We start from the raw sequence: 72,089 nt of genomic DNA, 5'->3' as shown, positions 1-72,089 counted from the left end.
TGCGTGGCTCTGCGTGAGCCTCTCTCTGTCCTCCTCAGCCTCTGCATTGGCCTGTCTTTGGCCCGGACTGATGACGCAGTCCCTCTGCGTCAACCCTTCCTCTGTTGCTTCTGCAAGGATCAGCTACTATCACTCAAGATAATTGATTCTACTGTAAATGCTCTGCTCAGCTGATGCCTTCAGTTCTCCTGTGATCTGCAACCACCCTTTGATACCATGTTGAATTTTCTAAGTCTATCCGTTAGAAAATTAATCTGTATTTTGCTGGTTTATTTCTTCTACTTGTAAATTTTGAACAAGTTATTTAAAACATTTAAATACCAAAATAAACACAATACAGTCACAACATCTACAAATCATCAACTGAAAGAAACAAGCACACAAGTGACACCGTTATTTTTGGATAAATGTCCTCGGAAAAACCCAATGCAGGAAAATCGGTGCAACTATTCTGAGAGTTTATTATTATGCAGTATTTCCTTGAGTACAACTAGGTGCCTAACCGGCTCACTCGACAAAGAAAAATACACGGCAACAATAGCTCTATATTCGACAACAGGTATTCAGAAAACTTGTCCCACGAAACCCTCTCTAGCACAACTGAAGCTTAGTGCTGGCCCTTCTGGCCTTTACGTCAGCCTCCTGCTAACCTGTGTCAGCCCTAGGATGCTCTGCGTCAGCCCTCTGAGGCACTGCGCAGCCTCTGAGACCCTCGCCGTCACTCCAACAGCTTCTGCGTGGATGACGTAGTCCCTCTGGCCTCTGCACTGTCTCTGCTAGGGTCTGCGTGGCCTAAACTGGCTGTTGCTCTCGCTCTCCCAGCTTCTGCATTGGTCTCTTAGTACTTTCTCTACCTCTCTGTCTAGTACTCATTGCCCCTCGCTGCTGATCATTGATTCACTTTTGTTTAGCAACCCCGCTCTAGCAAAATGAATGACTGATCACTCTGGTGTGTTCTCCAACTGACTCTCAAGCCTCCTCTTATACTTTTCCTGTTGGTCCTTCAATGACCGAGATTAAATCTCTAATCAACGGCTAAGATTAGATTTGGCTTGATCCATGACTTTTAGAACCTTCTCACCCAGTTTTATATTAATACCCATTAATATTTTATTTTTCCTAAGTTTAGACTTGGGAACTCCATTAAAAATATTAATTATTTAATATCTCCCAAATCGGGTAAAATATGTCCAAACCATTTCTGGGTCTTGGAGATCTTTTGTGCTTTAGCCTCTCCACCAATTTCCATGGCTAGAGCACATCCGATGCTACCCCAAATCAACACTACAATCCTGCATTATGAACCTCCGCAGAATGTTTGTAGCATATCTTCCTTGCCCAAGGAAGATCTCCCCATCCTTCTGCCACACTTCCAATTCTAGGAAATAGTCCATCAACCCCAAATCCTTCATATCAAACTTTGTTTCCAGGTTCCTCTTGCAGTCCTTTATGAGCCCTGATGATCCTGTCAGGAACAGATCATCCACATACAAAACTAGGATGAGTGGCTCACCGTCTACCATCAAATAGTAAAGGTTGGGATTTGTGTCACTCTTGACAAATCCCATCTACTGCGAATCGCTGTCAATCCGACCATACCATTCCCTGGGAGCCTGCTTGAGTTCCTATAGAGATTTCTTCAGTCTGCACACACGAGTGCGCTTCTCATGAGTTTTGAAGCCCTTCGGTTGTTCTATGTACACCTCTTCCTCTATCACCCCATTCAATAAAGTTGTCTTGATGTCCATTTGGTGAATTTTCCATCCCATCTGAGCTGTTAGGGATATAACTGACCGATAGAGGTGTATCTGGCAACTGGGGCGAAGGTCTCCTCATAATCTATCGCATCTTTCTATGCATACCCCTATGCCACGATTTTAGCCTTGTACTTTTCCACATTGTCGTCTGCAACATACTTGATCTTGTAGATCCATCTAGAACCTGCTTGAGTTCCTATAGAGATTTCTTCAGTCTGCACACATGAGTGCGCTTCTCATGAGTTTCGAAGCCCTTCGGTTGTTCTATGTACACCTCTTCCTCTATCACCCCATTCAATAAAGTTGTCTTGATGTCCATTTGGTGAATCTGCCATCCCATCTGAGATGTTAGGGATATAACTGACCGATAGAGGTGTATCTGGCAACTGGGGCGAAGGTCTCCTCATAATCTATCGCTTCTTTCTATGCATACCCCTATGCCACGATTTTAGCCTTGTACTTTTCCACATTGTCGTCTGCAACATACTTGATCTTGTAGATCCATCTAGAACCTACAACTGACTTGTCTTCAGGCCTTGGCACCATCTGCCAAATATCATTCGTCTACCCGCACCTGATGTTGTGCGGCCTCCTGAAAGCTGGAAGGTTTTGCAACCTGAGCCACTAATTCTTGGTACCTATCAGGTTGTCTACGCTGCTTTTTGTTTGTCCTAGGAGTTCCAATAAACTCCTCTGCATCTCTCAATGTCTGATGAACCTCTTTGTTGGCTTGACCACTAGTGGTGGGAGGTTCAACCAACTCCTCTTCATCCTACCTTTGCTACTTCGTTCGTTGAGAACTTCCTTGATCTACTGCACCTGAGGAAAATACTAGTACTAGTCATTGTACTCAATCCTTGTGACTGTCCCCCTGTCGGTCCCACTAGCTACCCCTGTTGCTGAACCAAAGGAGCTTCTGCTGACTGATTCTGATCACCTATAGGCATCTCACGAGATCTCCTGAAAGCTCGGTTCTCCATGAACTTCACGTTTCGTCTCACCACAATCTTCCTACTGCCAGGAATGTAGATATTGTATGCCTTTGAGGTTTCACTATACCCAGTGAGAAACCCTTCTCTGTAGTCTGATACAATTTGGTATACTTTTCATTTGGCACGTGGCAATAAGAAACGCTACCAAAGATCCTGAAGTGACTAACTTCTGGCTTCTTCCCTGTGAAGACCCCTTTTGGCGTTTTCTTCCCCAATGCTCTATGAGGAGTCTTGTTCTGAATATACATTGTCGTGTTACATGCTTTTGCCCATAGAAACCTGGGCAAATCCTGGTCATATAACATAGCCTTTGCAGCCCCAACTATGGTTCTGTTTTTCTGCTCTGCTACCCCATTCTGCTGTGGATTATACAGGGTTGTCCATTCTCTTCTGATGCCTTCCTTCGCACAAAAATATGTGAAGTCCTTATCAATATATTCTCCACCATTATCTGAGCGAAGCACCTTGATCTTCTTCCCTGTCACATTCTCCACGAGAGCCTTAAACTCTTTAAAACGATCGAAGACCTCATCTTTGGTCTTCAAGAAGTAGATCCATGTTTTCTTGGAATGGTCATCAATAAAGATGACGAAGTATTCGGCACCACTGAGAGCTCTAGTGGACATCGGACCACAAATATCTGAATGTATAAGTCCTTACATGCCATCTGCTCTGCTGTCCCTTCTTGGGAATGCTGCCTTAACATACTTCCCAAATATGCATCCTCTGCACACATCATCGTGTTCCATGCAAAGTTCTGGAACCCCTATTACAGTTTCCTTGAGCATCTTGAGTGCTCCATGGTGTAGGTGCCCTATTCTCCTATGCCATAACTCATTCAAATCCTTCCCACTGCTATTGTCACAGCCTATCAGTGTCATTGGAGAGTCGAGCTAGAACATGTACAATTTGTTGCTTTGAACTCCAATATGTCTTACCTTCTTCCAACTTGAGGGTTTAATAAAAACACTCTTCCCTACTAAGTGGATATCATATCCCCTGTCCTGTAACTGGGATGTTGAAATCAGGTTCATACCCGATCCTGGCACATGCAGTACATTTGTTGCACTAGTGCTTGCTTCTGACTCCCTCTGAAAATCGATGGTACTTGTCCCTATTGAAGTACACTTAGTTTTGTTTCCCATCGTAATCTAGAAGTCCATCTACTCCTCGTTGTAGCTAGAGAAATATACTCTAACCCCTGTCATATGAGCTAACGCTCCATTGTCTGTATACCAAACACCTTGTGAAGCTGAGCCTTATAAGCAAGAAAATTCATCCTCCAATCTGGAAGACAACTCTGAAGTTCCTTGAATATCAAATCGATCCATGGCCATACTGTGTGTTATTCCTTTTCCACCCAATGCTGGTTTTTCTCTAGCGAATTGCTGCAAAACTCTCTACGTTCAGCCAAAAATCTTCCCAATGAAAAATCGAAGCTGCTCCCTGTTGTCGCGCGGATTGGCACGACAACGCTCAGACCGGGGGCTGTCACTCTGATCCCCGATCCCTCCGTTTAAGCCTGTCTCCCGCGGCTAAGGGGGGTAGACCCTGTGAGATGATGTGACCAACTGTCAACCAGTTGGGTTGGGAGACACGAAAGGAAAACAACACTAAAAAAGATTTTGTTAAGTTTAATAGACCAGTGCCTTGTGAGATTATTCTTAGAATGATTACTTGTTAAATGATATGAAAGGATGAACCATGAACAGCAATCATCTATCATCAGCTAAAAACACAATGCTCTTAGAATGACAAAAACGATATCCAGCAGCTAAAAATTTGAAAAGATGAATGCTTTAAATCACCACGAGAATCATAAACCATCAACCAGATATCAATTTCGCATCTCAAACTTGAAAATTTAGCATCTCAGCATAAAACACATAACGCGAAAGCTCATGAGACTTGCAAAAATAATTTCCCACAAAATTTTTATTTTTTTTCAAAAATTTTCAAGTCTTTTTCAAATATTTTTTTTTTTTTTTTTAAATAAAATCTAAAAATGAAACTTTTAAAAAATTTAAAACTAAACTAATAGAACTAAGTCTAAAATCCTTTTTTTTATATTTTTTTTATTTATTTATTTTATATTACGAAAATGAAAAAATCTAAAATACAATCTAAAAAAAAAATATAAACCTAAGTCTAAAAACTAAATAAACACTTTTTTTTTTTTTTTTTTTTTTTATAACAAAATTTGAAACTATAACATTAAATCAAAACTATGAAAATTTTAAATCTAAACTCACTAAACTTAAAAAAAAATAAAAAATTATAAAACAAATCTAAACTAAATATAAACGCTAAGATAAAACTAGATTTAAAATCTTTTTGTTTTTATTTTTTTATTTTTTATTTTTTATCATATTCTAAAATTAAAAAAAAAAGAAATTTATAAAACAAAGTAGATTAAAATCTAATTAGAATTAAAATCTAACCAAGCCTAAGTTCCAAATCTAATTAACCTAACGTCTAAACTATGCTACCGCATACAACCAAATCATATATACAAAAATGAAACGAATGAAGAAAATGACAGAACGCGTGAAAGGGTTTCGACCGGAAAAGGCTCAAATCGTTCTTTGAAAGTTACCTGAAACGCTGCATAAATGTAACACACAGAAAATCGAATACACAGGAAAACCGCATACGAATGGATTATGAAGCACTGAGCCGGCGGTAATGGGTTGTCATTTACTTGCGTCTTCCAGTTCCGGACGGCCAACAAATGAAACTTATGCAGATTTTCGATTTAGCTTTACCTGATCATGCTGAAGAATGCCGAGAGGGATTTGACTTAACTTTGATCAGATCTTGCTACTATAAAACGCCCTTTGATCCTGTTGGCGGCTTGAATAAGGCCCGTAACATTTATCACCATAAATCGTGCCTACAGCCGTCCATTCTTTTTATTTTTTGAAGTTTGAACGCTGATATCTGAGATGGCTTTTAGACACAATTTGCATGAATAGATTGAGGTGTTTGCAGGTTTTCAAGTATAGTCTCTTGTATCGACGAATTTTGGATTGAAGCCACTGTTTGTCAGCGTTGAGGAATACTGGGCACTTCTTGGCAAAGGATTACAGGTTCGCATGCGGCTATAGGACTGCAGCATGCAGGCAGCAACATACACTCTCAAATTCTTCCCATGCAAGCAGACAAAATGACTTCCGTATACCCTTCATGTATAGCTTGGCTGCTGCTGCAAAAATTTAAATTTACTTCATGTACAGGTGACGTCCAGAATCAGTTTGCAGTGTTTAAAGGCAAATAGACCATGGGTAATTCGAACTGTGATCTGAAAACAATGAAACAGGCAACCAGAACCCAAAAATGAAACCCTAATAAAAACTGCATAAAGCAAAATCCAAAACCCTAATGAAAAATTTGAAAGCTTAATAATTTACAGATTTGGCCCTGAAATGCCAGATTTGACAATAATTGCAGTAATGTTTTCAGTATATCAGAAAAAAAACTTGAACTTCACTGTGAACAGAAAGAAAATCTCTCAATGTAAAACTGAAAAGAAACTTTAAATAATCAACCCAGGGAACAATCAGCTGGGCTCTGCACAGAAAGTGCTTGCGGGAGTTGGCTGGTTCAGCCGAGAACTTCCCCGAACGCCCACAAAATTTCCTTCAAAAAATGTTCTCCTGCACATCTCAAGCAACCATCAGCAAAGAGAGAGAGAAAGCTGCTAGATCTCAGGAAATAATGGAGATCCCTGCCATTATTTCAGAAACCCTAGCAGCCCTCAAACCCTAGCAGGTGAACAAGATACCTGTGCTCACACTACTCTAAAAAAAAAGGGCTATGATTAATGGCTGAAAACTGAAATATGCAGAAAATTAAAGATCTCACAGCATTTCCAGAGAGCAACACCAACACGATTTGGACCCCAAAGTCTTTTTATTAACCAGAAAATCAGATTACAAGAGAGCTTTTCAGTACAGACTCACAGATCAGATGATCTCAAATGACTCCCTAAGACCCTATATAAAGGAAATGATCCTAACGGCTAGTTCGAGTGATCCATGTAGAAATGATCTCGACCGTTGATGAGGATCAAGACATCTCTTGATCTCATCCGTCGATTTATTAACTTAAAATATTATTATTTTATTAGTTAGGGTTTTTGCTTGATTTTTTTAATTTTTTATTATTTTTCATTATTTTATTATTTTTATTCATTTTTTAATTTTTTAATTCATTTTAAAATGGATCACTGAACTAAACCTTCGGAAACATCACCTAGGACCTAGGACTTAGGACTCATGAGGGGATTTAAAACATTTCTCGACCCTCAGGACACATTACATCATGACTTTTACAAAATTACATCTTAAGGGACAAACCCATTTAATACAGACCCTCACAAAACACCCAGCTCTGCGACACAACGATAATCTAGCAGATCAACACACTAGGATTCTCCTAAAGTTCTAATGACAAAATCAATCCCGGCTTTGGGGTCAGGTTTGAAGGAAAACTCTGCCGATCCATGGATCGGTGAGACAAAAAACCTTCCGGGACGTAGATTATCATCAGAAAGTTAGGTCCACCTAGGCAAATTACATACATGACTTCATGTCTGCTAAGATTATTTACAGTTAATACATGCAGACTGGTTTTACAATCAGAAAGATCAAACTGCTGATGATGGCATGGCACGGACATGCTGATCAGGTGCTGCTTCTTCTTGTCAAGAAAAGACGAGGTGCACTGCATGGGTAGTTGACCAGTAGTGGTCAACATCTGGCTCCACTTGGGGACACGTTGCTGCTTGCAGGAATGTGAGAATCCAGAATCTGCATCCATACAACACAAAAATAAGTAGCGTCCATCCAAAAATCATCATATAACATTAAGCACAATAAAGATAAAAGCTCTTCATTTATTAACTATCTAAAGCAGAAATGAAAATGCGGAAAAACAAGGAGTAGGGTTAGCAATACGATACAAAAGGATGCCCTACGGCATCAGATGTGTTCAATATAGTGCATACTAAGCATTTGCCTGCTTTCAGGCAAATCTGTGGGCTGCTTGTCGGATGTGCCATGTCCAATTTTGCATATGGTAGGACTTTTTCCTATCCGAAAATCAAGCTGCTCACGGCCGTCTGATGTATCAAATCTTCGTCTCATCTTCTTTCTCTTACGTTTTTTCTTTCTGGCAGGTGGAATTATTGATGACCTGGAACTTTCTGTTTCAAAACTATCAGATGAAGTACGCATGATATGTCCTTCTTTAGCCCGCATCTGATCTTTATCATTCTTAAGTCTGTCCGGATCACCTTCAATTAACCATCTTTCAATCGAATCAACAACCTCCTCATAATAAGATGGATCTTGTTGCAGCACATGAGAAGGCTCCTGATCTATTGATGTCACCTGGTTTCTTTCATCTTCCAATTGCTGAAACCTTTGAACTTGTATTCTAAATGCATCTATCTGACTAGAGTGTTCAACCTTTACAGCACTGATTTGTCTGGCATGGTGCTCTTGCATGTCTTTTATTACTTTATCATTCACTTCCTTTATGTCCATCAAGCAATGCTGCATAAAATTTATTTCTTCTTTATGATTTGCTTGTATGTCAGCCACTTGATTATTATGATTGAAAGTCATGATGGTCATTTCCTCATCCATGGTTAATAGCTTATTTTGCATAGAGTCAATTTCCCTATCATGATCAGCTTTCATGGCCACCATATTTTCCTCTAAGATAGACAACCTGCTTTGCATGATTCTAATTTCTGTTTCATAATTAGTTTTTATGGCCTCAATTTCCTTAGCATGCTGGTTTTGCGTGACCTCAATCTCTCTATTACGTTTCTCTAGGTGAGTGCATAAAGTTTTCACATCATTGACATAATTAGTTTGATTGATTTCCATATTTCTTACCAGCATCATTAGATCTCGTATAATTTGGTTTTGCTCTTCTTTTTCATTGTCATTTGTCCCTGATTTTTCACTATCATGAACTTGATCTGCAATATTTTCGGTGGATGACACATTTTGACATGAAGAATCGTCCTGGGATCTTTCAGCTGGACCTCCTATCAAATTACTTACATTCTGTTGTACAATTTTGGAGGAAGAAGGCAAGCTGTTTGGATAACCATATCTATCTTCAAAAGCATTGATAATATCAGCCAAAGAAGAGAAAGAATCCTTAGGAAAATTGTTAAACCAATTCAAAGCATTATCTTCTAAAGAAAGGACAAATAGACGCATTTTGATATCACCATGATGAAACTGAGGGGGTCTGCAATATATGATCATGAAGCGGATAAACAAGTCAATATGCCTTTTAGCAGCGATTGGATCACCATCTGAAAAAATAGGCAATTCAGGAAGGGCCTCCTCCGGAAAATCATGGAGACGGTGAGTAAAACGACATGGTTTAAACGAATAATCCATGATGAACAATAAGGGATGATAGAACTAGATCTTTGCTCAAGAAAATCAAAAGATGAAAGAAGTGGAGTCGCCACTTGAACAACAAATCTGATTCTAAGATCCGAGAAGCAATCAACAAACAGATATGCGGTAGGCTTCTTGTCTGGGAAAAATGAGAAAAGTGGAGTCGCCACCCAAACAAGAAACAAAACCGAAGAGATGCTGCTGATATATGATGAAAAGATGCCAAAATATTGAATCTGCCAGCTCAAATGAGAGATGAGAAAGATGAGGAGATGAATGATTGTCGTTTGAAACACCGAGAACAAAGTGTCCCCGGCAACGGCGCCAAAAATGTTGTCGCGCGGATTGGCACGACAACGCTCAGACCGGGGGCTGTCACTCTGATCCCCGATCCCTCCGTTTAAGCCTGTCTCCCGCGGCTAAGGGGGGTAGACCCTGTGAGATGATGTGACCAACTGTCAACCAGTTGGGTTGGGAGACACGAAAGGAAAACAACACTAAAAAAGATTTTGTTAAGTTTAATAGACCAGTGCCTTGTGAGATTATTCTTAGAATGATTACTTGTTAAATGATATGAAAGGATGAACCATGAACAGCAATCATCTATCATCAGCTAAAAACACAATGCTCTTAGAATGACAAAAACGATATCCAGCAGCTAAAAATTTGAAAAGATGAATGCTTTAAATCACCACGAGAATCATAAACCATCAACCAGATATCAATTTCGCATCTCAAACTTGAAAATTTAGCATCTCAGCATAAAACACATAACGCGAAAGCTCATGAGACTTGCAAAAATAATTTCCCACAAAATTTTTATTTTTTTTCAAAAATTTTCAAGTCTTTTTCAAATATTTTTTTTTTTTTTTTTTAAATAAAATCTAAAAATGAAACTTTTAAAAAATTTAAAACTAAACTAATAGAACTAAGTCTAAAATCCTTTTTTTTATATTTTTTTTATTTATTTATTTTTATTTTTATTTTTTTATTTTATATTACGAAAATGAAAAAATCTAAAATACAATCTAAAAAAAAAATATAAACCTAAGTCTAAAAACTAAATAAACACTTTTTTTTTTTTTTTTTTTTTTTATAACAAAATTTGAAACTATAACATTAAATCAAAACTATGAAAATTTTAAATCTAAACTCACTAAACTTAAAAAAAAATAAAAAATTATAAAACAAATCTAAACTAAATATAAACGCTAAGATAAAACTAGATTTAAAATCTTTTTGTTTTTATTTTTTTATTTTTTATTTTTTATCATATTCTAAAATTAAAAAAAAAAGAAATTTATAAAACAAAGTAGATTAAAATCTAATTAGAATTAAAATCTAACCAAGCCTAAGTTCCAAATCTAATTAACCTAACGTCTAAACTATGCTACCGCATACAACCAAATCATATATACAAAAATGAAACGAATGAAGAAAATGACAGAACGCGTGAAAGGGTTTCGACCGGAAAAGGCTCAAATCGTTCTTTGAAAGTTACCTGAAACGCTGCATAAATGTAACACACAGAAAATCGAATACACAGGAAAACCGCATACGAATGGATTATGAAGCACTGAGCCGGCGGTAATGGGTTGTCATTTACTTGCGTCTTCCAGTTCCGGACGGCCAACAAATGAAACTTATGCAGATTTTCGATTTAGCTTTACCTGATCATGCTGAAGAATGCCGAGAGGGATTTGACTTAACTTTGATCAGATCTTGCTACTATAAAACGCCCTTTGATCCTGTTGGCGGCTTGAATAAGGCCCGTAACATTTATCACCATAAATCGTGCCTACAGCCGTCCATTCTTTTTATTTTTTGAAGTTTGAACGCTGATATCTGAGATGGCTTTTAGACACAATTTGCATGAATAGATTGAGGTGTTTGCAGGTTTTCAAGTATAGTCTCTTGTATCGACGAATTTTGGATTGAAGCCACTGTTTGTCAGCGTTGAGGAATACTGGGCACTTCTTGGCAAAGGATTACAGGTTCGCATGCGGCTATAGGACTGCAGCATGCAGGCAGCAACATACACTCTCAAATTCTTCCCATGCAAGCAGACAAAATGACTTCCGTATACCCTTCATGTATAGCTTGGCTGCTGCTGCAAAAATTTAAATTTACTTCATGTACAGGTGACGTCCAGAATCAGTTTGCAGTGTTTAAAGGCAAATAGACCATGGGTAATTCGAACTGTGATCTGAAAACAATGAAACAGGCAACCAGAACCCAAAAATGAAACCCTAATAAAAACTGCATAAAGCAAAATCCAAAACCCTAATGAAAAATTTGAAAGCTTAATAATTTACAGATTTGGCCCCTGAAATGCCAGATTTGACAATAATTGCAGTAATGTTTTCAGTATATCAGAAAAAAAACTTGAACTTCACTGTGAACAGAAAGAAAATCTCTCAATGTAAAACTGAAAAGAAACTTTAAATAATCAACCCAGGGAACAATCAGCTGGGCTCTGCACAGAAAGTGCTTGCGGGAGTTGGCTGGTTCAGCCGAGAACTTCCCCGAACGCCCACAAAATTTCCTTCAAAAAATGTTCTCCTGCACATCTCAAGCAACCATCAGCAAAGAGAGAGAGAAAGCTGCTAGATCTCAGGAAATAATGGAGATCCCTGCCATTATTTCAGAAACCCTAGCAGCCCTCAAACCCTAGCAGGTGAACAAGATACCTGTGCTCACACTACTCTAAAAAAAAAGGGCTATGATTAATGGCTGAAAACTGAAATATGCAGAAAATTAAAGATCTCACAGCATTTCCAGAGAGCAACACCAACACGATTTGGACCCCAAAGTCTTTTTATTAACCAGAAAATCAGATTACAAGAGAGCTTTTCAGTACAGACTCACAGATCAGATGATCTCAAATGACTCCCTAAGACCCTATATAAAGGAAATGATCCTAACGGCTAGTTCGAGTGATCCATGTAGAAATGATCTCGACCGTTGATGAGGATCAAGACATCTCTTGATCTCATCCGTCGATTTATTAACTTAAAATATTATTATTTTATTAGTTAGGGTTTTTGCTTGATTTTTTTAATTTTTTATTATTTTTCATTATTTTATTATTTTTATTCATTTTTTAATTTTTTAATTCATTTTAAAATGGATCACTGAACTAAACCTTCGGAAACATCACCTAGGACCTAGGACTTAGGACTCATGAGGGGATTTAAAACATTTCTCGACCCTCAGGACACATTACATCATGACTTTTACAAAATTACATCTTAAGGGACAAACCCATTTAATACAGACCCTCACAAAACACCCAGCTCTGCGACACAACGATAATCTAGCAGATCAACACACTAGGATTCTCCTAAAGTTCTAATGACAAAATCAATCCCGGCTTTGGGGTCAGGTTTGAAGGAAAACTCTGCCGATCCATGGATCGGTGAGACAAAAAACCTTCCGGGACGTAGATTATCATCAGAAAGTTAGGTCCACCTAGGCAAATTACATACATGACTTCATGTCTGCTAAGATTATTTACAGTTAATACATGCAGACTGGTTTTACAATCAGAAAGATCAAACTGCTGATGATGGCATGGCACGGACATGCTGATCAGGTGCTGCTTCTTCTTGTCAAGAAAAGACGAGGTGCACTGCATGGGTAGTTGACCAGTAGTGGTCAACATCTGGCTCCACTTGGGGACACGTTGCTGCTTGCAGGAATGTGAGAATCCAGAATCTGCATCCATACAACACAAAAATAAGTAGCGTCCATCCAAAAATCATCATATAACATTAAGCACAATAAAGATAAAAGCTCTTCATTTATTAACTATCTAAAGCAGAAATGAAAATGCGGAAAAACAAGGAGTAGGGTTAGCAATACGATACAAAAGGATGCCCTACGGCATCAGATGTGTTCAATATAGTGCATACTAAGCATTTGCCTGCTTTCAGGCAAATCTGTGGGCTGCTTGTCGGATGTGCCATGTCCAATTTTGCATATGGTAGGACTTTTTCCTATCCGAAAATCAAGCTGCTCACGGCCGTCTGATGTATCAAATCTTCGTCTCATCTTCTTTCTCTTACGTTTTTTCTTTCTGGCAGGTGGAATTATTGATGACCTGGAACTTTCTGTTTCAAAACTATCAGATGAAGTACGCATGATATGTCCTTCTTTAGCCCGCATCTGATCTTTATCATTCTTAAGTCTGTCCGGATCACCTTCAATTAACCATCTTTCAATCGAATCAACAACCTCCTCATAATAAGATGGATCTTGTTGCAGCACATGAGAAGGCTCCTGATCTATTGATGTCACCTGGTTTCTTTCATCTTCCAATTGCTGAAACCTTTGAACTTGTATTCTAAATGCATCTATCTGACTAGAGTGTTCAACCTTTACAGCACTGATTTGTCTGGCATGGTGCTCTTGCATGTCTTTTATTACTTTATCATTCACTTCCTTTATGTCCATCAAGCAATGCTGCATAAAATTTATTTCTTCTTTATGATTTGCTTGTATGTCAGCCACTTGATTATTATGATTGAAAGTCATGATGGTCATTTCCTCATCCATGGTTAATAGCTTATTTTGCATAGAGTCAATTTCCCTATCATGATCAGCTTTCATGGCCACCATATTTTCCTCTAAGATAGACAACCTGCTTTGCATGATTCTAATTTCTGTTTCATAATTAGTTTTTATGGCCTCAATTTCCTTAGCATGCTGGTTTTGCGTGACCTCAATCTCTCTATTACGTTTCTCTAGGTGAGTGCATAAAGTTTTCACATCATTGACATAATTAGTTTGATTGATTTCCATATTTCTTACCAGCATCATTAGATCTCGTATAATTTGGTTTTGCTCTTCTTTTTCATTGTCATTTGTCCCTGATTTTTCACTATCATGAACTTGATCTGCAATATTTTCGGTGGATGACACATTTTGACATGAAGAATCGTCCTGGGATCTTTCAGCTGGACCTCCTATCAAATTACTTACATTCTGTTGTACAATTTTGGAGGAAGAAGGCAAGCTGTTTGGATAACCATATCTATCTTCAAAAGCATTGATAATATCAGCCAAAGAAGAGAAAGAATCCTTAGGAAAATTGTTAAACCAATTCAAAGCATTATCTTCTAAAGAAAGGACAAATAGACGCATTTTGATATCACCATGATGAAACTGAGGGGGTCTGCAATATATGATCATGAAGCGGATAAACAAGTCAATATGCCTTTTAGCAGCGATTGGATCACCATCTGAAAAAATAGGCAATTCAGGAAGGGCCTCCTCCGGAAAATCATGGAGACGGTGAGTAAAACGACATGGTTTAAACGAATAATCCATGATGAACAATAAGGGATGATAGAACTAGATCTTTGCTCAAGAAAATCAAAAGATGAAAGAAGTGGAGTCGCCACTTGAACAACAAATCTGATTCTAAGATCCGAGAAGCAATCAACAAACAGATATGCGGTAGGCTTCTTGTCTGGGAAAAATGAGAAAAGTGGAGTCGCCACCCAAACAAGAAACAAAACCGAAGAGATGCTGCTGATATATGATGAAAAGATGCCAAAATATTGAATCTGCCAGCTCAAATGAGAGATGAGAAAGATGAGGAGATGAATGATTGTCGTTTGAAACACCGAGAACAAAGTGTCCCCGGCAACGGCGCCAAAAATGTTGTCGCGCGGATTGGCACGACAACGCTCAGACCGGGGGCTGTCACTCTGATCCCCGATCCCTCCGTTTAAGCCTGTCTCCCGCGGCTAAGGGGGGTAGACCCTGTGAGATGATGTGACCAACTGTCAACCAGTTGGGTTGGGAGACACGAAAGGAAAACAACACTAAAAAAGATTTTGTTAAGTTTAATAGACCAGTGCCTTGTGAGATTATTCTTAGAATGATTACTTGTTAAATGATATGAAAGGATGAACCATGAACAGCAATCATCTATCATCAGCTAAAAACACAATGCTCTTAGAATGACAAAAACGATATCCAGCAGCTAAAAATTTGAAAAGATGAATGCTTTAAATCACCACGAGAATCATAAACCATCAACCAGATATCAATTTCGCATCTCAAACTTGAAAATTTAGCATCTCAGCATAAAACACATAACGCGAAAGCTCATGAGACTTGCAAAAATAATTTCCCACAAAATTTTTATTTTTTTTCAAAAATTTTCAAGTCTTTTTCAAATATTTTTTTTTTTTTTTTTAAATAAAATCTAAAAATGAAACTTTTAAAAAATTTAAAACTAAACTAATAGAACTAAGTCTAAAATCCTTTTTTTTATATTTTTTTTATTTATTTATTTTATATTACGAAAATGAAAAAATCTAAAATACAATCTAAAAAAAAAATATAAACCTAAGTCTAAAAACTAAATAAACACTTTTTTTTTTTTTTTTTTTTTTTTATAACAAAATTTGAAACTATAACATTAAATCAAAACTATGAAAATTTTAAATCTAAACTCACTAAACTTAAAAAAAAATAAAAAATTATAAAACAAATCTAAACTAAATATAAACGCTAAGATAAAACTAGATTTAAAATCTTTTTGTTTTTATTTTTTTATTTTTTATTTTTTATCATATTCTAAAATTAAAAAAAAAAGAAATTTATAAAACAAAGTAGATTAAAATCTAATTAGAATTAAAATCTAACCAAGCCTAAGTTCCAAATCTAATTAACCTAACGTCTAAACTATGCTACCGCATACAACCAAATCATATATACAAAAATGAAACGAATGAAGAAAATGACAGAACGCGTGAAAGGGTTTCGACCGGAAAAGGCTCAAATCGTTCTTTGAAAGTTACCTGAAACGCTGCATAAATGTAACACACAGAAAATCGAATACACAGGAAAACCGCATACGAATGGATTATGAAGCACTGAGCCGGCGGTAATGGGTTGTCATTTACTTGCGTCTTCCAGTTCCGGACGGCCAACAAATGAAACTTATGCAGATTTTCGATTTAGCTTTACCTGATCATGCTGAAGAATGCCGAGAGGGATTTGACTTAACTGAGATCAGATCTTGCTACTATAAAACGCCCTTTGATCCTGTTGGCGGCTTGAATAAGGCCCGTAACATTTATCACCATAAATCGTGCCTACAGCCGTCCATTCTTTTTATTTTTTGAAGTTTGAACGCTGATATCTGAGATGGCTTTTAGACACAATTTGCATGAATAGATTGAGGTGTTTGCAGGTTTTCAAGTATAGTCTCTTGTATCGACGAATTTTGGATTGAAGCCACTGTTTGTCAGCGTTGAGGAATACTGGGCACTTCTTGGCAAAGGATTACAGGTTCGCATGCGGCTATAGGACTGCAGCACGCAGGCAGCAACATACACTCTCAAATTCTTCCCATGCAAGCAGACAAAATGACTTCCGTATACCCTTCATGTATAGCTTGGCTGCTGCTGCAAAAATTTAAATTTACTTCATGTACAGGTGACGTCCAGAATCAGTTTGCAGTGTTTAAAGGCAAATAGACCATGGGTAATTCGAACTGTGATCTGAAAACAATGAAACAGGCAACCAGAACCCAAAAATGAAACCCTAATAAAAACTGCATAAAGCAAAATCCAAAACCCTAATGAAAAATTTGAAAGCTTAATAATTTACAGATTTGGCCCCTGAAATGCCAGATTTGACAATAATTGCAGTAATGTTTTCAGTATATCAGAAAAAAAACTTGAACTTCACTATGAACAGAAAGAAAATCTCTCAATGTAAAACTGAAAAGAAACTTTAAATAATCAACCCAGGGAACAATCAGCTAGGCTTTGCACAGAAAGTGCTTGCGGGAGTTGGCTGGTTCAGCCGAGAACTTCCCCGAACGCCCACAAAATTTCCTTCAAAAAATGTTCTCCTGCACATCTCAAGCAACCATCAGCAAAGAGAGAGAGAAAGCTGCTAGATCTCAGGAAATAATGGAGATACCTGCCATTATTTCAGAAACCCTAGCAGCCCTCAAACCCTAGCAGGTGAACAAGATACCTGTGCTCACACTACTCTAAAAAAAAAGGGCTATGATTAATGGCTGAAAACTGAAATATGCAGAAAATTAAAGATCTCACAGCATTTCCAGAGAGCAACACCAACACGATTTGGACCCCAAAGTCTTTTTATTAACCAGAAAATCAGATTACAAGAGAACTTTTCAGTACAGACTCACAGATCAGATGATCTCAAATGACTCCCTAAGACCCTATATAAAAGAAATGATCCTAACGGCTAGTTCGAGTGATCCATGTAGAAATGATCTCGACCGTTGATGAGGATCAAGACATCTCTTGATCTCATCCGTCGATTTATTAACTTAAAATATTATTATTTTATTAGTTAGGGTTTTTGCTTGATTTTTTTAATTTTTTATTATTTTTCATTATTTTATTATTTTTATTCATTTTTTAATTTTTTAATTCATTTTAAAATGGATCACTGAACTAAACCTTCGGAAACATCACCTAGGACCTAGGACTTAGGACTCATGAGGGGATTTAAAACATTTCTCGACCCTCAGGACACATTACATCATGACTTTTACAAAATTACATCTTAAGGGACAAACCCATTTAATACAGACCCTCACAAAACACCCAGCTCTGCGACACAACGATAATCTAGCAGATCAACACACTAGGATTCTCCTAAAGTTCTAATGACAAAATCAATCCCGGCTTTGGGGTCAGGTTTGAAGGAAAACTCTGCCGATCCATGGATCGGTGAGACAAAAAACCTTCCGGGACGTAGATTATCATCAGAAAGTTAGGTCCACCTAGGCAAATTACATACATGACTTCATGTCTGCTAAGATTATTTACAGTTAATACATGCAGACTGGTTTTACAATCAGAAAGATCAAACTGCTGATGATGGCATGGCACGGACATGCTGATCAGGTGCTGCTTCTTCTTGTCAAGAAAAGACGGGGTGCACTGCATGGGTAGTTGACCAGTAGTGGTCAATACTCCCTATGCTTGCTAGAATCACTCAATCTGGAAAGTCGAATTTTTCTCTCTACTTTGAAAAATCAAACTTCCTCAAGCAACTTAGCCTGCCTGGCAATGGACTGCGTTGCCCCTGGGAATTTCGACCTATTGATCTTACTGAACAACACAATTCCTTCTTTTGCTTCTGAGCTCTCCGGCTGATCAGTGACGCTCTGATACCATGTGAAAATTTCATTTATTGCAGCATCTGGAAATTATTCTCCCAACTATAAATTAAATTATGCAGCTTATTTGCTACGACAAACTATGAATAAAATCACAACTACAATTTTCACCATAAAAAGGCTGCGGAAAATAAAACACTGGACACTGAGAAATTCTAACACACATAAGAATTTTGACACAGTTATTTTTTGGACAATTGTCCCCGAAAAACCCAATGTGGGAAAACTGGTGCAGCAGATGAGGGTTTTATTATTATTCTTCAACAACAATTTTGAGTACAATAATTTAGATGCTCCACTGGCAATCTAATCTAAGGCAAATACTGGCAAAATTATTGTGAGAATTTTCTCTCACCCCACGACTACTTTTGCCACCAAAATTGCCTCCCTGGCCACGCGCTAACCCTTCTGGATCACCCTCTGCGCAGTGCTTATGCAAAATCTCTGTGGATTTGGGCCTTCCTCTCACTGCCTCTCTGGGGACTGGAATACTTCCTCTTGGAAAGCTATTACTCTTCTCTACCACCTGCTACTCACCCTCTGGCTCTATCTTCTTTGCTGAATCTCTGCCACTGAGAAAATCGAACTGCCTGGGCAATCGAGTGTCTGCACTAGTGTGTTCTTTATCACCACATCAATACCTTCTTATATCTTCCTGTGAGGACTCCAACAATCAAGATTAAATCTTAATCAATGGCTTAGATCACTTCTGAATCGATCCATGTGAGTTTCTAGATGATTCTCACCTTATCTCAATTAATACTGATTAATTAACCATATTACCTAAGTTTAGACTTAGGAAATATTTTAAAAAACGACTAATAATCCAATTGAGACACTTCCAAGTAGAATTTTCAGAAATCATTTATGGGTTTTGGAGATCTCATGCATTCTAGCCTCTCCACCAAATTATGTGGCTAGAACACTTCCGATGCTACAAAAACTAACATTGGAAACTGAAACGACCTTCCCTCCATCCAAATCGAACTACCTATCTTGAGGCTCTGCGCAGCCCCCTGGAGAATAATTTCGGCCTCGTCTTATGACTCCTCCAGAAGTAGAAACTCCTTCATAAATCTACTATGTTCCCCTCTGCCACTTGCTACTCAATCACTGTCTCAATCGCGTTGTTGAATCACTTGCTACTGCAAAATCGAACTGCTTGGATCACTAAGTATTTGCACTGGTGTATTCTCCATATACCCATCGACATCTTCTTATAATCTCCAGTTGGGACTCCAACGACCAAGATTAAAACTTAATTGATTGTTGAGATCATCTCCAAGTCAATTTGTGTGAGTTTCTATAAAATTCTCACCTTTCTCAATTATTTACTATTAATTAACCATTTTTCCTAAGTTAGAATTAGGAAATTTTTAATTATGGTCAATTAATTTAATCAAGCCATCTCTAGGTGGAATTTCCAGAAACGATTTCTAGGTTTTGGAGAACTCCCATGTTTTAGCCTCTCCACAAAATATCAAGACTAAAACATAATCTGATGCTACAAAAACTAACACTCCCTCTTAGCAAGGAAGGTGTTCTCTCCAAACTCTGTCTCTGTAACATCCTCCAACCACACTGTTGATGTTTGATAACTGTAGTTGTCTACCACTGTCCACCAACCATTGCGTTAACTATGATTCATCTGCCATTGGCTGTAGCTGAACCAAACCGCTACATTTGTGCTGCTGTTGACACTGCACTGTACATCCTATACTGCTGCCAACTTTGCATCTACATTGCAACCCAACTAACACCCCTCTCACTATTGCTACTGCTACTGCAACCACCGCAAGTGAGAAGCAACCAAAATACTGAATCAAGTGTCTTTGTGTTGCCACTGTATCCTAAGTCTTCGATTGCTACTAGCCTCTACTCTGTCCCTTGGGGAATCTACACTGTTGATGATTATGCATTGTGCCTCTTGCAATGCTATCATCACTGCTCTGTGCGCCTCAGCATCTGACTGCCACTAGTCTACAACTGTCACTCTGGAATTTGACTGCACCAACTGACACTGATCCTCTTGCCACTGAATTTGTGGGCCCCTATAGCACGGATAATGATCTATGAGGAAACACCATCTGATGCAAACACCATCTGATGCTCGCCTCACTGGACCTTGCCCAAATCTCCATGCAACTTTGGGACTAAAGCTCCATATCACCTCACCTCACTCCTGGAGGTATAACTGCAAATATGGCGAAATCTTTCTCCAACTTGGAGGACAACTTGTCTATCTCTGTGGATGTTGCCGCTTGATCCTACTTGTCCTTCTTCCTTTGAGGACACTAACTATTGTAGTGGCCAAACTCGCCTCATGTGAAGCACTTGACTTTAGATAGATCCTTTTTCTTCTTCTTCTCTCCCTGCGAGCCTTGTCCTTGACTGAGACCTTTTTCTTTCCCCTTTGATGCAAGGGCCACATTGTCTTCCTCCTTCACACCTTTCAATCCCTTGCTGCTGTTGCCGCCGATGGAGACCTTCATTAGAGTTCGCTTCATTTCTTCCTCTTGTAGGTCTGACCACATCCTATCCCACCTTGGTGATGTATCTCGTCCCAAAATGCCTTGGATGAAGATTTCCCATTCCTCAGAGACACTGTTCAAGGCCAAATGCACAAGCTTTGTACCTTGAGGTGCTTCCCCTACAGCTGCAAGTTCATCCCGGATATCCTGAATTTTGGTGAGAAAGGGGTCAATGTCTTCACCCTTCTGCATCCTAGCGTTCCTCATCTTCTCTTTCAAGAACATCTTCTGTTGCTCGGAAGATTTCTGATATAGCCCTAAGAGAGCATCCCACATCTCTTTGGTCTTATTCTTGGTCGCTATATGTGAGACTATATGATGTCAAACTCCATCCAAAATCATCTGCTTCGCCTAGGCCATTTTTTGCTTGAATTCTTTCAGTTGATCTGCATCGGTAGGTTCTGCCACAATGTTTTCTGCATAGACTTTCAGGCCATGCTCCTCTAATAAGAAGGACATCCTTTCCTTCTAGATGATATAGTTGGAAGCTCCCTCGAACTTGTCCTGATTTCTAAGCCCAATTGTGGCCATCTCTGCAAAAAATCGACTTGTAATGGAAATTTCCCTCTTTCACCTACTCGGTTAATAGCTCTACTATTTGCACTCCCTTTTGGAGTGAGAAAATCTGCCTACTGCTACTGCCTGCTACAACTGGAAATATTGGATTTCTGAACTAGAAACCCTCTGAGAGAAATCTCCTTCTATGTGTGCACTTTCTCTTCCACTCGACATTGATTATGCTCTAGAAAACTGCTGCAAAACCCTTTTGCGCCCAAACAAGAAATTCGCTCTGCAAAAATACTGAGCTGCTGCTACTCTCTCTACCTGTTGGAATCACAATTTTGGACAAATGAAATTTTCTGCCACCGTGCAACTGAAAAACAAACCCCTATCCAACAATTCGCATTGCCTGGATAGGCACTGCGCAACCTCTGAAAATTTTGGCCTACTGCTCCCTCTGAATAGTGAAATTTTCTCTCTTCCGCCTTTGAGCCTCCTGTGCGTCAAATATGCTCTGATACCATGTGAAAATTCCTTGAAATGTTGTAACTGGAATTAATTCTCCTAACTGATTATTTAGTTTGTTAATTTTCGGATTAATGTCGACTTAATGACATTGCAATTTCTTCACAAAATAAAATACTACGGAAGCGAAAATAGGAACTGAGAAATTCTACGCACATAAAAATTGACACTTATTTGTGGACAAAAGTCCTCGGAAAAACCCAATGTGAAAAAATCGGTGTAGCAGTGAGGGTTTTTATTATTATGCAGCAACAAAAGTTTTGAGTACGATAAAATGTCACCAAACTGGTGATTCTATCTGAGAGAAACACTGGCAAAAATATTTGAGAGAATTTTACCCTCACTCCAAGCAATTCCAGCTCAGTTTGATCTTTGAAAAGCATGTTGTCCAAACCCTCTACACAAACCTTCACATGCTTAGCCTAGAACTAATTCTAATCAACCTGTCCTCCCTGTGCTAACTGGGAAAATGTCTCTCCAACACTCTAGAAAATCCTCCTAGCCTCTGGAAACTGAAATGACCTTCCCTTCATCGAAATCGAATTGCCTATCTTGAGGCTCTGCGTCGCTCCTGCGCTACCTCCTGGAGAATAATTTCAGCCTCTTCTTCTGACTCCTTCGGACTGGAAACTCCTTAGGAAATCCACTGTGTTGCCCCTTTGCCACTTGCTACTTGATCACTGGCTCAACCTTGCTACTGAATCACCTGCGACTGCAAAATCAAACTGTCTGGATCATTGAGTATTTGCACTAGTGTATTCTCCATATACCCATCGACCTCTAATTATAATTTCCAGTTGGGACTCCAACGTCTAAGATTAAGACTTAATCGATGGCTGAGATCATCTGCAAGTCGATCTGTGTGAGTTTCTAGAGAATTCTCACCTTTCTCAATTAATTCTATTAATTAACCATTTTTCCTAAGTTAGACTTAGGAAATTTTTAATTATGGTCAATCAATTTAATTAAGCCATCTCTAGATGAAATTTCCAGAAATGATTTTTGGTTTCTGTAGAACTCCTATGTTTTAGCCTCTCCACAAAATATCAAGACTAGAACACCATCTGATGCTACAAAAACTAACACTTGTGAAACAAGTGTCCTTGGTGATGTCTCCAACTATCTTGATGCTTTCAAGATGTTCAAAGAGATTTCAAAAATTCCCTAGAATGATGACTTCTAGGATGCCTTCAACAATAGTGTCTTCAAACAACTTCAAAGAGTGGATGATGATCCCAAGATTCTTTGATGCTTCCTTTCCTTCAAGATGATGGAGTGCACTAGAGAGCCTTCAACAAGAGCTTATCCTTCCTTCCTTCAATGAGAGCTTGATCCTTCTTAAGATGATGAGGTCTTCAATGAAAGCTTGATGTAGTAATCTTCCTTCTAGGTCAATAGGTCTTCTTCTTCTTTCCTTGTGTCCTTTTGCAAATGATTCCCCTTGACAAGCAATCCCTTCTTATGTCAACAAGATGATCTTCAAGCTGCCTTCTCTTCTTCACCTTAGCTCTGAAACCATGTTGGAGAATCTACTAGTAGGGCAGCTAATCAAACAATTCTCCTTATCCTTGATAAAAGATTGTGAACTTACGTTATCTTCTTATTATTCTTTGTTAGATTCTTTTCATCAAGCAATTATCAAGAGCATAAACCATAAAGACAATGGACACAAATATAGGCTCTGAGTTAGGTCAAAACCCCTCCAAGGGGAAAACCCAAAAGAAATTCTCTTCTTATAGAATCAATTCAAATGAGACTTCCAAAACCCAAAACTCTAGACCAAGACCTCCTCCAAGCACCAAGTTAGCCCTTCCAAGGAATCCTTCCTTATTTTGACTTTCTAGACTCAAAATAAATTCTTTTACATGTTACAACTTGCCCAATAGGGTCTTATACAGTTTATAATGACTCTTTTGACTCATGACAATTATTCTTTATGACATGACAAACCCTAGAAGCATGAAGAACATGCTTTACCTAGATGACCAATCAAAAGAAGCATGAAACCCATGCTTGAAAATATTATTCTTACTTTTTTTTCTTGTAACATAAGTTATACATAATGACATAAGTACAATGACAATTATGAAGACCAGAACTAGTTACATTTTCCAACAGTCCCCATACCGATACCCGTACCCAAACCAGCATTTCCTGGCAACTTAGCAAAAAAATAATTTAAAGTAGAGTAAATTCTAAATTAGAGTAGTGCAAAAGTAGGTGCCTTTTTGGCTTGCTCATTTTTTTGTGGAAATGGATTGTTTATTGAGATAACTCTCTATTATTTTTGATATAACTGATTTTGCATAGTGAGTTTATTATGACAATGAATGGATTAGAGGAGAGTTCCCTTGTGTGGGCTGATCATCAATGAGTTAAAGATATATAAATCATTAGCTAGACTAGAGACTGTACATTACCACCTGAAATTTAGATGTATATCAGACACATCGTTACTATTTTTTCAAACCTACTATTTTTCCATTTAAGATTGACATCATTATTTCTATGCAGGTTATGGGGAACATTTCTGGCAGATATTGTGATCAGAGCAACTGGTACAGATTATGCTAGAGTTGTCCGGGCAATCTATGCTTTTGCCCAGGTGACATTTTTCATTTTGAGCTTCTTACCTTGTCTGGTTTTCATTCTAATTGTGATACATAGGTGATATGTATCATTCTTACGTATATCATTGTTTTGGATGAAAAATTTTGCTGGGAAGGATAATTCCATGTCTAGCTGAACCGTATTACTTTACCTTTTGTGTCAGATTCGTCTCACACGCACATATGGGTGGACAACTTCCAAGCATCAACTTGGTGTTCACGTTGTAAAGATCTAATCATTTCATTCAGATGGGGAAGGGCTACTGTTGTCAAGAGAAATTTTTTTGGCCCTCAGATGTAGACGCTTCATTATTGTAAAGAAACAATGGTGCAAACCCTATTACAAACAATTCTTGAAAGTGATAAATCAAAATGTAGAGATTTTTGCCAGTTAGACTCGTTTTTTTACAGGTCATCAGCCAATTTTGTTAGTGTTATGCAAAAACTTTCGTTGTCACCACAACGATGTTTCTGGCTTGCTGTTTACTAACAGTGCATAAGAACTTACTTTTCTCCAATGCTATATCCCATATTTGCCAATAATTGGCAATACAAGATTTTCAGGGTTGGGGAATTAATTTTATTCAGGAAACTAATGGAGACAGCATATGGATGGAAAGTTGTTGAAGCTTTTCTCATAGTACAAGCATTACATCTTGTGCAGGTAGTTGGAGAACGAAAATTTTCCTAGAACCTATTATGAACTGTAAAATATAATTTGTATGAAGCAATATAATGTAGTTACAAGTGAACTAGACTTGTTTCTATCAGCAAGAGCTTGTAACGACTTGATGGACTAGAATGGCAACTTGAAGCTTTAAAACTTCTAGAAACTATGCAGGCTTGGAGGCCCATTGTACAGTGTAATTCTTATGAGGTGATGGAAGGTGTTCATTCCCACAGTTCGGTCATGTATAAGTGAAGGTGTTCATTTTCACAGTTCGGTCATGTATAAGTGCTAATTGTTACTTGGAATCCTCACAGTTCCTGAATCTTGCAGTCTCAAGTACATGCAAGCATGCTTTGAGGTAACAGTAATCCTTCAGGACCAGTCTCACATATTTACATGAACGGATACTGGAGCTATTGCAATTCCTGTACTTAATTTTTATGTTGATATAATTTAGTCTACAACTACAATTGATCCTAAGAATTTAACATCTTTTGTTATAGTAATATGGCAAAATGTCTAGTTTTTGTAGGCATGCATGGGGTCTACTGGGTGTACTGTGCACTACAACTTTGGAATACTAAGGCAATAACCGAAAGAATTCATGTTCATATATATTTTGCAATGGTTATTTCATGAAAAATGAAAACTTCTAGTTGTGTAAAATTGTGGATAAATCCCTGCACCATATATTCAGAGGGAAAAAAATCTACTCAACTATGAGAATTTTGTTGCACCATGTTTATGTTGATACAATCTAGTCTGCAACTACAATTGATTTTCCTATTTTATCATTTTTGTTATTATCAGAATATATCAGATTGTCTAGTTTTTGTGGTCATGTCATGGGGGTTTTACTGGGTGTACTTCGAACTACAGCTTGGAATTTTAGTAATTTAATAAGCAAAACAATTATGTTCATATAATTTTGTAGCAAATATCTCATGAAAAAATAGAACGGTTAGTTTTATAAATTTCTGAATCTATCCTTGCACCATATGTTTAAAGGGAGAAAAAAATATAATTTTGAAAAATTATGAGAATATATTTATGTTGATATAATCTAGTCTGTAGCTTACTAACTACAAGTGATTATCAGAATTTAATGTCTTTTGTTGTTATGGGAATTTAGCAGATTGTCTAGTTTTTGTTGATTTATGTAGCATTCGATGTGCTCTTGCCTCAAGATTTTGCAGAGAGGTTAAGACACATGCATTCTCCAATACCTAGAAATTGTTTGGGAAAATTCCACTTAGAGATGCTTTAATTAAAATAATTAACTTTTTTTTAAATGGTTCCCTAAGTCTAAACTTAGGAAATCTGGTTATTAAAGTGTATTAATTAAATCAGGTGTGAATCTTCTAGAAGAAGACGAAGATCAACTCCCAGTTAATCTTAGCCATTGATTATTTTTTAATCTTGGTCGTTGGAGTTCCAACGAGAGATTATAAGAAGGAGCTTGATGGGCACTTGGAGAACCCATTGAGTGAGAGAGATCAAGAGATCGAATTTCTCAAGAGTAGCAGTGTTGAGTTGCCCGAGTAAGATTGAGTGATCTTCTTGCAGTGGGGCAGAGATAGTAGTCCGGAGGAGAGTTTTCTAGATCCAAAGAGTACTGTTAAAATTGGCAACTAGGGCCAAATTCCATGTGGGTCATCTTATTCATGGCTGATAATATTTTTATTAGATTCCTCTCGTTGAGAGGCATAGGATTGATCTAAAGATCATCTGATTCCGATAAGTATTTATGGAGATATGAATTTATTTTGATTATGGAATAATTATCAAGCTGACCAGCAACTTATGTAGGCTTAGAAGCCCAACAGTCGCATCTATTCAATCATCAACAATTGTGTATAAATACAGGAGGTCTTTTCCTCATTTGGACTCACTCAACTCATCACATCTCTCTCTCTCTCCTGCGCAGAAAAGAAGCTCTTCTCAGAAAGAGACTCTTCTCTCAAACTTGTGGAAGGAAGGTGCAGAATTTAGGGCTGCAACTGCAGAACCAAGTTTGACCAGCGTTGACCATCAGTCTGCCTCTCAGAACTGCGTTGTAGGTTCATCTGGATCTCCTCTGAAGGTCGCATTTTTTGGTGGTGGAATCAAGCCGATCCGACGATCGGTTTGCAAGATATTGTCTGCCCTAGTTTGGTTGATCTAGGGTTTGCTGTTGCTGATGTAAATCAGATTTATGTACTATTTCTCTCTGCTGGATTATTGAAGATAAAGGAAGATTTGATCAAAGGGTTTCCCCACATTGGGGTTTGTCCTTGGCTAGCCACCACATCTTGTGTCTCTTGTCTTGGCTTGTTTTCTGTCGATCGTTTAATGTTCTATCTGCACTTTACTTTATGTACATGTGATTGCTAATCTGTGGATAATAATAAGAAAGATAAGTAAACTGCTATAAGCATAGAACATACCATAACTTAACATGGTATCAAAGCTGAGGTGAAGACAAAGCCCGAGCAAGAGCAAGAGCAATCACCGAAGAGAAGATTGGCAAGGCTATCCTAAAAGAACTATGGGGTCCTCAACACTCTTCCCTGCCGAAGACAAGCTCCGTGAGAAAGCTGACTATCATGGATGGAAGATGTCTATCGATCTAACCTTAGAAGATCAAGGAGTGTTGGACCATGTGAGAGGCAATATTGTTGAGCCTCCATCAAATGTACTCGCTGCTACCAGGAACAAATGGAAAATCGGCGAAGTCAAAACAAAGAAGATCATCCGGGACTCTATCGACAAGCGCTTGGTGGCCTACATCTCCGACCTGAACACCTCCAAGGAAATCTACGATAGACTGGTGAGTTTATTTAAAGTTAATGATGCAAATCAAGTTTTGTTTCTTAGAAATAAGCTGAAGGAAATTAAGAAGGGCAAAGATGAGAGTATGCAAGCATACTTCTTAAGAATCATCAAGATCAGGAACGATCTCCTATCTATTGGGGAGACTATTACTGATAGGGAAATGGCACTCATGACTCTTGGAGGATTACCATTCGAATGGTACGTGTTCAGGACTACTCTTCTGAACAATAATGTAATTGTTAAATAATGAATCCATACAGGTGAAGATAGTCTTTAGTAGAGGAGGAATGACCTGTTATAGAGTTTTGAGAACCCAACGTTTCAGACTACTTAAGTGAGTCCATCATCAGGGGATGCGTCAATGGACTCACTTAAGTAGTCCGAAACGTTGGGTTCTCAAAACTCTATAACAGGTCATTCCTCCTCTACTAAAAAATAATGTAATTCCTGGTTTCGAGGAATTAATGGCTAGATGCATTCAAGAAGAAACAAGGGTTGAAGAGCAAGAAATGCCCATGCCTAAAGGTCCTCCTGCTGCTTTTTCTTCTCATGCTAAGAAAAGGAAAAATTCCGGGACTAAATAAAAAAGAAAGGCTGGACCTAAGGGTGGAAGAAAAGGATGATGTTACATTTGCGATAAAGCAAGTCACTATACAAGGGAGTGCCCTGATAGAAAGGACTCACACCGGGACAATGATCAAAATCCCTCTCATGGCAATCAAAGGAATGACAAATTTAATAGCAAAGGTAAAAGGAGTGCTAGAAATCAAGGAAGAGGACAACCATTCAAGAAGGCTAGAAATTCCAGGTATGAATCCAACACTGTTGAAAATAAGCAGGATGAATATTATCTACCAGCTGCTCTATCTACCTTTGCTCCTTCGGACTCAATGGGAATTTGGCTCATTGATAGTGGTGCCTCAAGGCACTTCACTGGTTACAAGCAAGTTCTCCATAATCTGATAGAGGAAGAAACTAACCTGGAAATTGTCCTTGGAGATAATATGAAATATCTTGTGAAAGGTGTAGGCAATGTCTCTCTTAAATTGAATCAAGGTAATACGATCCACTTACAGGATGTATTATATGTACCTGACCTAAAAAAGAACCTGGTGTCCATCTCAGCAATGGAAGACAAAGGCTACAAGGTGACCTTCAGCGATGGCAAGGTACGTATATGGAAAAATAATGTTAAAGATGCCTTCACTCTTGGGTTTCGAGTTGATTCATTATATCAGGTTGGTGGAAGTCCGCTAGGTGTCATGTCTTGTGACACATCTCTTCAGTCCAAACTTTGGCATCAGAGGTTTGCCCACCTTCATTATAAAGCTCTACCTAATGTAAGACAAATGGTAACAGGGATGCCCGAATTCCGAGTAGAGAAAGAAGGTGTATGTCTGGGATGTGCCGAAGGAAAGCTCAAAAGGGGACCATTCCCCTCAAGCCAAAGCAAGACCTCCGATATATTACAATTGGTTCACTCAGACATATTTGGTATGATGCCTGTGAACTCCTTGGGAGGATATTTATATTACCTTACTTTTACAGATGAGTATTCTCGAAAGACTTGGATATACTTCATGAAGAAGAAGGATGAAGTGTTCTCTTGGTTTCGACACTTCAAAGCCTTGATCGAGAATCAAACCGAAAAGAAGATCAAGATCTTAAGCACTGATAATGGGACTGAATATGAATCTAATGAGTTTCATGACTTTTGTAAAGAGGCTGGCATCAAGAGGGAGACTACTACACCATATACTCCTGAACAGAATGGTGTGGTGGAAAGGAAGAATCGTACAATTGTGGAAGCTGTCCGTGCCATGCTCCATGATCAAAGACTTCTGAAGTTTCTATGGGCCGAAGCTGCAAACACTGCCGTATATGTACAAAACCGATGCCCTCATCAAGCATTGGGTTCCAAGACTCCTAAAGAAATGTTCACCGGTAAGAAACCTGACGTATCTCATTTTAGAATTTTTGGAAGCCCTATATATTTTCATGTGCCGAAAGAGAAAAGGAATAAATTGGGTGCATCTGGAAAGAAAGGAATCTTCGTGGGCTATGGTGAAAATACTAAGGGCTATAGAATCTATGTAGCCGGTCAAAGGGAAGTCGTGATTAGTCATGATGTCACCTTTGACGAAGATATGGCCCTCAGCAAGGTGGACAATCTTCTGACTTTGAGGAGCTCTCAAGAAGTCGACACCAGGGAACCGAAAGAAAAGGATGATGAAACAATGCTTGATGTGGAAGAACCCATGGATCCTATTGATCCACCTGAGCCTTCCTCTTCTAGGAAGAGGCCCTCTTGGCTTAGGGGGCTACTTGATGATGCTGAAGGACACACTGCACCCCGAGGAACCTTCTGTGAAAGTAAGAAACCCAACAGGTATCAGGGATACTTGACCATCATGAGCACGATCATACAAAATGAGCCTTCATCATTCTCAGATGCCGTCAAGCATCAAGTATGGAAGGATGCTATGACCGAAGAATATGAGTATATTATGAAGAATGATGTCTGGGAAGTAGTTCCCAGACCCCAAGACAAGACAGTTGTTACTTCTAAATGGCTTTACAAGATAAAGCATGCAACAGATGGAAGTACAGAAAAATATAAGGCTTGTTTTGTCGCTCATGGCTTCTCCCAGAAGGAAGGTATAGACTATGACGAGATTTTTTCACCTGTTGCCAGATATACGACCATCCGCTCGATCATAGCTCTTGCAGCTTCACAAGGATGGAACCTACATCAGATGGATGTCAAGACCGCGTTCTTGCATGGTTCGATCAAAGAAGAGGTCTACGTGGAGCAACCCGAAGGATTTGAGATTTATGATTGAAAATCTTATGTATGCAGGTTGAAGAAGGCTCTCTATGGGCTGAAGCAAGCACCTCGAGCATGGTATGAGAGGATCGATAGCTATTTGATGAAGCTGGGATTCACTAGGAGTGAAGCCGACCCTAACCTCTACTTTAAGGTTGAAGATGACAAACCTCTCATACTGGTGCTGTATGTGGATGACCTCTTCCTAACAGGTGCAAACCCTCTCATTCACAAATGTAAGAGGGAGTTGGCTTCTGAATTTGAAATGAAGGACCTAGGACTGATGCACTATTTCCTAGGACTTGAAGTTTGGCAGAAGCCAAGGGAAATTTTCCTATCTTAAGGAAAATATGTGGTGAAGATATTGGAAAGATTCGGTATGGTAGACTGCAAGCCTGTAACTACCTCGATGGAGCTTGACTTCAAAAAGTTAAGCGGTAGTGCTGCTGGACCTGTTTTACGAAATGCTACCGAGTATCGGCAATTCGTCGGAGCATGAATGTTCTTAGTGAACTCCCGTCCAGATATATGCTTTGCAGTCAACACATTAAATCAACATACGGTTGAACCTCATCACATACATTGGATTGGTGCCAAGAATCTGTTAAGATATCTTCGTGGCACAATTACATATGGGCTAAGATACACTGCCGGAGATGTGAGACTACTTGGATACACAAATGCTGATTGGATAGGCAGTGTGGTGGATCGTAAGAGCACTTTTGGGTGCTGTTTCTCCTTGGGATCTGCTTCGATATTCTGGATGAGTAGGAAGCAGAAGTCAGTGGCTTTGAGCACCGTCGAGGCAGAGTATATTGCTACTAGCATGGCCTCCTGTGAGGCAGTCTAGTTGCGGCAACTCTTCAATGAGCTGTTTGGATTTACACTGGATACCACCGTGATCCTATGTGACAACCAGAGTGGGATTCGTTTGTCAGAGAATCTCGTATTTCATGATCACTCCAAGCATATCGATATCAAGTACCACTATATTCGAGATATGGTGCAACGGGGAGCTATAAGGCTCCAACATATCAGTACAGATGAACAAGTCGCCGACATTCTGACAAAGCCCCTAGGAAAGGTCAAATTTTTGACTTTCCGAGAACGACTTGGTGTCATTCAGAAACCCTCTGATGAGGGTCCAATATGATGTATGGAGCTCTTGTAGCTCTGGGGGGCGGGTGCGGGGTACTTCTTGGAGCGACATATGACCATAGGGTAAAAGAATCAAAACTTTCCCTGTAACACGCTGTGGCGACTATGTAGCAGGATGATTAGTTCTCCTGTGAGGTCTGGATGATGTGTTCTCCATGATAATTGTGTAGCAGGATGATTAGTTCTCTTGTGAGAACAGGATTGATTAGTTCTCCTGTTGAGGCATCCTACCCATGTAGTCTGGGACTAGTGGGAAGTACTCTCATCTGATCAATGAGCAGGGAAATGAGAATAGGGACCATATTAGTACCGATGGACACATCGCTATATCTATCGTACTCCCTATGCTAGGATGATCTTCATTGATCTGGGATCAATGATACTGGTCTGGGACCAGTGGTAGGAGTTGTACCCACTATGATGCTGACTTCGGGTCGGTTGAGACTGGTTTGGGACCAGTGGTACATACTCTGAGACTGACTTCAGGTTAGTGAAGGACTGGTCTGGGACCAGTGGTAGGAGTGGTACATACTATGACGCTGACTTCGGGTCGATTGAGACTGGTCTGGGACCAGTGGTACGCACTCTGAGACTAACTTTGAGTCAGTAGAGGATGATATTGGTCTGGGACCAGTGATAGGAGTTGTACGCACTATGACGCTGACTTCGGGTCGGTTGAGACTGGTCTGGGACCAGTGGTACATACTCTGAGACTGACTTTGAGTCAGTATGATACATCCTCGATCATTTCTTCCTCTTCATAATTCGGACAAAGCAAAGCAGAGCAGAACAGAGCAGAGCAGAGCAGATCAGAACAGGGCAGAATAGAACAGAGCAGAACAGGCAGGATAGAGCAGAGCAAAGCAGGGATCAAGCTGTATAGGGCAGTGCATTTGATGGATGAATAGTAGCAACCGACAGACAGATTGCAAATGGAGTTCTCCCTAGTTGAGAGGGAGTGTTAAAATTGCCAACTAGGGTCAAACTCCATGTGAGTCATCTTATTCATGGCTGATAATGTTTTTATTAGATTCCTCTCGTCGAGAGGTGTAGGATTGATCTAAAGATCATCCGATTTCGATAAGTATTTATGGAGATATGAATTTATTTTGATTATGGAATAATTATCAAGCCGATCAGCAACTCATGTAGGCTCAGAAGCCCAATAGTTGCATCTATTCAATCATCAACAGTTGTGTATAAATACAGGAGGTCTTTTCCTTATTTGGACTCACTCAACTCATCACATCTCTCTCTCTCCTGCGCAGAAAAGAGGCTCTTCTCCTACTGCACAGAAAGAGACTCTTCTCTCACGTGTGGAAGGAAGGTGCAGAATTTAGGGCTGCAACTGCAGAACCAAAGTTTGACCAGTGTTGAACATCAGTCTGCCTCTCAGAACTACGCTGTAGGTCCATCTGGATCTCCTTTGAAGGCCGCATTTTTTGGTGGTGGAATCAAGCTGATCCGACGGTTGGTTTGCAAGATATTGTCTGCCCTAGTTTGGCTGATCTAGGGTTTGCTGCTGCTGATGTAAATCAGATTTATGTACTATTTCTCTTTGCTGGATTATTGAAGATAAAGGAAGATTTGATCAAAGGGTTTCCCCACATTGGGGTTTGTCCCTGGCTAGCCGCCACATCTTGTGTCTCTTGTCTTGTCGATCGTTTAATTTTCTATCTGCACTTTACTTTATGTACATGTGATTGCTAATCTGTGGATAATAATAAGAAAGATAAGTAAACTGCTATAAGCATAGAACATACCATAACTTAACAAGTACAAGGTAGAGGAAACATAGAGAGGTTTAGAGAGGCAGCACAGTGCCACGTAGGGGCAACTCAAAGCTTCAGAGGGAGTTCGAAATTTAGCTGGGAGAGTCAAGATCTAGTGCCAGAAGCCGCGGTGTGAGACCAGAGGGCCAGAGGGTCAAATTTCCAGACAACAGGATATCAGAGGAGGAGGTGATGCAAAGCCTAGAGATTGTGACGCAGATTTGCGTAGGTTGACGTAGAGGCTGCGCAAAGGCAGCGTGGGGCTAGCCTTCCAGAGCCTGATCAATGTCAGATCGCTAGTAACAATGAGATTTTCTCACTAACTCTTTGCTCGTTTATGCTCTGTATCATATTGCCAGTTTGTGCATCTAATGATTTGTATTCAAAAACCACTGCATAATAATAAAACCCTCAGCTGTTGCACTGGTTTTCCCAAGTTGGGTTTTTCCGGGGACATTGTCCAAAAGCAACTGTATATATGTGTGTGTGGTAATGTCTCTCCTGTGCAATATTTAGTTTCCGCAATATTTATTTTGTGTAGGTTGTGTTGAAGAAAATGTAACTAGGCTCGGTCTTCATAATGACACATTCCAATGTAAATGATGTAAATTGTATCTATCAAATATTTTTGTGAATTTGAGTCATGGGTTTCATGCTCAGAAAATGTATTTAGTAGCTCTCATTAAGAGCTCTAGGCTAGGTGATAGGTTTGTGTCATTGATGTAAATGTTTACACTTGAAAGTGAACAAGTATGACTCCAAGATCAAGGGCAAAATCATGTGGCAAGATTCCTTCAAGGCAAGAACAAGATGTTGATTTGGGGTAGCATCGGATGTGCTCTAGCCACAAAATTTGGTGGAGTGGTTAGGGCACATGAGATCTCCAATACCTAGAAAGGGTTTGGGCGGATTCTAAATAGTTTAGGAGATATTAAAATAATTAATATTTTTAATGGGAAATCAAAATATTAATGTGAATTAATATAAAACTGTGTTAGAATGGTCCAAAAGACATGGCTCAAGCCAAATCTAATCTTAGCTGTCGATTAGGGACTTAATCTCGGCCGTTGATTTGTCAACGAGAAAAGTATAAGATGAGGCTTGATGGTCACTTGGAGAATACACCAGAGTGATTAGTCATTCTATTCTCTAGAGTGGGGTTTGCTAAGAGAGATAGAATTAGTGATCAATTGTAGCGAGGGGCAGTGAGTATGAGGCAGAGAGGCAGGGATAGTGCCAAGAGACCAGCGTAGAAGCAGAGAGAGGCAGACGCGGAGCCAAAAGGAGCCACGCAGAGGCAGCAGAGACTGCACAGAGCCAGAAGGGTTTGCGTCATCCACTCAGAGGCTGTAGGAGTGATGCAAAGAGCCAGAGAGGCTGCACAGAGCCTCAATAGGCTAACGCAGAGGGCTTCAGGTTGACGTAGAGGCCAATAGGGCTGATGTTGAGCTTCAGATTGTGCTGGAGAGGGATTTCGTGGAGCAGGCTTTCCGAATACCTGTTTCCGAAGAGAGGTATTGCTGCCAGATTTTTTATCTCTGTCGGGTTAGCCATTTTGGCACCTAGTGTACTCAAAAAAGAATTGCTTAATAATAAAACCCTCAAATCGCTGCATCGGTTTTCCCGCATTGGGTTTTTCGGGGACATTAGTCCAAAAATAACGGTGTCATTGGTGTGCTTGTTTCTATTTCCTTCAGTTGATGATCAGTAATGTGTTGAGCATGCACTTGTATTTATTTTCAGTATTTACATGGTAAATAACTTGTTAATTAACAGAACAAGTAGGTAGGAATAAATCAGTAAAGTGCATGGAGGATTTCTAACTGTTAGACTTAGAATCTTCAACATGGTATCAAAGCATGGTTGCAGATCACAAGAGAACTGAGGACATTAGCAGAGCAACAACAACAGAAAACAGCTGTCCCGAGTGACAGAAGTTGTTCCTAGCAACAAAGCAGCAAGGAAGGGGTGATGCAGTGCCTACGTCATCAAGTTCGAGCCAAGAAGAGGTTGCGCAGAGGCTAAAGGAGGCAAAGACAGGCTCACGCAGAGCCACACAGAGGCCAGGAGGGCTGACACAGTTGGCTGAGGGAGCTAGTTTGCTGGTGCCGGGACTGCGCAGAGCCTAGGAGCTCTCACCTTCAGGTTGCTGGGGTTTAGGAGGCTATGGGTAAGTTGCAGAGTGGAGCTAGTGGGGTACTGTAGTCAGAACAATACCTAACAAGGCAAGGCCAAGGAGGAGGGAGTTGCTACCGAGGGTTTCTAGCTGAGAAATCCGGATTAGTGGTGTAGTTGCACAGACGATTAGAGTAGGGGCATCTCGACATCGGCAGAAGGGTTTCCAGGAGGGAAATCAAGGCTCAGAGGGAGTCACATCGAGAACTTCCAAGAGGGAAGTAGAAGAGTAGCATGGCACTACACGGAGTAAGAGACCAAGACAGACTGGATGGAGCCTCAAACTTTGCAGTCTAAAAGGCCAGAATCTTATCTGTACTTGATAGAAATTGTGTCAAGCACTTTGCCTTGAGGATGATAGCGATCCTAGTTGACCCAGCTGATAATGACATGTACGAGGAGGCAATGGCGAGGGCCAAGAGCATCATCCTTGACGGGGTCAAGGGCCATGTAGTACCACACATTGCCGAGAAGGAAATGACAAATGAGATGTGGGAGGCCCTAAAGAAATTGTACCAACATACTTCTATGCAGAGAAGGATGTTACTAGAAAATCAGTTGCGGTCATACCAGATGAAGAAGGGAGAACCGATTGACACCTTCCTCGGTCGACTGAATGAGATCTGGGATCAGCTGACTTCCATAAGGGCCACACTAGATCAAGAATTGATGGTGAGAACAACCCTTAACGCAGTATCAGAAGACTGGGAGGTATTTGTCTAGAGTATACTGGGCAGAGCGACCCTTCCACATTGGGAGGAAATGTAGGCGGCTCTTCGCCAAGAAGAGATTAGAAGGCTAAGTAAGGCGGGAAGCAGCGACAAGGGGATCAGAGTCAAGAAGTAGGAGGAGGAGGACGTTGCCCTAGCATCTGAGGGAAAGCAAGAGAAACAGAAGAAGGACCTCTCCAAGATCAAATGCTTCCACTGTGGGGAGTTGGGTCATTATGCGACCCAGTGTCCAAGGAAGAAGAACAAGGGAGAGGCCTCCGAGACCAAGGCAACGCCAACAAGGGCAGAGAATGAAGTGGAGACAGACAATGACTGTGCCATGAGTGCACACAAGCCACTTGAGTGGAAGTGGGGAGACATCGAGCTGTAGTCAAACAGACTATAGGCGATGAGGGGAAGGATCCTCGAGGTACCTAGTCTCTTGGATTATACCTTGCTACAAGCGCCTTGAAGAGGAGTAGGAGGACTGGCGGATGTGGGTAGAGACAGATGCGGATGAAGCGGTAAAGAGCTACAATGTAGAATTCATGAGACAACGCGAGGCTAGTAGGATGCAACAGTGCGAGAGGCACAACAGTGTTGCACTAGTGCGGGATGGCACAGAGAGTGTTGAAGTTTCTAAGTTTACTTACTTAGAAACCCTCCATGCACTTTATCTAATTTATTCCTACCTACTTGTTATTTTCATTAACAAGTTATTTACAATGTAAACACTGAAAATAAACACTAGTGCATGCTCAACCTATTACAGATCAGCAACTAAAAGAAACAGAAACAAACACATCATATGACACCATTACTTTTGGACTAATGTCCCTAGAAAAACCCAATGTGGGAAAACTGATGCAACTATTTGAGGGTTTTCTTATTAAACAATATCAGAGTACAATATGGGTGCCGAAACTGGCCTACCCAACAGAGAATTTCCTTGGCAGTAATACCTCTCAGTTTTTGACAAATATCCTAGCTGAAACCTCAGATAATCCTTCCGGCAGCTACTCAGCACCAATTTGCCCCAGAAACCCCAGCGTCAGCCTCTCTCTGGAATGTGTCAGCCCGTCTCTGCCTCACGCTAGCCCTGCGTCACCCCGGATGGGTCTGCGTCAGCCCTGGGAGGCCCTGTGTCTACCCTCTGGCCCTCTTTGTCAGCAACGCTGGCCTCTCTGAGGCTCTGCACAGCGCCCAACTGCCTCTGCGTGGCCCTGTGTGAGCCCTGGCTGGCTCTACGTCACTCTCCTTGGCTACTGCGTTGCTCCCCCGGCACTATCTTTACCTCTCTATCTCTCTGTACTCAAATGCCTCTCAGCTACATCTCCCGATCACGAATTCTATCTCTCTTAACAAACCCCGCTCTAGAGAATAGAATGACTGATCACTCTGGTGTATTCTCCAAGTGACCCTCAAGCCTCCTCTTATACTTTTCCTGTTGACATATCGACGGCCGAGATTAAGTCCCTAATCAACGGCTAAGATTAGATTTGGCTTGATCCATGTCTTTTGGACCATTCTAACACAGATCCATATTAATACACATAATTAAAAATACTCCATTAAAAACATTAATTATTTTAATATCTTCTGATTTGTTTAGAATCTGCCCAAACCCTTTTTGGGTATTGGAGATCTCATGTGCCCCAACCTCTCCACCAAATTTCGTGGCTAGAGCACATCCAATGCTACCCCAAATCAACACTCCCTCTTAGTGAGGACTGTGCTCTAGCAATACTCCTTACTGAGTATTACTCTGATCATCTGGCATCGGTACCTATGTTGATGCTGGGCCTTCCTGCCCAACATCCTCTGCACTGCTGCATCTTGTACTGCTGCCCATGGTTCTGCCATTGTCACTGCTGCATTTGTACGATAACTCCCTCTGCATCCGCGCTGTTGCTGGTCCTTTTTCCTAGCACTGCATCTGCACTGCACCTCCTCTCATCATGTTGCATCGTGCTGCCCACTGCTGCACTGCAACTCAGTTACTGGGAAGTAAGTAACTGATCTCCCAATTTGACCTCCCTGTTGGGCTAGAGACACCCATTGATGTTGAAGCTCCCTCTATTGCTAACAAGTGCTCCCCTCTCTGACCTCTGCGCTGTTGCAACAACTCCCTGCATCTCGCACCATTGCACACCTCTCTGTGCCATCCTGCACCGGTGCAACACTCCTGTGCCTCTCGCACTGCCGCAGCCTGCTAGCCTCACGCTGTCTCGGGACTCCTGCACTGTAGGTCTCTCTGCCGCTCCATCCGCATTCATCTCCACCCGACTTAGTTAGTCTTGCTACTCCTCTTGGGGCTCCCATAGCAAGGTCTAATCCAAGAGGCTAGGTACCTCAAGGATCCTGCCCCTCATCGCCTGTAGTCTGCCTGAATACAGCTTGATGTCTCCCCAGTTCCGCTCAAGTGGTGCGTGTGTACTCATGGCACAGTCATCGTCTGTCAAAACTTCCTTCTCTGCCCGTGCTGGCACTGCCCTAGTCTCGGAAGACTCTCTCTTATTCTTCTTCCTTAGACACTGGGTCGCATAATGACCCAGCTCCCCACAGTGGAAGCACTTGATCTTGGAGAGATCTTTCTTCTTTCGCTTCTCCTGCTTTCCCTCAGATGCTAGGGCCACATCTTCCTCCTCTTGCTTGACTTTGATAACCTTGCTGCTGCTACCTGTCTTCGACCGTCGTCTAATCTCTTCCCGGTGAAGAGCTGCTCACATCTCGTCCCAAGGTGGGAGAGTCCCTCTGCCCAATATACTTTGGACAAACACCTCCCAATCTTCTGAGACAGCATTCAGGGCTGTTCTCACCATCATCTCCTGATCCGGTGTCGCCTCTATAGCACTCAACTGATCTCGGATCTCATTCAGTCCTCCGAGGAAGGTGTTAATTGGTTCTTCCTTATTCATCTAGTACGACCTCAACTGACTCTCAAGCATCATTCATCTCTGCACAAAAGTATGCTAGTATAGCTTCTTGAGAGCCTCCCACATCTCAAATGTCGTTTTCTTCTCGGCTATGTGTGGTACTACATGATCCTTGACCCCGTCAAGGATAATGCTCTTGGCCCTCGCCATCTTCTCCTTGTACTTGTCATTATCATTGTGGTCGACTGGGATAGCTATTACCTTCAAGGCAAAGTTCTTGACACGATTCTTGTCAAGTACGGATAAGATTCTGGTCTTTCAGACTGCGAAGTTCGATGCTCCGTCCAGTCTATCCTGGTCTCTTACTCCGTGTAGTGCCATGTTGCTCCTCTACTTTCCTCCTAGAAGTTCTCTGTTCGACTCCTCTGAGTCTCTACCCATGTTGCGGGGGAGCGCCCCCCCCCCCGAACCCGCTCCCGAATCGCGCTCCGGGTGGGAGTGGCTCGGGAGCGCGCTCCCTTAAAAAAATTTGCGCTCCCTGGTCTATTAGGGAGCGACATAGGGAGCGATCGCTCCGGCGCTCCCGGAGCGATTTTTAATGCCCAGGAGCGATCGGGGAGCGATCGCTCCCTGATCGCTCCCGGACATTAAAAATCGCTCCGGGAGCGATTCGAGCCGGGCCGGGAGCGGTTCGGCGGAAAAAAAATCCGTCGGACCCGAAAATAAAAATAAAAAAATTAGAATTTTTTTTTGGTTTTATAAGCCCAATGGGCCAAAAAAAATTCATTCTAACTTCATTGAGCTTGAGTTTGGAGCTGGAGCAAGAGCAAAGGAGCGAGGAGCAAGTGCTGAGGAGCGAGGAGCAAGTGCCAAGGAGCGAGGAGCAAGCCTGCAGAGGTAAGTAACTTAGTAATTTAGTTAGTTTAGCTGGTTAGGTAGTTAATTTAGTTAATTTAATTTAGCTGTTTGAGTTTAAAGATCATGTATTTAAATTAAATTAATTAATCCCAATAAATTAAATTAATTTGCAGATTCAAGAATCAAAACCCTACAAACATCAAACACCATGGACCTGGCTATATTTATTGGCATTTTCCTCTTCCTGGTCCCTTTTATGGTTATTATGGTGCTGGAGAGTAGGAAACGGAGGGGGCCCCAAACTGAAGAGGGGGATGAAGAAGCCGGAGAAAGTCAAATGGGTGAAAACCCCAGTGAGGAGGAGCTGGAGGAGGGTGAACATGACCCTCAAAAAACTAAACAAGACCAAACTCCATTGTGGAAATATGTTCACAGGGCTGAAACAGGGAGAGGGGGTGGAACCACTAAATTTCATTGCCCCCATTGCAACACTGATTACACAGGTCCATACACCCGTGCTAGAAGACACCTCTGCGGGAAAAGGCCATGGGATGGAGAGAAACAAATAGGAATCAAAACTTGTACAGCGGTGTCAACAGCAGATAGAGCCAAATACATAAGGGAAGAGGAGGAAGCCCAATACAGAACAAAAAATTCAAGGGGTTTCTTTGAACCAAGCTCACAATCACAAAGAACTCCTTCAGCATCCTCCCAAGGCAGTGGATATGGACATGGAGGCACAGGGTCATCATCTTTAAGGCATAGAATCATATCAGATTTCCTTGATGAGGGGTGTAGGAATGATGTGGATTCAAAAGTTTACAGGTTTCTCTATGCATGTGGGATACCATTCAATGTTCTACGCTCACCTTATTGGCACGAAATGGTTTCTGCCATAAATGATGCCCCTAAAGGATACAAGAGCCCTGGGTATGACAAGGCAAGAACCGTTGGCCTTGATCATGAAAAAGCAAAAATATCACATTCTTTGAATAAAATGACAAGTTCTTGGATTGACCATGGGGTGTCCATTGTATCTGATGGATGGACAAATGTAAAAGGCAAGCCATTGATAAGTGTTCTTGCTGTGTCTGTTAGTGGTCCCATCTTTCTAGCTGCACATGATTACTCAGACAAGTTCAAGACCGCCATCAACATTGCAGAAGCATTACTTGAAACAATTGAGCGAATTGGCCCATACAATGTCATCCAAGTCATCACTGATAATGCTCCTAATTGTAAGGCAGCGGGAGCAATTATTGAGGATAAATACCCGAACATATTTTGGTTTGGATGTTTGGTTCACACATTGAACCTTCTGTTGCATGATATTGTCAAAAACAAAAATGAACAATACCAATGGAATTGTAATTTGTACAAGAAAGGCAAACAAATGATAAAATTTATTACAAATCATAGCAATACCCATGGCCTTTTCCGCAGTCACTCGAGATTGGAGTTGCTGAAGATTGCGAGGACTAGATTTGGTAGCTATTACCTCACCTTCAGGCGCCTTTTGAAGGTAAGAGAGGCATTAGCTAGCATGGTATCAAGTCCACATTGGCAGGTGTTAAAGGAAAGGGCTACAAATGTAGCTGACATGGCAGGTTTTGAAATGGTGGAGGAGGCTGCTCTTGATGGGCAGTTTTGGACAAGTGTGAGGCAGGTATTGGATTTCACCAAGCCAATTTATCACATGATTCGGTTTGCAGATACAGACAAACCAGTGATTGGTGAGGTGTATGAGCAAATGGATACCATGTTGGGGGAAATAAAAGACATTGTTCATAATAGAGATCCCAACTTGTACAAACTGATTCATGATTGTGTGTGTGAACGGTGGAATAGGCTTAACCTTCCACTACATTGCTTAGCATATATCCTTACGCCAAAATACTACTCTACATCTTGGTTGGGCCAACCTGCAGCAGGGGGTGGGGTTAGGACCAAACCCCATTTAGATCAAGAGGTAACTAAAGGATATTTGGAAGCATTAGAAAAGTTGGTACCTGACAGGGAGGAATGTGCAGCTGTGCGCCTTGAAATAGGCAGATACTTCAGTGGCACTAGTTTGTATGGTAACTTCCATGCAATGGACGACAAAGATAAATTTGAATCTCTCACATGGTGGGAAACATATGGCGGCCACGGACTTTTGCCAAAATTGGCAAAAAAAGTTCTTTCACAGGTTGTAAATTCTTCTTCTGCAGAGGTGTTGGAGCACCTACAGCTATATACATAATGTGAAAAGAAACAGACTCAATGAAAACCGAGCAGAAAGCTTGGTTTATGTGCACTACAACTTGAGGTTGTTGAGTCATTACTGTGATCGGGCTAATGAGGATCCCACATATAAAATTTGGGACAATCACCCAGAGGATGACAATTTGGAGGATGGCATTGTACATATTGAAGAACTAGAAGAGGAACTTGTAAGGGATGAAAATGAAGCAGCAGCCATGCCACCTCCACCTCCACCTCCACCATCCAGTAGCAGTGCTCGAGGTCCGAGTCTTGTTCCTTTGTTGTCGCCACCTCCATCTACACCCTCGTGTGGAGGTTCTAGTTCTGGTCATCGGTCTGTGCGGGAGACTCCTAGAAGACCAGCACGACCTGCTTATACTCCTGGAGACTCTCGTGGCAAGGGCCACATGTAGATTTACAGTTTACTTGTCTTTTTTAGTTTCTATTAGACTTTAGTTTTCATAACTGTTGAGTTTTGAGTCCTTGACTCTTGACTCTTGACTCTTTCATATCATAATGATATTTTTTGTAAACATTATATCACTGTGACAATGAAAATTTGAAGTTTGAAGTTGGGCCTTGGCAATTATAACTCATTGGTAATGATTGTGAATTATGAATATGATGCTTTGTGAAAGACTAAAGTTGTTTCATTTCATCTCATTATTCATGTTTCATTTTATAAATTTTTAACATTTCATATCATGTTAACAGTTAGAAGTTAGGACTTAGAAATATCTTCTATATTACTTCTTGTAATGGTTAAACTTAGCTTACAAGTACAACTTTGGTGATCAATGATGATAAATGTTATTGAATTTTCAATTCTGAAAGCTTGAAGTTGAAACTTTAATATTGAATTTGATGAATCATGATTTATAAGACTCAATATGTTGCAGTTGTAATATGTATTTTACTAACTTATGGACATGGTTGATGACGATTATAATTTCTAGATGATTGATGTGATATGGTTCAATGATCAATCTATGTTTTTTTATGTTTTTTATGTCTAATTCATCATTATACATGTTTTTGTTGACATATATGTATCAAAAATTAAAAAATATAAAAAATATATATATTTTTAAAAAATCGCTCCCGGATTCGCTCCCAAACCGGGAGCTTCTGAAAATGGTCGCTCCCGCTCCCGTTTTCGCTCCTGCTCCCCGCTTCCGCTCCCGCTCCCGTTTTCGCTCCTGCTCCCCGCTCCCGCTCCCGCTCCCAAGTAACATGGGTCTCTACTTCCCGTCTAGAAGTTCTCTTCTGGACTCCCTCTGAGTCCTGATTTCGCGCCTGGAAATCCTTCTGCCGCTGTCAAGATGCCCCCTACTCTGATCGTCTTGTGCAACCGCACCACTGATCTCGATTCCTCAGTTGGAAACCCTCGGTAGCAACTCCTCTAGCCTTGCTCTGTCAGGGACTGTTCTGACTACAGTGCCTCACCAGCAACACTCTGCAATATTCCCGCAGCCTTCTAAACCCCAGCAACCTAAAGGTGAGAGCTCCTAGGCTCTGCGCAATCCCGGCATGAGTAACTCGGCCTCTTCAGCCAACTGCATCAGCCCTCCCAGCTACTGCATGGCTCTACGTGAGGCTTCTTTTTCCTTCCTTAGCCTCTGTGCTGCCTCTTCCTGGTTCACCCTTGATGATGCAGGCATTGCGTCACCCTTCCTTATCGCTGATCTACTAGAAACAACTTCTATCACCTCGGGACAGTTGCTTTCTACTGCTATTGCTCCACTCCGCTGATGTCGTTTAGTCCTTCTGTGATTTGCAATCACGCTCTGATACCATGTTGAAGTTTCTAAGTTTACTTAGTTTCTAAGTTCCTACCTACTTGTTATTTTCTTTAACAAATTATTTATAATGTAAATACTGAAAATAAACACTATTGCATGCTCAACCTATTACAGATCAGCAACTAAAATAAACAAAAACAAACACACCATATGACATCATTATCTGAGGGTTTTCTTATTAAGCAATATCAAAGTACAGTCTGGGTGTCGAAACTGACCTATCCAACAGAGAATTTCCTTGGCAGTAATACTTCTCAGTTTCTGACAAATCTCCTGGCTGAAACCCCGGATAATCCTTCTAACAGTTACTCAGCACCAATCTACCCCAGAAACCCCAGCGTCAGCCTCTCTCTGGATTGCGTCAGCCCCTCTCTGCCTCACGCTGGCCCTGCGTCACCCCGGATGGGTCTGCGTCAACCCTGGGAGGCCCTGCGCTAGCCCTCTGGCCCTCTGTGTCAGCAACGTTGGCCTCTCTGAGGCTTTGCACAACTCCCAGCTGACTCTGCATGGCCCTGCGTGAGCCCTGACTGGCTCTGCGTCACTCTCCTTGGCTACTGTGCTGCTCCCCCGACATATCTCTGCCTCTCTGTCTCTCTATACTCAAATACCCCTCAGTTGCATCTCCTGATCACTAATTCTATCTCTCTTAGCAAACCCCGCTCTAGAGAATAGAATGATTGATCACTTTGGTGTATTCTCTAGGTGACTCTCAAACCTCCTCTTATACTTTTCCTATTGACATATCAACGACCGAGATTAAGTCCCTAATCAACGGCTAAGATTAGATCTGGCTTGATCCATGTCTTTTGAACCATTCTAACACAGATTCATATTACTACACATTAAAAATACTAATTATTTTAATATCTTCAGATCTGTTTAGAATCTGCCCAAACCCTTTCTGGGTATTGGAGATCTCATGTGCCCCAACCTCTCCACCAAATTTCGTGGCTAGAGCACATCCGATGCTACCCCAAATCAACAGAGAGGTGTGCAACAATGCAAGATGCAGGGAGTTGTTGCAACAGTGCAGAGGTCAGAGAGGGAGCACTTGTTAGCTGCAGAGGGAACTTCAGCATTAGGAGTACTCTAGCCTAATAGAGAGGTCAGAATTTGGAGATCGGTTACTTACTTTTCAGTAACTGAGTTGCAGTGCAGCAGTTAGCAGTGGTAGTGCTATGGGCAGCACAATGCAACACGATGAGAGGAGATGCAATGCAGACGTAGCAGTGGCAGGGCTATGGGCAGCATCAAGGATGCAGAGGGAGTTGTCGTACAGATGCAGCAATGGCAGTGGCAGAGCTATGGGCATCAGTACAAGATGCAATAGTGCAGATGATGATGGGCAGTAGGCCTAGCATCAACACATGGACCGATGCTAGATGATCAGGGTGATACTCGGTAAGGAGTATTGCTAGAGCACAGTCCTCGCTAAGAGGGAGTGTTGATTTGGGGTAGCATCGAATGTGCTCTAGCCACGAAAATTTGGTGGAGAGGTTAGGGCACATGAGATCTCTAATACCGAGAAAGGGTTTGGGCAGATTCTAAATAGTTTGGGAGATATTAAAATAATTAATATTTTTAATGGAGTCCCTAAGTCTAAACTTAGGGAAATCAAAATATTAATGTGAATTAATATAAAACTGTGTTAGAATGGTCCAAAAGACATGGATCACGCCAGATCTAATCTTAGCCGTCAATTAGGGACTTAATCTCGGCCGTTGATTTGTCAACGAGAAAAGTATAAGAGAAAGCTTGAGGGTCACTTGGAGAATACACCAGAGTGATCAGTTATTCTATTCTCTAGAGCGGGGTTTGCTAAGAGAGATAGAATTAGTGATAAGTTGCAGCGAGGGGCAGTGAGTACGAGGCAGAGAGGTAGAGACAGTGCCGAGAGACCAGCGCAGAAGTAGAGAGAGGCAGACACAAAGCCAGAGGGAGCCACGCAGAGGCAGTGGAGACTGCGAAGAGGCAGAAGGGTCTGCGTCATCCACGCAGAGGTTGCAGGAGTGACACAGAGAGCCAGAGAGGCTGTGCAAAGCCTCAGTACGCTGACGCAGAGGCCAATAGGGCTGATGCTGAGCTTCAGATTGTGCTGGAGAGGGATTTCGTGGAGCAAGCTTTCCGAATACCTGTTTTCGAAGAGAGGTATTGCTGCCAGATTTTTTCTCTGTCGGGTTAGCCATTTTGGCACCTAGTGTACTCAGAAAAGAACTGCTTATTAATAAAACCCTTAGATAGTTGCACCGATTTTCCCGCATTGGGTTTTTCCGGGGACATTAGTCAAAAAATAACGGTGTCATTGGTGTGCTTGTTTCTGTTTCCTTCAGTTGATGATCTGTAATGTGTTGAGCATGCACTTGTATTTATTTTCGGTATTTACATGGTAAATAACTTGTTAATTAACAAAACAAGTAGGTAGGAATAAATCAGTAAAGTGCATGGAGGGTTTTTAACTGTTAGACTTAAAAACTTCAACATAAAAGGCTAACAATTGACTCCTCCAACGAATATAAAAGAAGCCAAGTATTTTCGACATAAATATATATTTATATATGAATGTTCACGTTGGTTTCATATCATGTTCGCGTCGGCTTAAAGGTATGACATGTCGGCTTAATTAACAACCCTCATACGCTATAAATATAGCCCTCTCCTCACCCATTCAGATACACCAACACAACACATGTATTGGGTCTCTTTCGCATGTGAAGAAGTATGTCAAAAGGTGCGAAGAAAGGATCATCTCAAGGAGCCACAGGTCCATAAGTAGAAGGTTTGTTCTACTGTCTATAACTGTAGGGATTCTATGCAAGGCTAGTGCATTACTATACGTGGTCTCGTCACCAAAGAAAGATGTCGATTTTGGGTCTGTTTGGAGAACGGATTTACTTGGAGAACAGAGACATCAAGATCGATGTGCTTAACAGATCACGGTTAGGGTTGTGTCACAGTCCTAGGTTATCTTAATGATAGGGATCAATTCTAGGCCTAAAGAATTCAAATATTTGACTAGATGGAAGCTTCAATCATAGTGAGGCAAGAGAAAGGATACAAGAGCAAATAGCTCACTGCCACGTGAGAAGACAGTGACACTTTCAGGACTATGGCTAGGGTTTCTGAGCAGTCATCTCAAGAAGGGAGATCATCTTATTTAAGGGCAACGTTAAGAAGATCCACTAGGCTAGTGGACTATCTTGAGTAAGGGAAAGCTTGGAGGAGGAAGAGAAGGGAGAAGGTAGCTAGATCATCCATGTGTAGTAGCAGATCTGATCCATATTGCAGCAAGTGAAGAGGACAACAGTAAGAAGGGATTCTAGCCTTGATCTTGGAGTCACTTGGTCTCAAGGGTCTTTGTATTGGTCTTGGAAATTTTGTCAAGAGAAGAAACTATAAAAATAATTACCGTGGATTTTCCTCTCAGGTTTGGAGAGGTTTTGCCCTGGCTACTGCCTATATGTTGTGTTATTGTTCTTTTGTTTATTATGCATGGTAGTTGGTTGATGAAGTTAATAATCACTAACATATAAAAGTTCATGGTTTTGAATTATTTAAAGCTTGAAATTACTTCACAAGCAGTTATCATAATAGAGAAATCATTAACATCTCAAGCCCTTAGATTTTTCAACATGGAATCAGAGGGTTGGTAGTAGATCAAGAAAGGGCTGATATAGAACATTCAGGAAGAGGTAAGGCAGCTAAAGTTGAAGGCAAAGCAAGATTCAGAATTCAGATCCTGTTAAAATTGGCAACTAGGGCCAAACTCCATGTGGGTCATCTTATTCATGGCTGATAATATTTTTATTAGATTCCTCTCGTCGAGAGGTGTAGGATTGATCTAAAGATCATCCGATTCTGATAAGTATTTATGGAGATATGAATTTATTTTGATTATGGAATAATTATCAAGCCAACCTACAACTCATGTAGGCTCAGAAGCCCAACAGTCGCATCTATTCAAACATCAACAGTTGTGTATAAATACAGGAGGACTTTTCCTCATTTGCACTCACTCATCTCATCACATCTCTCTCTCTCTCCTGCACAGAAAAGAGGCTCTTCTCTACTGCGCAGAAAAGAGACTCTCTCACACATGTGGAAGGAAGCTGCAATTGCAGATCTAAAGTTTGACCAGTGTTGACCATCAGATCTCCTTCTCTGAAATGCGCTGTAGGTCCATCTGGACCTCCTCTGAAGGGCACATTTTTTGGTGGTGGAATCAAGCTGATCCGATGGTCCGTTTGCGAGATATCGACTGCCCTAGTTTTGATGATGAAGCCACTAATGCTGATGCTGCTGATCTAGGGTTTGCTACTGCTGATATAAATCAGATTTATTGTACTATTTCTCTGTGCTGAATTATTGAAGATAAAAAAAGATTTGATCAAAGGGTTTCCCCACACATTGTGGGGTTTGTCCTTAGCTAACCGCCACATCTTGTGTCTCTTGTCTTGGCTTGTTTTAATTTTCTATCTGCACTTTACTTATGCACATGTGATTGCTAATCTATGAATAATAATAAGAAAGAAAAGTAAATTGCTCTAAGCATAGAACATACCATAACTTAACATGGGATCGGAGTTGAGGTGAAGACAAAGCCCGAGCAAGAGCAAGAGCAATCACTGAAGAGAAGATTGGCAAGGCTATCTTAAAAGAACTATGGGGTCCTCATCACTCTTTCCTGCCGAGGACAAGCTCTGTGAGAAAGCTGACTATCACGGATGGAAGATGTCTATCGATCTAACCCTAGAAGATCAAGGAATGTTGGACCATGTGAGAGGCAATATTGTTGAGCCTCCATCAAATTCAGCCGCTGCTGCCAGGAACAAATGGAAAACCGGAGAAGTCAAAACAAAGAAGATCATTCGGGACTTTATCGACAAACGCTTGGTGGCCTACATCTCCGACCTAAACACCTTTAAGGAAATCTACGATAGACTGGTGAGTTTATTTAAAGTTAATGATGCAAATCAAGTTTTGTTTCTTAGAAATAAGCTGAAGGAAATGAAGAAGGGTAAAGATGAGAGCATGCAAGCATATTTCTTAAGAATCACCGAGATTAGGAACGATCTCCTATCTATTGGGGAGACTATTACTGATAGGGAAATGGCACTCACGATTCTTGGAGGATTACCATCCGAATGGTACGTGTTTAGGACTACTCTTCTGAATAATAATGTAATTCCTGGTTTCGAAGAATTAATGGCTAGATGCATTCAGAAAGAAACAAGGGTAGAAGAGCAAGAAATGCCCATGCCTAAAGGTCCTCCTGTTGCCTTTTCTTCTCATGCTAAGAAAAGAAATAATTCCTGGACTAAATCAAAAAGAAAGGCTGGACCTAAGGGTGGAAGAAAAGGACGATGTTACATTTGTGATAAAATAGGTCACTATGCAAGGGAGTGCCCTGATAGAAAGGACTCACATCGGGACGATGATCAAAATCCCTCTGATGGCAATCAAAGGAATGGCAAATTCAATAGCAAAGGTAAAAGGAGCGCTGGAAACTGAGGAAGAAGACAACCATTCAAGAAGGTTAGCAATTCTAGGATGTATTATATGTACCTAACCTAAAAAAGAACTTGGTGTCCATCTCAGCAATGGAAGACAAAGGCTACAAGGTGACCTTCAGCAATGGCAGAGTATGTGTATGGAAAAGTAATGTTAAAGATGCCTTTACTCTTGGGTTTCGTGTTGATTCATTATATCAAGTCAGTGGAAGTCAGCTAGGTAGGTGTCATGTCTTATGACACATCTCCTCAGTCCGAACTTTGGCATCGGAGGTTTGCCCACCTTCATTATAAAGCTCTACCTTATGTAATACAAATGGTGACAAGGATGCTTGAATTCCCAGTAGAGAAAGAAGGTGTATGTCAAGGATGTGCCGAAGGAAAGCTCAAAAGGGGACCATTCCCCTCAAGCCAAAGCAAGACCTCCGATATATTACAGTTGGTTCACTCAGACATATCTGAGGCTGGCATTAAGAGGGAGACTACTACACCACATACTCCTGAGCAGAATGGTGTGGCAGAAAGGAAGAACCGTACGATTGTGGAAGTTGTCCGTGCCATGCTCCATGATCAAAGACTTCCGAAGTTTCTATGGGTAGATGATGTAACAATGCCTGATGTGGAGGAACCCATGGATCCTATTTATCCACCTGAGCCTTCCTCTTCTAGGAAGAGGCCTTCATGGCTTAGGGGGCTACTTGATGATGTTGAAGGACATGCTGCACCCCGAGGAACCTTCTGTGAAAGTAAGAAACCTAACAGGTATCAGGGATACTTGACCATCATGAGCATGATCATACAAATGAGCCTTCATCATTCTCAGATGCCGTCAAGCATCAAGTATGGAAGGATGCTATGACCGAAGAATATGAGTCTATTATGAAGAATGATGTCTGGGAAGTAGTTCCCAGACCCCAGGACAAGACAGTTGTCACTTCTAAATGGCTTTACAAGATAAAGCATGCAGCAGATAGAAGTACGGAAAAGTTTAAAGCACATTTTGTTGCTCGTGGTTTCTCCCAGAAGGAAGGTATAGACTATGATGAGATATTTGCACCTGTTGCCAGATATACGAATATCCGCTCGATCAAAGCCCTTGCGGCTTCACAAGAATGGAACCTACATCAGATGGATGTCAAGACCGCGTTCTTGCATGGTTCGATCAAAGAAGAGGTCTACGTGAAGCAACCCGAAGGATTTGAGATTTATGATCGAAAATCTCATGTATGCAGGTTGAAGAAAGCTCTCTATGGGCTGAAGCAAGCACCCCGAGCATGGTATGAGCGAATCGATAGCTACTTGATGAAGCTGGGATTCACTAGGAGTGAAGCTGATCCTAACCTTTACTTTAAGGTTGAAGATGACAAACCTCTCATACTGGTGCTGTATGTAGATGACCTCTTCCTAACAGGCGCAGACCCTCTTATTCACAAATGTAAGGGGGAGTTGGCTTCTGAATTTGAAATAAAGGATCTAGGACTGATGCACTATTTCCTAGGACTTGAAGTATGACAGAAGCTAGGGGAAATTTTCCTATCTCAAGGAAAATATGTGGTAAAGATATTGGAAAGATTTCGTATGGTAGCCTGTAACTACCCCAATGGAGCTTGACTTCAAGAAGTTAAGCGGTAGTGCTGCTGGACTTGTTTTACGAAATGCTACCGAGTATCGGCAACTCGTCGGAGCATTAATGTTCTTAGTGAACTCCCGTCCAGACATATGCTTTGCAGTCAACATATGGTTGAACCACACCACATACATTGGATTGGTGCCAAGAATTTGTTGAGATATCTTCGTGGCACAATCACTTATGGGTTAAAATACACTGCCAGAGATGTGAGACTACTTGGATATACTGATGCTGATTGGGCAGTAAATGTGGAGGACCGTAAGAGCACTTCCGGGTGCTGTTTCTCCTTGGGATTTGTTTCGATATCTTGGATGAGCAGGAAGCAGAAATCAGTGGCTTTGAGCACCGCCGATGCAGAATATATTGCTGCTAGCACAGCCTCCTGTGAGGAAGTCTATTTGCGAAAGTTCTTCAATGAGCTGTTCAGATTTACATTGGATACCACTGTGATCCTATGTCACAACCAGAGTGGGCTTCGTTTTTTAGAGAATCCCATATTTCATGATCGCTCCAAGCATATCGATATCAGGTATCACTATATTCGAGATATGGTGCAGCGGGGAGCTATAAGGCTCCAACATATCGGTACAGATGAACAAGTCGCCGACATTCTGACAAAGCCCCTAGGGAAAGTCAAATTCTTGACTTTCCGAGAACAACTTGGTGTTGTTCAAAGACCCTCTGATGAGGGACCTGTATGATGCATTGAGCTTTGGGAGCTCTGGGGGGGGGTGCGGGGTACTTCTTGGAGCGACATATGACCACAGGGTGATTCACTATCCCCTGGTGGTATACATGTACACCCCGTGGCGACTATGTAGCTGAATGATTGGTTCTCTTGTGAGGCCTGGATGATGTGTTCTCCATGGCGATTGTGTAGTAGGATGATTAGTTCTCCTGTGAGGACAGGATTGATTAAGTTCTCCTGTCAAGGCATCCTACCCATGCAGTCAGGGACTCATGGGAAGTACCTCTCATCTGATCAATGAGCAGGGAAATGAAGTTAGGGACCATAGTAGTACCGATGGACGCATCGCTGTATCTACCATACTCCCTATGCTAGGACGACCTTCATTGGTCTGGGATCAATGATACTGGTCTGGGACCAGTGGTAGGAGTTGTACCCACTATGACGCTAACTTCGGGTCGGTTGAGACTGGTCTGGGACCAGTGGTACATACTCTGAGACTGACCTTGGGTCAGTGCAGGACTAGTCTGGGACTAGTGAGAGTTGTACATACTATGACGCTGACTTTGGGTCGGTTGAGACTGGTCTGGGACCAGTGGTACACTCTCTGAGACTGCGATACTGGTCTGGGACCAGTGGTAGGAGTGGTACATACTATGACGCTGACTTCAGGTCGATTGAGACTGGTTTGGGACCAGTGGTACGCACTCTGAGACTGATTTTGAGTCAATGGAGGATGATACTGGTCTAGGACCAGTGGTTGGAGTTGTACTCACTTTGACGCTGACTTCGGGTTGGTTGACACTGGTCTAGGACCAGTGGTACATACTTTGAGACTGACTTTGAGTTAGTATGATACATCCTTGATCATTTCTTCTTCTTCATAATTCAGACAATAGCAGAACAGAACAGAACAAAGTAGAGCAGAGCAGTACAAATCAGTACAGGGTAGAACAAGACAAAGCAGAACAGGCAGAATAGAGCAAAGCAGGGCAAGGGTCAGGCTGTACAAGGCAGTGCATTTAATGGATGAATAGTAGCGACCGACAGACAGATTGCAGATGGAGTTCTCCTTAGTTGAGAGGGAGTGTTAAACTCCATGTGGGTCATCTTATTCATGGCTGATAATATTTTTATTAGATTCCTCTCGTCGAGAGGTGTAGGATTGATCTAAAGATCATCCGATTTCGATAAGTATTTATGGAGATATGAATTTATTTTGATTATGGAATAATTATCAAGCCGACCTACAACTCATGTAGGCTCAGAAGCCCAATAGTCGCATCTATTCAAACATCAATAGTTGTGTATAAATACAGGAGGACTTTTCCTCATTTGCACTCACTCATCTCATCACATCTCTCTCTCTCTCTCCTGCGCAGAAAAGAGGCTCTTCTCTACTGCGCAGAAAAGAGACTCTCTCTCACACGTGGAAGGAAGCTGCTGAACCTGAAGCTGCAACTGCAGATCCAAAGTTTGACCAGCGTTGACCATCAGATCTCCTCTGAACTACGCTATAGGTCCATCTGGACCTCCTCTGAAGGCTGCATTTTTTGGTGGTGGAATCAAGCCGATTCGACGGTCGGTTTGCGAGATATCCACTGCCCTAGTTTTGATGATGAAGCCACTAATGTTGATGCTGCTGATCTAGGGTTTGCTACTGCTGATATAAATCAGATTTATTGTACTATTTCTCTCTGCTGAATTATTGAAGATAAAAAATATTTGATCGAAGGGTTTCCCCACACATTGTGGGGTTTGTCCCTGGCTAGCCGCCACATCTTGTGTCTCTTGTCTTGGCTTGTTTTCTGTTGATCATTTAATGTTCTATCTGCACTTTACTTATGCACATGTGATTGCTAATCTATGAATAATAATAAGAAAGAAAAGTAAATTGCTCTAAGAATAGAATATACCATAACTTAACATGGGATTGGAGCTGAGGTGAAGACAAAGCCTGAGCAAGAGCAAGAGTAATCACTGAAGAGAAGATTGGCAAGGCTATCTTAAAAGAACTATGGGGTCCTCATCACTCTTTCCTGCTGAGGACAAGCTCCGTGAGAAAGTTGATTATTACGGATGGAAGATGTCTATCGATCTAACCCTAGAAGATCAAGGAGTGTTGGACCATGTGAGAGGCAATATTGTTGAGCCTCCATCAAATGCATCTGTTGCTGCCAAGAACAAATGGAAAACTAGAGAAGTCAAAACAAAGAAGATCATCCAGGACTCTATCGACAAGCGCTTGGTGGCCCACATCTCCGACCTAAACACCTTCAAGGAAATCTATGATAGACTGGTGAATTTATTTAAAGTTAATGATGCAAATCAAGTTTTGTTTCTTAGAAATAAGCTGAAGGAAATGAAGAAGGGTAAAGATGAGAGCATGCAAGCATATTTCTTAAGAATCACCGAGATCATGAAAGATCTCCTATCTGTTGGGGAGACTATTACTGATAGGGAAATGGCACTCACGACTCTTGGAGGATTACCATCCGAATGGTACATGTTCAGGACTACTCTTTTGAACAATAATGTAATTCCTGGTTTTGAAGAATTAATGGCTAGATGCATTCAAGAAGACACAAGGGTATAAGAGCAAGAAATGCCCATGCCTAAAGGTCCTCTTGCTGCCTTTTCTTCTCATGCTAAGAAAAGAAATAATTCTAGGACTAAATAAGAAAGAAAGGCTGGACCTAAGGGTGGAAGAAAAGGACGATGTTACATTTGTGATAAAGCAAGTCACTATGCAAGGGAGTGCCCTGATAGAAAGGACTCACACCGGGACGATGATCAAAATCCCTCTGATGGCAATCAAAGGAATGGAAAATTCAATAGCAAAGGTAAAAGGAGTGCTGGAAACCAAGGAAGAGGACAACCATTCAAGAAGGCTAGAAATTCTAGGATGTATTATATGTACTTGACCTCAAAAAGAACCTGGTGTCCATCTCGGCAATGGAAGACAAAGGCTACAAGGTGACCTTCAACAATGGCAAGGTACATGTATGGAAAAATAATGTTAAAGATGTCTTTACTCTTGGGTTTCGTGTTGATTCATTATATCAGGTTGGTGGAAGTCCACTAGGTGTCATGTCTTATGACACATCTCTTCAATCCGAACTTTGGCATCGAAGATTTGCCCACCTTCATTATAAAGCTCTACCCTATGTAAGACAAATGGTGACAGGGATGCCCGAATTCCGAGTAGAGAAAGAAGATGTATGCCCAGGATGTGCCGAAGAAAAGCTCAAAAGGGGACCATTCCCCTCAAGCCAAAGCAAGACCTTCGATATATTACAGTTGGTTCACTCAGACATATCTGAGGCTGGCATTAAGAGGGAGACTACTACACCACATACTCTTGAGTAGAATGGTGTGGCAAAAAGGAAGAACCATACGATTGTGGAAGCTGTCCGTGCCATGCTCCATGATCAAAGACTTCCGAATTTTCTATGGGTAGATTATGTAACAATGTCTGATGTGGAGGAACCCATGGAATAAGAGGGTCTACACCCAGAAAAGAACTCCAAGATCTATCAAAGTGAGGGATCTATAATCCTCTTACTTCAGTTAAACAACAGATCCTCAAGGATAAGGCAAGTAGATCTCAGGTTCCCTAGCAGTCAAGTGTAATCAAGCTTCCTCAAGCTCCTTCAAGGCAGCCATCTACAATCAAACTTCAAGGATCACTACATCAAGTAAGTATCTTATTGATTTGAGCAAATCTAATCTTGAAAAGGATGTCTTCTTGCAAGGAAAGCAATAAGTTAGTTGGAGTTGCCAACTTCCTTGCTTGGAAGAAGAGGAATGATCTCACTTTGAAAGAACAAGAAGTTATTGACTATGTACAAAAGAAAATTGATGCTCCTTCTAATAGTCAAGAACTAGCTAAGCATAACAAGAACAAAGTGAGAGCTCAAAAGATTCTTATAGAATCTATCAAGGACTCTCTGATTCCTTATGTAGCCAAGCTTGAAATAGCCAAAGAGATCTATGACAAACTGATAGATTTATTCTTCGCCAGGACTGTAGGAGAAGGGATCTCTTTGAGGAACAAATTATACAAAATGAAGATCAGCAAAGAAGGTATATCTTCATATTTCATGAGATCTATGACAAAATGATAGATTTATTCTTCGTTAGGACCGTAGGAGAAGGGATCTCTTTGAGGAACGAATTATACAAAATGAAGATCAGCAAAGAAGAAAGTATAACTTCATATTTCATGAGGGTCTCTGAAATAAGAGATCAGTTGCAGGAACAAGGAGAAGTCATCTCTGATCAAGAGATGACTATGATAGTGTTGAATGCATTACCTGAGGAGTGGGGAAACTTTACAGCGAGCATATGGGCCAAGAAGGAGGCATCCTCACTCAATGATCTATGGGCCATATGCAAAGCGGAAGAAGCACGATTAAAGGCCAAGGAAGATATTGCAGTTGGATCCAAAGAGCAAGCATTTGCTGCCAGGTTTAAAAGAAAAGGGAAGTTCGAAAAGTTTGAAAGATCTAGTCACCAACAACATCCCAAGAAAGACATGTCAAAGATCCAATGCTTTGAATGTCACGAATATGGAAACTACCGAAGAGATTGTCCCAAGCGAAAGAAGAATGGCAAGAGGAAGTATAAAGCAACTCATGTCGCTCAGGAAACAAAAGACAATGAAAAGAAGCCGAAGAAGGAGGAGCATGAGGATCTTTACTATGATTAAAAGATCACCATAGGTCTTAGTTAGCGTAGCATGTTGTGAATCATGAACATTCTTATGTATTGTTTAAGTAACTCTTTTAGAGAATGAACTGGTTATGGTATCCATGAATGAATTATTGATGAATGAGGATATGTTGAATCCTCTGGAAATACTATTAATGGTTATGATTAATGTACATTGTATTTCTTTATGTAAGGATTCTAGGTAGAAATGAAATTGTTATGTGTAGGAAATTCTAAGATGAGAACATCTTGGTTCTCCGAATCTTTGAAGAATTTCTACAAGCAAATATCCTCTGTAAAGAATCCAGGTCAATGGTACTTATCAACTACACTACAGGTCAAAGATCCCTCAAGAAGTCCGTTGCAAGAATCATGATATGATTCAAGACAAATGAGGTATGTGTATTTTGTTTGATATTATAATATCATGTCACATGGTTGTAGGTAGCATGGATCAAGCATGATCAAGAGAATAAAGGATCTCCTCCTCTGAAAGGTTTAAAGATGAAATCAACATAATATGTCCTCATATGGAGTATGAGGTAGTTGACTACAATTAAGGAACTTTGATTGGAAGCCCCTGGGAATGAAAGGTGTGAGGATGATAGAGATCGTGAGATATGCAACCATGATGGAAGCAGTCAACATCCAGAGAAGATTTGACAAGGAAATCTCCCAGAAAGATATGGAGACTTGGATAGAAGTCTGAAAAGTTGAAGACCCTTGACTACAAATATCTACGGAGATGTGTCAACATGTATGTAGGATGTTGATATCTACAAGGAGATGTCACTGGGAAAATACCATCACCAAAAAGGTAATATGTGATTTATTTTGGTTTCTGACTTTTTGGATAAGTCTGGGTATGTATGCAGGGCCTTGGTAAGAAGAGTTGTGAAGGGTGTCACAACTATGTACCTCGAGATATAGAGCAATCATTGCTGAAAGAAAGGTGGAGCAAGATGGCCCTATGAAGGAAGCCCTAGATGCAGATCCAAGGAGGATGCTTTCTAGGAAAGAAGGAATGACATGATGGTTGAACCCTACATATGAAGAAATTGACAATATCAAGGTGTTGAATCATCAGTCAACTAGAAGACCCTATAAAGCACTGATGATAGAGTCCCTGTTTAAGAGGGTGCTTTGGAAGATTCCTATGAGTAAAGGAACATGAGTAAGTTTCTGAGAAAAAAGAAACTTGGAACTCATCCTTGGTTATGAGGGAGAGTTAGACATGACATTCTTGTCTTCAGTTTGGAAGAAAGAAATTGTGTAATCATCTGGCATCCGGCACTCTTTGAGGATGTGGTAGGGCATCCAAGACAAGAGTGGGAAAGAGGACCGATATTCTTGAGGGTTGGGAACCCAAGATGAGAATATTCCTTGTAAGGCATACTCAGAGAACACCCGGGTGGGTATGACCCTAAGAGAGAGAATGATGATGTGTATCTATCAGTCATTGGTCTTGCCAACGTTGTGCTCTGATCTAAGAGAGAGATGGAGCTGTTAGTCAAGGCCTTGCTATGTGAAAACAATGTTGGTTGAAATGATGCTATAACAGATGGATTGCAAATTCGATCTTCTTATAAGAATTCTTATGTGAACTTGAAAAATTGTCCAATGATCATGTATGTATGAATACCTCCCTAGTTAAGAAGGAGTGTTGTGTTGATTTGGAGGTAGCATCGTATGTGCTCTAGCCATGAAAATTGGTGGAGAGGCTAAAGCACATGAGATCTCCAAGACCCTGAAATGGTTTGGACAGATTGTACCCGGTTTGGGAGATATTAAAATAATTAATATTTTTAATGGAGTTCCTAAGGCTAAACTTAGGAAAAATAAAATATTAATGGGTATTAATATAAAACTGGGTTAGAAGGTTCCAAAAGTCATGGATCAAGCCAAATCTAATCTTAGTCGTTGATTAGAGATTTAATCCTGGTCGTTGAAGGACCAACGAGAAAAGTATAAGAGGCTTGAGGGTCAGTTGGAGAACACACCAAAGTGACCAGTCATTCATTTTGCTAGAGCGGGGTTGCTAAGCAAAAGTGAATCAATGATTAGCAGTGAGGGGCAGTTAGTACTGGACAGAGAAGCAAAGACAGTATTGAGAGACTAGCGCAGAAGTAGGAAGAGTGAGAGAAGCAGCTAGTTCAGGCCACACAATGCCCAGCAGAGACATCGCAGAGGCCAGAGGGATTGTGTCATCCATGCAGAAGTTGCTAGAGTGACGCAGAGGGTCCCATAAGTTGCGCAGTGCCTTAGAGGGCTAACGCAGAGGGTCCTGGGGCTGACGCAGGTCGGTAGGAGGCTGATGCAGAGGCTGGAAGGGCCAGCGTTGAGCTTCAGAGTCGTCAGAGAGGGTTTCATGGGACAGGTTTTCTGAATACCTGTTTCCGAATATAGAGGTATTGCTGCTATATATTTTTCTCTGTCGAGTGCGCTGATTAGGCACCCAGTTGTACTCAAGGAAATACTGAATAATAATAAACCCTTAGAATAGTTGCACCAATTTTGCCGCATTGGGTTTTTCCGGGGACATTTGTCCAAAAATAATGGTGTCACTTGTGTGCTTGTTTTCTTTCAATTGATGATCTGTAGATGTTGTGATTGTATTGTGTTTATTTCGGTATTTAAATGTTTTAAATAACTTGTTCATAATTTACAAGTAGAAGAAATAAACCAGCAAAATACAGATTAATTTTTTTACGGATAGACTTAGAAAATTCAACATAGTATTAGAGCGTGGTGGCAAATCATAGGAGTGTTGAAGGCATCAACTAAGCAGAGCATTTGCAGCAAAATCAACTGTCCCAAGTAATAGTAGTTGATCCTTGCAGAAGCAATAGAGGAAGGGTTGACACAGAGGGACTGCGTCATCAATCCGGGCCAGAGAGAGGCCAGCGCAGACGCTGAGGAGGGCAGAGAGAGGTTCACGTAGAGCCACGTAGAGACCAGGAGGGTTGACGCAGTGGCTGAGAGAGCTAGTTTTATTGTAGCCAGGATTGCGCAGAGCCTAGAGGCTCAGTCCTTCAGTTGCTGGGGCAAAGGAAGCTATGGGCATTTTGCGGGAGTGAAGCTGGTGGGGTACTGTGGTTAGAACAGTACCTAACAGGGAAAGACCAAGGTAGAGGAATTTGCTGCCAAGGCGGATTTCTAGCCAAGGAACCAAATCAGTGTTGCAGTTGCACAGACGATTGGAGAGGGTCAACTTGACAGTTGGAAGAAGGATTTCCAGGAGGGAAATCCAGACTTAGAGGGAGTCCAGAAGAGAACTTCCAGACGGGAAGTAGAGAGACTCGGAGGAGTCGAATCGAGAACTTCCAGATGGGAAGTAGAGAGACTCAACAGGAGTCGAACCGAGAACTTCTAGGTGGGAAGTAGAGAGACTCGGAGGAGTCGACAGAAAAGAGCAGAGAGATGGCCGTGAATGGGCTGAGAGATCAGGACAGGCTAGATGGAGCATCCAACTTTGTGGTCTGGAAGGCCAGGATCGTGTACGTTCTAGATAGACATTGTATCAAGGGCTTCACCTTGAGAGTAATGGTTATCCCAGTTGACCCGGTAGCTAATGAAAGGTACGGAGAGGTAATGGCTAAGGCAAAGTGCATCATCCTTGATGGGGTCAAGGATCATGTGGTCCAACATATTGCCAAGAAGGAAACAACAATGGAGATGTGGGACACTTTGAAGACATTATACCAGCGTACTTCCGTGCAGAGGAAGATGCTCCTGGAGAATCAGCTATGGTCATCTAGATGCAGAAGGGAGAGCAAATAGATCTCTTCCTCAACGGTTGAAGGAGATCTGTGACCAACTGACTTCCATAGGGGGCACGCCGAATCAGGAGTTGATGGTGAGGAGCGCACTTAACGCAGTCTCCGAGGAGTGGAAGACATTTGTCCAGAGCATACTGGGCAAGGTGAGTCTTCCAGATTGGGAAGAACTGTGGGCGGCTCTTCGTTAAGAAGAGATCAGACGGTTGACCATGACGGGAAGTAGCAGCAAAGGGGTTAGGATCAAGCAGGAAGAGGAAGAGTATACGGCTCTAGCATCTACGGGAAAGCAAGAGAAGAGGAAAAAGAAGGACCTCTCCAAGGTCAAGTGCTTCCATTGTGGGGAACTGGGTCACTATGCAAACCAGTGTTTGAGGAAGAAGAGTAAGGGAGAGGCTTTTGACTCTAAGGCAGTGCCAGCGAAGGCAGAGAAAGAAGTCGAGGAGGATGACGATTGTGCCATGAGTGCTCATGTGCCACTAGAGAAGAAGTGGGGAGACATCGAGCTATAGTCAAGAGGATTACAGGCGATGAGGGGCAGGATCCTTGAGGTACCCAACCTCTTGGATTATACCTTGCTACGGGAGCCCCGAAGAGGAGTAGCAAGACTGGCGGATGTAGGTAGAGACGGATGTGGATGAAGCGACAGAGAGTGCTACAGTGCAGGAGTCCTCGGGCAGTGCGAGGCTAGCAGGCTACAACAGTGCGAGAGGTATGGGAGTGTTGCAATGGTGCAGGATGGCACATAGAGGTGTGCAACAGTGCGAGATGCAGGGAGTTGTAGCAGCGCAAAGGTCAGTAGAGGGAGCACTTGTTAGCGGCAGAGGGAGCTTCAACATCAGGAGTGTTTCTAGCCTGACAGGGATGTCAGAAGTTGGGTGGATCAGTTACTTACTTCTCAGTAACTGAGTTGCAGTGCAGTAGCAGTATGCAGTAGCACGATGCAACATGATGAGAGGGGGTTGCATTGCAGATGCAGTGTTGGGAGAAAGGACCAGCAACAGCACAGATGCAGAGGGAGCTGCCGTACGGATGCAGCAGTGGCAGTGGCAGGGCCATGGGAAGCAGTACATGGGCAACAATACAGAGGATGTTGGGTGGGAGGCCTAGCATCAACACAGGTACCGATGTCGGATAATCAGAGTGATGCTCAGTTTGGAGTATTACTAAGAGCATAGTGCTCGTTAAGAGGGAGTGTTGATTTGGGGTAGCATTGGATGTGCTCTAGCCATGAAAATTGGTGGAGAGGCCAAAGCACATGAGATCTCCAAGACCCAGAATGGTCTGGACAGATTGTACACGATTTGGGAGATATTAAAATATTTAATATTTTTAATGGAGTTCCTAAGTCTAAACTTAGGAAAAATAAAAAGTTAATGGGTATTAATATAAAAATGGGTTAAAAGGTTCCAAAAGTCATGGATCAATCCAAATCTAATCTTAGCCATTGATTAGAGATTTAATCTTGGCCGTTGAAGGACCAACGAGAAAAGTATAAGAGGCTTGAGGGTCAGTTGTAGAACACACTAGAGTGATCAGTCATTCATTTTGCTAGAGCAGGGTTGCTAAGCAAAAGTGAATCAGTGATTAACAACGAGGGGTTGTGAGTACTGGATAGAGAGGCCGAGATAGTACTGAGAGACTAGCGCAAAAGCAGGGAGAGCGAGAGCAGCAATCAGTGCAGGCCACACAGAGCCCAACAGAGACAACGCAGAGGCCAGAGGGACTGCGTCATCCACGCAGAGGCTGCTAGAGTGACGCAGAGGGTCCCAGAAGCTACACAATGCCTAAGAGGGCTGGTATAGAGGGTCCTGGGTTGACTCTGGTGAACAGGAGGTTGACGTAGAGGCTAGAAGGGCTAGCATTGAGCTTCAGAGTCGCCAGAGAGGGTTTTGTGGGACAGGTTTTCTGAATGTCTGTTTCTGAATATAGAGGTATTGCTGCCGTGTATTTTTCTTTGTCAGGCGAGCCAATTAGGCACCTAGTTGTACTTAAGGAAATACTGCATAATAATAAACCCTCAGAATAGCTGCACCAGTTTTCCCGCATTTGGTTTTTCCAAGGACATTTGTCCAAAAATAATGATGTCACTTGTGTGCTTGTTTTCTTTTAGTTGATGATCTATAGATGTTGTGAATGTATTGTGTTTATTTCGGTATTAAATGTTTTAAATAACTTGTTTAGAATTTACAAGTAGAAGAAATAAACTAGCAGAATATAGATTAATTTTCTAATGGATAGGCTTAGAAAATTCAACATGTTGAAGAAAGTGTAACTAGGCTCGATCTTCATAATGACACATTCCAGTGTAAATGATGTAAATTGTATCTAGCAAAATATTTTGTGAATTTGAGTCATGGGTTTCATGCTCAAAAAATGTATTTAGTAGCTCTCATTATGAGCTCTAGGCTAGGTGATAGGTTTGTGTCATTGATGTAAATGTTTACACTTGAAAATGAACAAGTATGACTCCAAGACCAAGGGCAGAATCATGTGGCAAGACTCCTTCAAGGACAAGAACGAAAGGCTAACAATTGACTCCTCCAACAAATATAAAAGAAGCCGAGTATTTTTGGCGTAAATATATATTTATATATGAGTGTTCACGTTGGCTTCATATAATGTTCACGTCGGCTTAAAGATATGACATGTTAGCTTAATGAACAACCCTCATACGCTATAAATATATCCCTCTCCTCACCCATTCAAATACACCAACAGAACACATGTATTGGGTCTCCTTCGTATGCGAAGAAGTCTGTCAAAAGGTGCAAAGAAAGGATCATCTCAAGGAACCGCAAGTCCATAAGTAGAAGGTTTGTTCTACTGTCTATAACCGCAGGGATTCTGTGCGAGGCTCATCATCAAAGAAAAGAGGTCAATTTTGGGTTTGTTTGGAGGACGGATTTGCTTGGAGAACAGAGACATCAAGATCAATGTGCTTGGAGGGCTAGAAGAGCCATAACCTTGTCTCACGTGCGAAGGAATAGATCACGGTTAGGGCTGTGTCACAGTCCTAGGTTATCTTTAATGATAGGGATCAATTCTAGGCTGAAAGAATTCAGATATTTGACTAGATGGAAGCTTCAATCATAGCGAGGCAAGAGAAAGTCTACAAGAGCAAATAGCTCACTCCCACGTGAGAAGACAATGACACTTCCAGGACGCGGCTAGGGTTTCTGAGTAGTCATCTCAAGAAGGGAGATCATCTTATTTAATGGTAGCGTTAAGAAGATCCACTAGGCTAGTGGACTATCTTGAGTAAGGGAAAGCTTGGAGGAGGAAGAGAAGGGAGAAGGTAGCCAGATCATCCATGTGTAGTAGCAGATTTGATCCATATTGCAGCAAGTGAAGAGGACAACAGTAAGAAGGGATTCTAGCCTTGATCTTGGAGTCACTTGGTCTCAAGGGTCTTTGTATTGGTCTTGGAAATTTTGTCAAGAGAAGAAACTATAAGAAGAATTACCGTGGGTTTTCCTCTCAGGTTTGGAGAGGTTTTGCCCTGGTTGCTGCCTATATCTTGTGTTATTGTTCTTTTGTTTATTATGCATGGTAGCTGGTTGATGAAGTTAATAATCACTAACATATAAAAGTTCATGGTTTTGAATTATTTAAAGCTTGAAATTACTTCACAAGTAGTTATCATAATAGAGAAATCATTAACATCTCAATTCTTTAGATTTTTCAACAGGCTACAGTGTATGTATTTCAATATTTGTTGTAGAAAATTGCAAGTAGTTTGTTTAAAGGAATTTAGCAAATAGGGAAAATATCATCTATTTGTTGCAGTAGGATTCGGGGTCACCGAATTTTCACATGGTATCAGAGCACAATCGTAAGCAGAAGAGCTCAAAGCAGAAAAGATGAAGGAGGTTCAAATCTCTGCCTTGGCAGTAGTTCAGAACTCCAGAGGCAGTGCAGTTTTTGTGCTAAGGAAGTCGAGTTTTGAGGAAAGATTAATTTTTCGAGTGAGTCGACAGAAAAATTCAATTTTCCAGATCAAAGCTTTCCAAAGGCATAAGGGAGCAACGTATTTTCCTTGCAGAGAAGATCGTCAGTTGGGATGCAGATTTTGCAGCAGTTGGCTAGTACAAATAGCGTCAGGAGGAGAGAAGAGCACACACTGAGGGAATTCCTTTCTCAGAGGACTTCTAGCCAAGAAGTTCGAATTTTTCTAGCAGAGCAGCAGTAGTTGTGTGTGGGATTTCTCACTCTAGAAGGGAGTGCGGATAGTTGGGCAGTAGTTGCGCAGAGGAGAAGAAGCAGTTCAACTTTTTCAGAAGAGATGGCATCAATTGGGTTGAGAGATCAAGATCTGTTGGATGGAGCCTCCAACTATGTGATCTGGAAAGCCAAGATTTCTTGCCTTCTAGATAAGCATGATCTCAAAACTTATGTCGATAGCGTGGTAATTGTACCCGTCGATGTAGATCCTCCCAAAAAGTACAAGACAGAGATGGCGAAAGCTAAGAGATTCATTCTTGATGGGGTTCAAGATCATGTGGTATCTCACATAGCTAGCAAGGATACTTCCCAACAGATGTGGGAGGCATTAGCTATGCTATACGAAGGATCTTTCGAGAAGCGGAAGATGTACTTGGAGGAGAAGCTGAGATGCACGAGGATGCAGAAAGGGGAGCGTGTAGACCCCTTCCTTACTAGACTTCAAGATGTTCGGGATCAACTGGCTTCAGTAGGATCAGCGCCCTAGCCTACAAAGTTTGTTCGATTAGCGCTGAACAATGTTTTTGAAAATTGGCATGTTTTCATCTAAAGTATCCTGGGCAGAGAAAAACTGTCGGATTAGGAACGTGTGTGGGCTGATCTACAACAGGAGGAGATGAGGCGTGATTTGGTGAAGGCCACCATTAGTGGCAGTAGTAGCAGTGGGACGAAGCAAGTGAAGGAAGAGGAGGATGTGGCCCTTGCGTCAAAGGAGCAACATAGAAGAAAGAAGGACATTTCGAAGATCAAGTGCTTCAAGTGTGGTGAGTTGGGTCACTACAACACTCAGTGTCCTCTCAGGAAGAAGGACAAGGAGGAGAAGCAGGATCAGCAAGCTGCATCTGTTGAGATCGATAGGTTGTCCTCCAGATTGGAGGAAGAGTTTGCCATGATCTCCGAAATGCCTCCAGGGGTGAGGTGGGGTGATCTAGAGTTGTAGCCCTAGAGAGCTACAGGATGGGCAGGATTCTTGAGGAGGTCCACCTCATGAATCAATACCTTGCTACGGGAGCCTAAGACATGCAGTAGCAGGATGGACCAGTGGCAATTGGTGCTGTCAGATGCAGTAGCTAGTAGCAGGTCAGAGACTGAGCAACACAGAGCAGAGTTGGAAGCAGTGCAGTTGGCACAGAGCAGAGTCAACAGCAGCGCAAAGGCTAGCAACAGTCAAAACTCGGAAGGCAGATTCATCATATTGAACACAATTGGTTCAATATTTTGGATGTTTTTCCATTGTAGTTGTAGCAACAATAGTTGGAGAGGGTTGCAGTGCAGATGCAGTATTGGAAACAGTTCAGCAAGGCCAGTAGCAACATGAATGCAGTAGTCAAAGTTGCGCAGTAGTTGGTGGGCAGTAGAGCTAGACATCAACAACGCAACAAGAGATTGTGCAGAGACAAAGTAATGCTTCAGTGGGTTGCAGCACTATAGCACATTCCTTGCTAAGAGGAAGTGTTGATTTTTGTAGCATCGAAGGTGCTCTTGCCTCGAGATTTTGCAGAGAGGCTAAGACACATGCATTCTCCAATACCTAGAAATCATTTGGGAAAATTCCACCTAGAGATGGTTTAATTAAAATAATTAACTTTTTTTAAATGGTTCCCTTAAGTCTAAACTTAGGAAATCTGGTTAGTAAAAGGGTATTAATTAAATCAGGTGTGAATCTTCTAGAAGAAGACAAGGATCAACTCTTAGTTAATCTTAGCCGTTGATTATGTTTTAATCTTGGTCGTTGGAGCTCCAACGAGAGATTATAAGGAGCTTGATGGGCACTTGGAGAACACATCGAGTGAGAGAGATCAAGAGATCAAATTTCTCAAGAGTAGCAGCGTTGAGTTGCCTGAGTAAGATCGAGTGATCTTCTTGCAGTGAGGGGCAGGGATAGTAGTCCGGAGGAGAGTTTTCCAGATCGGAGAGTACAAGGCAAAGGAAGCATAGAGAGGTTCAAAGAGGCAGCAAAGTGCCACACAGAGGTAGCACAGAGCTTCAGAGGGAGTTCGAAATTCAGATGGGAGAGTTGAGATCTAGTGCCAAAAGTCAGGGTGTGAGACCGAAGGGCCGGAGGGTTGAATTTCTAGACAGCAAGAGATCAGACGAGGAGGTGACGCAAAGCCCAAAGATTGTGATGCAGATCTGTGTAGGTTGATGCAGAGGCAGCATGGGGCTAGCCTTCCAAACCCTGATCAGTGTTGGATTGCTAGTAATAGTGTGAGATTTTTCTTAATAACTCTTTGCCAGTTTATTCTCTGCATCAGATTGTTAGTTTGGGCATCTAACGATTTGTACTCAGAAACTACTGCATAATAATAAAACCTAAGTTACCAGAAAACGGATACGGGTACGGGGTTTGAAACGGATACGGCAAATTTTCAAAAAATCTGGATACTATACGGCAGGAAATGGCACATAATATATATATATATATATATATATATATATATATTAAAAATAAAAAATTCATATTACCATTCATATTTCAGAATCTAAATTATCATCTATGGTCTATCATGATTCATGATTCATCATCATCAATTCAAGTTTCAACTTTCAACATATGCCATATGGCATAAACATTCAACATTGCCATCATCATTAACGATTATTATAACATTCATGATTCAAATTTCAAGTTTCAACATATCATCAAGTTTTTGTTTCAAATTTCAAACATCAAGTTATCTAATATCAAGTTTCAAACTTTCAAGTTTCATTAGTTCCAGTCCTATAGAATCATGCATGTTTTTATTAGACACCCTGTAGCCTATAGGATCCAATCTTACATGATATGGATTTAGAAATTTAACCAAGATGGCAAGATCTAAAAGCTTGATTTTATGATCCATATGAGCATATTGAATGAAAATTGAGGTCATGAAATGTGCCACTGTGAGATTTGCTGAAGTAGAGATGTCTGGACTCTGACTTAATAAAGCCAACTTGTCTACTTTAGTCTTTAACTTAAACATGCCTTGAATGACTTCTTAGTAATTATTCTTCAACCAACCTTACTTTGATTTTGAACTCAATGATGCTCTATCAAGGAAGTTTGAACTTACAGCCATATAAAATAATAAACCACTGTTTCTTCACATAATACAGACCAGAAAATACATAACAGCCATATTATACTTCAACATTGACTTCTTAGTAATTATTCTTCAACCAACCTTACTTTGATTTTGAACTCAATGATGCTCTATCAAGGAAGTTTGAACTTACAGCCATATAAAATAATAAACCACTGTTTCTTCACATAATACAGACCAGAAAATACATAACAGCCATATTATACTTCAACATACTGCTATGTAAGCAAGGCATAGAGAAATAGGCACAGATAAAACTGATATAGTTGACTGTTATTACAAATGTGAAGGTACAACTTCCTTTTGTGAGTGTTCCAGCAGCATCATTACAGAGATACGTTGCCCATACAAATGAATGATGGTTCAGACTTCAAGCACACTGCCACAAGCCCTAACCCACAGTATACAGAAGCTGAAACATGTTGAGGTAGCAGCCCAGATATAGGAAGAGTGCACAGCCTGGATAATATGAGAAAAGTGCCCAGAATAATGGCACACTTCAAATTTGAAGGCTGAAGCATGTTCCTAATACCTTAAGGAAAAAGAGATTTGGCCTTACGAGAAATATTGAATAGAGAAACTAAAATATCTGTTTAGGCGGCTCAGATTAGGGCCTTAAGGCTTAAGGTTTACCTCAATCGGCGTAGATCAGGCCTCATGTCTTAGACCAACTACAAAATGTTACAAAATACAAATAAGTTATATTATATACCTCTCTTAAACAGGCTCAGGAGTCAGTATCTCTCAACGGCGGCAGTGAACCAGTCCTCAACCCAGCGGTGGCAGTGAACTCGTTACCCAGCACTCACTCAGCAAAGTTGTCGTTTAGGAATTTAGGGTAGCATGAATGTGATAGTTGAAACTTGAAAGTTGAAACCCGTGCGGCGTGAAGTTAAAAACTTAAAAGTTAAAACGAAGAACTTAAATTCTTAAATCTGTTCCCGGCGGGCAAGTATCAGTGAACCAAAACGGCTTGAATTTTTTAAAAAACGTTTCACGATTTTATGAAACGTATTGTTTTTTTTTAAATGGGAGGTTTTTTTCCAGAAAACGTCTGGAAAACGCCTATGAAAAAAACGGCAGGTTTCCAAATAAAAAAACGGCACCCAAAACGTTTTTGCACCGATTTTTTGCCGTTTCCGTTCTGCATACGTATCAGAAACGTAAAACGGCGTTTCCAGAGGTCAAGGAGCCGTTTCCGGTAACTTAGAATAAAACCCTAAGCTGCTGCACTAGTTTTCCCAAGTTGGGTTTTTCAGGGGACATTGTCCAAAAACAACTGTGTATATGTGTGTGTGTGTGTGTGTTTATTTCTCTCCTATGCAGTATTTAGTTTCCGCAGTATTTATTTTGTGTATGCTGCAGTGTATGTATTTCAATATTCACTGTAGAAAACTGCAAGTAATTTGTTTAAAGGAATTTAACAAATAGGAGAAATATCATCAGTTTGCTACAGTAGGATTCAGAGTCACCGAATTTTCACAGTTTTTACAGGCATGGCATTGGGGTTCTACTGGGTGTACTTTGCACTGCAGTAATTCATTAACCAAAAGATTTTATGTTCATATATTATTCCAATAATCATCTCATGAAAACTAGGAATTTTGTAAAATTCTGAATCTTTAGCTACATTTGGAGGGGAAAATATCCACTGTTAAAAGATTATGATGTTGAACTCTGTGACAAGGTCAGAAGCTTTCCTTATCGATCAAAAATATTTTTGTTTTTGGTATGAATCTTTCTAGAGTGGATGCACTTCAGAAGGGTGCCCACAATTTGTAGTAAACCAGTGGAATTACTTATTTTTTGTACACAAAACTAGCAAGAAAGTTGGTTATAAGGTCGGCTACTCTATTTGTTTATAGAATCCTATCGTTAGCATTTGCTAGCTATATATGTTTTGATTTTTGTTTTGGGATTTTTTGCTGACGAAACTCGGGGTGTAAAGATAAGATCAGAGAAGATAATTGTATTGATGTCCATGAATGACCAGAGGATAGGTAAATGGAGCTATAAAATATGGTCAGTAAGAACCGAAAAGTGGGAGTTCCCATGCTTATTAGGCACTCACGTTGTAACAGTGGTCAGGAATAACAGAAAAGTGGGAGTGTCCATGCTTATTTGGCACTCAAGTTAAAACCACTAAGGGAGGTTTGCATCAGCTCCTTGTGATGCAGGTCATCACAATGGAACATATTATCCAAATGACAAACTGATGTGAAAGGATTTTGGTACCTGTCAATCTCAAAAGGTTATATCTCAGGCAATCAAAACCTATGCATTTGCTTTTGAGACTAGGTGTAAAAAGAATCTGGTACGGTACATTTGCATGCTTCAAAGCTTATCAGTTGAAATGGAACTGTTAAATGAGTGGGATAGAAATCAAGGGAAATCAATGTTTTGTGAAAAGTAATGGATGCTGTAATTATTCAGATATATGTATCATAAGAGGTCAGTTGGGTTTAGCTTGGGTAGTTGAGAGATGTTATTATCCTCCCCACACGTGGCATGTAGAGCTCCTAATAAATAGTTTTTGTAATGGTTTCAAACCTCGTTAACTAAATATTCTTTCAAGAACTAAAAAACACACACACATATATTGGTGAGAAAGTAATTTCTGTAGAAAACTGTGTTACAGGACATCTCTAGAGAAAACTGTCTTACAGGACCTTTCAACACTTCGTAACACAGTTTTCTCCAGAAATTACTTTCTAGTCAAGAATTACAACTGCAGAAATCTGTATAAAATCTCATTAATAAAAAAATAAAATAAAATAAAAAATATGCACCTAAGACAATGAGAAAGACACGTGAACTATACCGAGTGACGTAAAGGAATAGGGTAGAAGAATGGGTGCGGAAAAGAAAGGCTATGGAGAGAGGGCCATGATCCAGGACAAGGACTGTTTAGCATTCAACCTTGCCACTTGAATTTTAACATTTTATTCACAAGTTTTTCCTTCATTTGCCAATTCATCGATCTCTGAGCTGCAAGTTTGTGAGTTTCTGAATCACAGATTTATGGGTTTCCGAGCTGCAAATTTGGGGATTTTGTGTTGCAAAACTGTTGTTATGAAATGAAATGAAATGATATTTTAAGGTCCACGAGACTAAAAATAGTCTATGAGACCATTAGTTCCCTGTTTTTCGCTTTTTGCAATTCAGTCCTTTTCCGATTCAAATTGATGATGAGCTGACCCAACCTTCCAACAATCCCCTCACTAAAAAGACAATGCCAAGAAACTGATGCTAACATGTTCTCATAACTTTCTCTGATGTCTTTGAATGCATCACATTCCAAAATGAAATGTTTTTCCGATTCCATAGCCCCAGACATGCAAAATGTACACACCCGTTCTTCCCAAGCTTCTTTAGGCCTTTTCCACCGCCCTGTTTCACACCAAAGTTGATGTGAGTTGGTCCTTAATTGAGCAAGAAGAACTTTTGCCCTCCACGAAATGCTAGCTCCAATGAACTCTTTTTGTTGTAAATCACACGTAGGGTTGAATTCCCTAATGTAATATTTCTTCTTTCTACCCAACTTTTTTCCCCATACCTTTTTACGAAACTTCTCCATAACAAAATCCTTTAGCTCCTTGCTATTTGTGGGAAATGAATTGAGGTAGATATTCCATTTTTGCATCCACGTGTAGTTTTGTTTCATCCATGTTTTCTTTCTTTCGCAGATGCCTTCATTGAAAATAACATTAGGCCATCTACCTACTCTTATTTATTCAATTCTTTTTACATATCTTATGAGCCGCACCATAGCAATTGCTTCAATGGAAGTTGACCTGTTTCACTCAACATTATCTCATAAGGTACCGAACTTTTTATTTTGAACTTGCTCATGATCAGGGGTTTTTGGATTTTCTCAATTTGTTTCCATTTTGAGACGGGAGTGCTGCTAGCCCACAATTCACACCCATATAGCATCACTGGACAAACTAGGAGTCCAAAAAGCACTTTAATTGTTTTCCAATCCCATAACTTTGCCTCTCTACATCTGTTTTGAAGAGCATATAATGCTTT

At 40.9% G+C, this 72,089-nt stretch overlaps 1 long non-coding RNA gene across 1 annotated transcript; it reads left to right on the top strand.

Annotated features, from left to right (window-relative positions):
* The first annotated feature begins 24,432 nt into the window (after positions 1-24,432).
* LOC149252759 (uncharacterized) lies at positions 24,433-25,810 on the top strand. Its single transcript, XR_016266092.1, has 2 exons — positions 24,433-24,523; positions 24,692-25,810. It is a non-coding gene; the product is annotated as an uncharacterized LOC149252759 (long non-coding RNA).
* The last annotated feature ends 46,279 nt before the right edge of the window (positions 25,811-72,089 follow it).

This window comes from Pinus tabuliformis, chromosome 7 (genome assembly GCF_031772625.1).
Source record: "Pinus tabuliformis cultivar Carrire ecotype Pingquan chromosome 7, CPIR1, whole genome shotgun sequence".
In the NCBI taxonomy this organism is placed as follows: domain Eukaryota; kingdom Viridiplantae; phylum Streptophyta; class Pinopsida; order Pinales; family Pinaceae; genus Pinus; species Pinus tabuliformis.
This window is presented reverse-complemented; position numbering and strand designations above follow the sequence as displayed.